At 40.7% G+C, this 72089-nt stretch overlaps 1 protein-coding gene and 1 pseudogene across 1 annotated transcript; both read left to right on the top strand.

The window, feature by feature from the left end:
• LOC115854727 (small ribosomal subunit protein uS13-like) overlaps positions 1–4268 on the top strand; it is a 12590-nt pseudogene extending 8322 nt beyond the window's left edge.
• Positions 4269–36557: 32289 nt separating this feature from the next.
• On the top strand, positions 36558–68151 carry HMGN3 (high mobility group nucleosomal binding domain 3). Its single transcript, XM_030859350.2, has 6 exons — positions 36558–36776; positions 56498–56548; positions 62536–62565; positions 65682–65732; positions 67016–67129; positions 67670–68151. The coding sequence occupies exons 1-6, from the start codon at positions 36762–36764 to the stop codon at positions 67703–67705; spliced, it is 297 nt and encodes a 98-aa protein (XP_030715210.1). The 5' UTR covers positions 36558–36761; the 3' UTR covers positions 67706–68151.
• Positions 68152–72089: the final 3938 nt, after the last annotated feature.

The following is a 72089-nucleotide window of genomic DNA, read 5'->3' as shown; positions in this document are numbered from 1 at the left end:
TTACAAAGATTTTCTCCCAGCTTGTGGATTATCTTCTCATCTTCTTCATGGTGTATTTTGAAGAGCAAGAGTTTTTTACTTTGATGAAGCCTAATTTAACAATTTTTTATTTCAATGGATCATTATTTTGGTGTCCCATCAGTTTTGATTATGTAGCTTTAGAATAAGTCTTGTAATCAGGTAGTATTAATCCTCCACCTTTGTTCTTTTTTTAAAAAAAAACACTGTTTTGGCAATTCTAGATCCTTAACATTGATTTGAGACCTTTCTTCTTTTTAACATAGATGTTTAGTTCTATAAATTTTCCCCTTACATATTGCTTTAAAGGCATCCCACAGATTTTGACGTGTTGTGTTTTCATTTTCAATCAGTTCAAAATAGTTTCTCCTGTCCCTTTTGATTTCTTCAACCGATGGATGATTGACGTCAGGCAAATGTCTACAGATATTTCACACATCTTCCTGTTGATTTCTAATTTAATTCCATTGTGGTCAGACAGCATACTTTATGTCAGGGGTCCCCAACGGCCTGTACCGGACCGCAGCCTGTTAGGAACCGGGCCGCACAGCAGGAGGTGAGCTGCGGGCGAGTGAGCGAAGCTTCACCTGCCGCTGCCCATCGCTCGCGTTACCGCCTGAGCCATCTGCCCTCCCCTCACTCCCCAGTCCATGGAAAAACTGTCCTCCATGAAACCGGTCCCCGCTGCTTTATGTGACCTGAATACTTCAAAATTTGAGACATTTTTATTACCCAGAATATGGTCTACCATGGTAAATGTTCTGTGTGTAACTTAAAAACAGTATATATTCTGCTTTTGTTGGATGCAGTGATCTAAAAATTTCCCTGCATAAGTTTTTGTTTTCTTTCTTTTGGTTTTTTTTTTTTTCCGGTACGCGGGCCTCTCACTGTTGTGGCCTCTCCCGCTGCGGAGCACAGGCTCCGGACGCGCAGGCTCAGCGGCCATGGCTCACGGGCCCAGCCGCTCCGCGGCGTGTGGGATCTTCCCGGATCGGGGCACGAACGCGTGTCCCCTGTATCGGCAGGTGGACTCTCAACCACTGTGCCACCAGGGAAGCCCAATCTATAGCGTTTTTAAAGAGAGGCAGCCAGAACAAACTCAGGACATTAGGTATGGTCTGAGCAGGACAGAGTAGAGTTAGTCTAGACCCATGTTCTCAACCCAGGTGGAGCTGGGTGGTACATTAGAACTCCAACCCCAAAGGCTTATCAGAACCTTAGGAAGAAGAGGGTCTGTCACATGTATTTTGAAAAACACCACCCCCAGGTGATTCTAATGTCTCCTGCTCCCAGGTAAAAACCATTATTCTATTTTCTGTTCTCAAGTCTATCCACTTGTTCTCAAATTTGGCTTGCCTTTGGAATCCCCTGGGGAGTTTTAAAAAAAATACTGACGCCTACACCCCGCCCCCTCCCAGAGATTCTGATTTAATTGGTACGTAGTGTAGCTTGAGCTCAAGGCGTTGTAAAGGTTCCCCAGCTGACTCTCATGGGTACTAAAGTTTGAGAACCACTGTTTTAGACGCTATGCTCCAATTCCATTGGTCGGACTCATCTTACCTCTTCTTGACAGTTACTTCATGCTCTTGATTCATACTGAGTTAATTATCAACTAGTTCCTACAAGTTTTTTCTTTCTACAATCAATTGCTAAGTCACATTTTCCCATCCTGTACTTTGCTACTGAACCTTTAATCCTTCTTAAATTTTATTTTATTAGATGGGGCCTGTGGCTCTAGTCAGTCAAGATTTTCTCACATCCTAATGCTTCTATCGAATATATTTTTTATTCCTCTCGGCTTACCATAGTCTAGACATTTAAGGAGGTGTCTTCTGTCTAAGACGTTGATTGAAATGCTGACTATAGTAGTCTCGCTTCTCTGTACTAGGGTCCTCTATCTAGGCTGACATTGGGCATGAATCAGTGCATTGAGACATAGTTTCAATTTGCCCGATTTTACTGTTATACAGAGCATATTTATCCATTTTTCGTAAGTTATTCATGGAAAATGAGCCCCCTTCCTGACTTTCAACAGTTCCTTCTTGGTCTCTTGTATAGGTTACTCCTGCTCTGCTCGTCACTCAGAAACAGATTTCTTGATGATTCCACTTGGATCCATGCTTTTCTAATCTACCTGCTCTTCTACTATATCTTAAGCCACTACGTGAACACTGATGGCTGGCTGGCCCCATCTTCCCTCTAAGTTTTAGGATCACATATACAACTGCTTGCTGCAAATCTCCAAATAGATAACTTTCAAGTTCATCATATCAATGTGTTCAGAGCCAAACTCATCATCTCTCACATGCCCAGACCTGATTCTCCATCTGATTCCCCATATCAGCTAGCATCATTTATCTAGGCACCATGCTGGAAATCTATGCGTTAGTCCTGATTTATCACACTCTTCCTTTACCAAATCAAATGCCACTACATTATGCCTGTCTTACATCCTATATTTCTCAAATCTGTTATAGATTTATAGATAGTTATAGATTTAGCATACTCTTCCTTTACCAAATTTATAGTTATAGATTTATAGATAGTTATAGATTTATCATACTCTTCCTTTACCAAATCAAATGCCACTACATTATGCCTGCCTTACATCCTATATTTCTCAGATCTGTTCCTCCTTTCAACCCACACCATCACTACCCTAGTCCAGTCACTAACCTCTTCTTGATTTGTTTCTACCAATAACACCTAAGCCAGGCTCCGGGATTCCTGCTTTGACTCACATCATTGCCAAAGGGGCTCATGTAATTTGCAAATCCGACAGTTTTCCTCCAGCAATGAAAACACTTCAGTCGTGTTTTGTTTGCTGCTATAATAAAGTTGAAGTTCGTCAGCTTGGCAAAACATTTCTTCTCTGAACCTGGCCTCATCCTGCATCTCCTGCCATTTGCCACTTTGCACTTTCTAACAATATCACACCGAGTTTTATTCTCCCACTAAACATGCTACCCCATGCCCTGCACAACTGCTGAAGCAGATATCTGTTTGGAATACCCTGCTTCATCAAGGGCCCAATTCCAGCTCATTCTTCCATACTCAACTTTCACCTTATCTTCTTCAGGTGGGTAAACTCCCCCTCAGAGCTCTCTCACCATTCTGGACATATTCCTCTCATAGCAGGTACTACTGTATTTGAAATTGTCCCTTTCTGTACGTGTCTCCTCTACCAGACAATTATTCATCTTCACATTCCTAGTGATTGGTTGGCATATAGTAAATACTTTAGAAATGATGGTCAAATTTTTAGTGAAGACCATGGGCTCAGTGTGAATAACATTTCCCTGACCTATGTATCTATTAAACCTGACATATACATACATAAAATATATGTATCTATATAATATATATATGTATCTATATACATAGGTGTATGTGTGTGTGTGTGTGTGTGTGTGTATGTGTGTGTGTGTGTGTATTGTTTCATTGGACGTAACTGTTCTTAGCAAACTCAAGTCCTAGTTCCCAATGCTTCTTCCTTAGAACAGGGGTCAGCATAGTAAATACGGTAAATTTTACACTTAGTAAAAGTAGGCTTTTGCAGGCCATATGGTCTCTGTTGCAACTTCTCCAAAATGCTGCCATATCACAAAAGCAGTCATAAACAAATGGGCCTGGCTTCATTGCAATAAAACTTTATTTACAAAAATAAGCAACAGGCCAGATTTGACCCATGGATCACAGCTTGTCTGCTCCTGACCTAGAGGCTTCCAAACGAACTCTTTAAAAATACAACATCTGTCTTCCAGAGGAGGCCTACATACCACCACCATATCTCTAGTGATCTCTGAGAAGTTCCAGCTCGTTCTGTGAGTTCTCAACACCAACACTCTTAGGCTGCAGAAAACAGCCTTTGCCATCACTGCCAGGAAGGGGGTGGGGCCACAATATACTCACTTGGTGCTGAGGAAAATAAACATTGACTCCCAAAGAGAGGTCCCTGAGGATGAAGTGGAACTTGTGATCACCATCACGCAAAATCCAAGCCAACACAAGATCACAGACTGGTTCTGGAACAGACAGAAGGACGTGAAGGGTGGGAATCACATCCAGGTTCTGGTCAGTGATCTGGACGACAAGCTCCATAAAGAGGAGGAAAACCCAAGAAGGATTCAGGGGCTACTTCTGGTGCCTTTATTCCAAGGCCAGCACCCCAAAATCACTGGGGCAGTGGCCACACCGTGGGTGTGACCAAGAAGAAACAGGTCTACAGGCCTGTTTATACATCTAAATAGTTTATACACCTGAAACGAATCTAACCTCAAGCCACTGGTCTTTATTATGTAAAATTTCCCTTCTTACACTTTGTGAAACTAGGGGCAGTACTTACCCATCTCTGGCAAACCGGCACATCCACCATTCTGTATAATTCTACTTCTTTATAAACTGCATCCGCCATATGAGTTGCACCTTTTTCATAGCACGTTGGGATGCCATTTATTAGAGCTGGGAGACTGTTTACAGTAACTGGGTCCTCCCACCTTGGGCTTCTCTTTCTCTTGCTGGCGTGCCTCTCCTCCCCTCCCCTCCTTACTCTCCTCCGGAAGAAGACAGAAGTAAACTTGAGCTTCAATCGCATCCTCTTTCCTAACTAGATCACAGCCAACTCGACTCTATCCAATGGGCCTGCTGCTTCTTTGTTCCTCTTTTAAAGTCACACTTTAGAAGTTGTGTTTATTGTCCCCTGTGTATTGGCCAACCTAACTCCTTTTGACCTCCGGATTTATGCTGCTTCTATGTACTTGCTCGTGGACAGGTGCCCTTTCTTCGTATAACACTGTTTTATCTTATAAGAGGAGGGTTCACTGCGGTGGGACAGCAGACTGTAGAGAACTGGGGGCTGGAAAAGGATGTTCAGGTATAGGGAAAGTATTCAGCTGTGGCAGATGAGGCAGGAACCCAGTTGAGCAGGCTTTGATATCTATTAGAATACTCCATGAAGACAGGGTTTGTTGTTTTGTTTTGTTTTCTACTTTGTTCACCATTATATTTCCAGGTCTTAGAACAATGCCTGGCACTCAATAAATATTTGTTGAATGGATGAACATGGTTATCAATGGACAGAGCAGCATTCAGGTGAAAGATCGGCCAAGCAGAGTATTCAGAACCATATAACCAGGGATCCTAATCGGTAGGCAGACCCTGATTACAGATGATCCAGGACAGGTGACTTGAGCAAAAAGCACCAGGCAAGTCTGCTGGCTGGTAGCAGAGCTTCAGCACTGCCAAGGCATTAGGAAGAGAAACGCAGACTGGGAAAGAAACATCCTACAAAGTAAGGGAGGGGCTCTTGTCTAACAAGCACACTGCACCTGGCGTTTTATTCACCATGGGCTTCAGGCCCACGGGCAGTGGCAAACTTAAGTTTTATATATGAGCCACATCACTGGGAATAGCAGCAAAGCTGTCTTGATGCTGATTTCCAGTTAGGCAAAAGCTCCTTAAATTCCCCCTGTCTAACCTAGCTCCTGATTTTAACCTAAAAATTTGAAATAAGATCTCCTAAAAATCTATTAGTCAGATTTTTTCTTTAGAATCAAAAGCAGAAGTAAAGGCTCTTTGAGAATGTGCCCTGTAATCCCCCTGGCACCCAAAGAGAGCACCCATACTGTAGGGTGCCAAACTGGATTCAAAGATGGAGCTAGCAGCTATGGTATCTATCCCTGTGGAGTGACCCACAGCCAGTGATATTTTAGAAGCTTGGGGAGCAGGCAAGGTGGGACTTGATGATTCTTGAGAGTGAAATTCTAACTTATCTATATTTCTTAAGTTTTACATTTGCTAACTGAATTTCTTTTAAGTGAGGATGTATAAAATATAAATATAAAAAACAAAGACGGAGTTTTACAGGTAAAATAACTAGGCAGGTGTCATTTTTTTTTTTTTTTTTTTTTTTGCAATTGTCCAGGACCGTGTCTAGGCTATGTCTCTAGTTCCTAACTCAATGTCTGCTGGGAGCCAATAAAAATTGGTTGAATAAACGAATATGTGAATAAAGGAATGAAAATAGGCAACTGATTAAAATCATTTCACCTTATTTTGTTTATTTCAATGTATTTGTGTCAGGATTGACAATTTTGATGTAATTCCGGTCTTCATTGAGAAGTGTCTCAGTGCTCATTCGAGTCAAGGGGACATAAATTAGGGCTCCCTGCCTAAGGCACAGCAGGATGTGTTAAAAGAGCAGGTAAAAGTGTGATGCACTACCAACTTACAAAGGCACTTTTCTCTATTTATTTTTTAAAGGCTTTGAGCAAGATTCTTGAAAAAAGCTCTTAAAAAATACTGTATCATGTACCAAGCACATGACACTTGAGGCAGTTTCAGTGTAGAAAAATAATGAAAGACAAAAATAACACAAATCTACTATAAATTATAAAATACTTTGAAGTCTGTAATTTTTCAATAAAAACACATATAGATATTTGTAAAAAAGTAATTACACATATGTAAGAGACATACTTACATCATGATTAAGACCATACATAAACTTTGAGATTAAATGGCCTGGATTTGAGTATATTTATCCACTTGCTAGCTTTGTGATCTTGAGCAATTTTTTTCCTCTCTCTGAGGCTGAGTTTCCTCACCCATAACATGGGAGTGATCATTAAACCTACCTCATAGCATTTTTGTGAGAATTAAATGAGATACTGTATGCAATGGGCACAGTGCAAGATATATAGCACAATAACAATTAATATTATTTATTCAGCTTACAGACATACCTGATGTAGATACTGAGTCACACATTCTCACAGTAATTCAATGGCTTCTCAGAAATATGAAGGCAACAAGTTGGAGACTGAGAGTAAGCAGGAACTTCCCACCAAGAAAGCTAAAGGCCAGAAACGTGATGAGGATTCAAGTCAATTTAGAGGTTTGATCTTGAATCTGGTCCTTTCATCATTCATCTACGGTGGATACCAGAGTTTCCTTTCCAAATGCTCAGTAAAAATAATAATGTTGCTGTTGCTCATTTTTATGCATTTATTTGCATCCATGGCATCCCTTTTATTATAATTGTACCTTAGCAATAACTAATGAGAACATACTAAGTGATGTTAAATAATATAAAGTTTTTTCCCAAGACTGGGAACAAGATTTCCCAATTCAAACCCCACTTCTGCCACCATATAGCTTTTCTCTGAGGCTCAGTTTTGTCATCTGAAAACGAGGCAGTAGAGCAGAGGTTTTCAAGGCCACTTCTAGCTCTAACACTCTGACTACACCATGCTATGACAAGATCACAGGTATGGAAGCCGGGGCTAGCCCTCCCTGTTTTTCCTTTTATGACTTTGGAATCTCTTCTCTTTCATCTCATTGTGTTTCCTCCATGACATACTTTAACTAATAGTGCCCATCACCAGAGGTCTGATTAAAGTGCCTTGGGCAGTTCACAATTCATGATAGTTTCTTATTTTAAAAACTACGCTGTAGGGCTTCCCTGGTGGCGCAGTGGTTGAGAGTCCACCTGCCGATGCAATGGACACGGGTTCGTGCCCCGGTCCGGGAAGATCCCACATGCCGCGGAGTGGCTGGGCCCGTGAGCCATGGCCACTGAGCCTGCGTGTCCAGAGCCTGTGCTCCGCAACGGGAGAGGCCACAGCAGTGAGAGGACCGCGTACCGCAAAAAAAAAAAAAAAAAAAAAAAAAAAAAAAAAAACTGCGCTGTAAAAATAAAATAAAATAAAATAAAAATAAAATAAAATAAAAACTGTGCTATAAAATCTCAGCTTCTTAGATATGTCCCCTCTAAATGATAAAAAAAAGCTTTAAACAGGTTACTCAGTTAATCTATACCATTAAAATTAGTGTGTCTCCTAGACATTAAAATAGTAGACTGACCTTCCTAATATGTAAATAACATAAAATTTGAAATAGAACTAAAATATACAAAACTGTACAAACATTAAATTAAAGCACCAGGAGTCAGTATTCCCATCAATTCCTCCATGAAGCACAAGGATCACCAAAAGCCTATGTGGAATTTTTGACAGTTAATTTTTCCGACCTCCAAACATGGCAGTTTCACATGGTCCAACCTGATACAAAATGGAAATATGAGCAGCAGGTGAATGATTTCAACTAGCTGCTCAGAGTACATTTTTCCAGTTGGAAGAGAATCATCATAGGATTGGACACAGCTTCTAGATGCATGAGTTTTTCAGTTTATGACCAAAAGGGAAAAAAAATAGAGTTTGAAAGAAAAGATGATTTGAGGATCCCCTGGGATGGGCAGAAGAAGGATCAGCTAAGTGATGAGAGCTGAGCCGGGACAGCTGGCCACTCTGATGTGGACAGTAATCCTAGGATACAGTTTTCAGGAGAAGGAGGGATAGACCCTAAAAGCAGTGTTCAGGTAAATCATGACGGCCAATGGTCGAAAGCTTGTCAAAATTATAAGCAAGAGAAATGAAAGGTCTTCCTAAGGCTACAAAATCAAAGCAAAGTGATAACAGTTGAGATTAGTAAAATTGCTACTTAACTTACACCTCACTTTTGTCATTACTTCAAATCTTAAGCCCAAATAATAATTTATTAAACGATTTTTGTGGGAATTAAATGAAATCGTGTGTATAAAGGACTTTGCACCTGATAACTGCTGGAGAGTGTCAGTTCACTTGGCCTCTCTCCTGGCTTCTCAGGGTTTGATCACAGATCTTGCTAATGAGGGGCAAGTCTTGAAATAGAGCCTAGAATGATTACGCGAATAGCCGCTGGCGAGTGTGTGTCAGAGGGCGCTATGTCAACGCAAAGGTTGCTACATTTTTCTTTACAATACCAGGAAAATACTTATGTTTGCTCTCCCTCCTTCCTCAGCCTGAATGGCTTCTCAGCGATGGCAACCTGGCTTCCTCGGGCACTGCTCTAAGGTGATGTGATGAATGCCAACAATGACCCCCTTGGTTCCAGTTCAACACAGACTCTGAGTGCCGTGCTGCACTGGATACTTATTGATGCTTTCTCTTCCCTCCCTGCCTATGGCTTCTCTTTCCTGGTTTACCTCTACTTCCTTGCATCTATTCTTCTCTGGTTCCCTTTTTAAGTGTCAGTGCTCTATGCAGCTCTTCACTCATTTTCAAGTGTTTCTCCACGACTTTCTCCAAACCCACGACTTCCTCTACCACCTATATAGGCTCCTATACCTGTATCCCCATTCACATTGTCTGCTCCAGTCTCTGGCCTGTAAATCCAACTACCAAATGCAGAGATCCACTTGAGTGTCCCCAGAACATCTCAGATTAAACACAACTCTAAACTCCCCAAGCCTCTGATCTCTCATGTTTTTTTGCTGATGATTTATACTAGCATTTATCACACTATACAGCTGGGGGTTTAAAAATATATTATCATTTTTTTTGAAGACAGGGATTGTTTCCTATTCAACTTAGAATTGGACAATTCTGGCAAAGCACCGGCACACAGTAGGCATCCACTAAATATGAGTGAGAAAGTAAGTACAAGTCTTGTGACACTGCTGACTTGAATCTGACACAGAGCATCTCTGCTCTGCCTAAGGGTTTCCTTCTTCCCTTAGTATGTCTGGGTTATGTTTTGGTTACGGGGTTGCTTTGTTTTCAACTTTCTGATTGTTACTGGGTGATTCCCTTGCAACTCTCTCCTGCTTGCTATGCTTCAAAGACTCTGAGATTTCCATTTGTAGTTCAATGGTCCCATTTTTATCAGCCTCTGGAATGGAACAGGGTCTCGGAGAAGTTCAATTGCAACCACATTCATATTTGTGGACTGTAACAGGCAGAGAAGGAATTTGGCAGGAGTCTCCTTATCTCTTCCCAGAGTCATCCCTCGTGTCTTATTCATCGTCTGCTTCCTCCAAAAGGACCTCGCTTTCTCACTATTCCACACTCCAGTTTGAATGTTTATTCTATTGGTAATGGATCTACAAACCTTAAAAATGAGGGGGTTTATTACCCTTGAAATAAAAATGAGAGGGTTGAAGATTTTTTTTTTTAGCTCTTGTGGGATGTCTTTTTGTTATTGTTTTCCTTTCAAACTTTAAAACAGATACTCCAAATGCAGTAAGAGAATGATAATGTATTTGCAATTCCCATGCTATGTTATTAGGTCAAAATTTGGCCTTTCTTTTCTTTATTCCATGTCTGTGTCTGCCTAAATGTAGAGTGACCAAATAAAAATTAAAAAGTAAAAATATAAAATAAGAAAATAAATTATAAACACTAAAAAAAATTCCAGATACTCTATAACTGTTTTTTATTAATGGAAGACTTCTACTAAAATCAGGATTTGGGAGAGAAATACAAATTATTTGCCTTTTACAACCACGTTATAATAAAATTCCTTTACCTAGAAATGTTGGGAACTGAGACATTCTGATTAATTGAACATTCTAGTTAATCAATCAAAAAATATTTCTTAAATGCTTTCTGAACACTGTCCTTGACATTGAGAAGAAATCAGAATAATTTTACAGTACAACTGAGGGTAAGGAGAAGTTTCAGACACATGCAAAAATGTATGAACAACTTAAGACCATAGTAGCAAACCGGATAAATCCTTAAATAGGCCCCTGAAACTGACAAAAATCCTCCTATAGCCCTCTGGTCAATTTATTCTCCCATCCTCCAAAATGAGTAGTCAAGCCTTCTCCACTCTCCTCAAGCTTCTGATTCAATATGGTGGCTGCCACGGCCACAACCACTGACTTCAGGTATACTCCTGGCACCTCTCCCACTCTGTGTGACCTTGACTCCTACCTCATAAGACAGAAGAACACACAGAAGCCCTCAGGAACTTCCTCATCCTCCTGATGCCGAATGTATTAACCCACCCCCATCCCTTTCGCTCCACTCTGATATAATAAAAGATCTACCCCTTCTCCTATGTAAGACCAATCCTTCCATGGTATGATGGGCTCCTCCCACACCCTTCCTTCTCAGAATTCTTAAATAGAGATGCTTATTCTTTGTCACTTCTTTCACCTTTTCATCACTCCCTCCCTTCAGAATCTCCCATCAGAATAAAAAGAGAAGATGTTTTTAAACAATTAAAAGTTTTAAACATTTAAAAACTTCTCTCAATGCAAATCAAAACTACAATGAGGTATCACCACACACCAGTCAGAATGATCATTAGAACGTCTACAAATTACAAATGCTGGAAAGGGTGTAGAGCAAAGGGAACCCTCCTACACTGTTGGTGGGAATGCAAACTGGTGCAGCCACTATGGAGAACAGTATGGAGGTTCCTTAAAAAACTAAAAATAGACTTGCCATACGATCCTGCAATCCCACTTCTGGCATATATCCAGACAAAACTATAATTCAGAAAGGTACATGCACCCCTCTGTTCATAGCAGCACTATATACAATAGGCAAGACATGGAAGCAACCTACATGTCCGTCGACAGATGAATGGATAGAGAAGATGTGGTATGTATTTCAATGGAATATTATTCAGCCATAAAATAGAATGAAATAATGCCATCTGCAGAAACATGGATGGACCTAGAGATTATCATTCTAAGTGAAGTAAGTCAGAAAGAGAAAGATGAATACCATATGGTATCACTTATATGTGGAACCTACGAAACAGGAACAGACTCACAGACATACAGAACAGACTTGTGGTTGCCAAGGGGGAGGGGGGTGGGGGAGGGATGAAGTGGAAGTTTGGGGTTAGCAGATGCAAACTATTATGTACAGAATGGATAAACAGCAAGGTCCTACTGTACAGCACAGGGAGGATTCAATGTCCCATGATAAACTATAATGGAAAAGAATATGAAAAAGAACGTATGTATATGTATAACTGAATCACTGTGCTGTATAGCAGAAACTAACACAACATTGTAAATCAACTATACTTCAATAAAATAAATGTTTTTGAAAAACTACTTCTCTCAACTCCCACTGCCCCCCCGCAGAGACCGTGCTGTCCTCTCCCCCTTCACCGGCACGTTTTGTAAAAGAGTAGTCTACACCTGCAGTCTCTACCTCCTCGACTCTCATTCACTCATCAACCCAATTTGGCTTCTGCTCCATCATTCCTCCAGAAGAGCTCTTGCAAATGTGACCAATGTGCTCCGTGTTGATAAATTCGATGGGTGTTTTCAGAGAGCTTCAATGATCACTTACATGATACTAATTCATAGATCTGTGAGAGGTGACCCCAACCCTGAGGCCAAATCATAGCTCTGCCATTTAATGCTTCTATACCTCAGAGAAGTTACTGAACCTCTTGATGCCATGATTTCCTCATATAAAAAATGTAGCTAAGTAATAACTAAACTCAAAGGCCCGTAGGAATTAAATGCATTAATTCTCTCACACACATATATAAACTAGTCAGATTAGAGCCTAGCAATCATCTTTCTTCTGAACCCTGGACTCACATATTGAACTGCATCCTGGACATTTCCACTTGGATGTCTCAAAGGTACTACATCAGTCTTCTATTTTTGCTGTAATAAAGTACCACAAACAGTGGTTTAAAACAAATTTATTATCCTATACTTCTGAAGGTTAGAAGTTTGACATGGGTCTCTATAGGCTAAAATCAAGGTGAAGGTAGGGCTTCCTTTCTGGAAGCTCAAGAGGGGATTCTGTCTCCCTGTCTTTTCCAGCTTCTAGAGGCCACCTGCATTTCTCGGGTCATGGTCGCCTCTCCATCTGCAAAGCCAGCAACATTGCATCTCTTTCTCTGACTCTCTTCTGCCGCCCTCTTCACTTTAAAAAAAAATTGAGATGTTACTCACATACCATAAAATTCACTATTTTAAAGTATAAAATTCAGTGGTTGTTAGTATATTTACAAAGTTGTATAAGTATCACCACTAATTCCAGAATTTCTCCATCACCCCAAAAAGACATCCTACACCTCTTAGCAGTGACTCCACATTCCTCTCCTCCCCAACCGCTGACAACCGCAAATCTACTTTGTGTCTCTATGGGTTGCCTATTATAAATGCTTTGTATGCATGGAAACGTATCGATACAATCCATGGCTTTTTGTTTCTGGCTTCCTTCTCTTAGTTCATCCATGCGGTGGCACGTTATCAGTACTTTATCTTTTTATGGCTGAAAATACTCCATTGTAGAGGTATACCACATATTGTTTACCCATTCATTCGCTGATGGATATTTGGGTCGTTTCTACCTTTTGGCTTCATGAATAATGCTGTTATGAACACGCATGTACAAGTTTTTGTGTGAACATGTGTTTTCAATTGTCTTGGGTATAGATCTAGGAGTAGAATCATATTGTAACACTATATTTAACCTTTACGGGAACTGCCAAACCATTTTCCAAAGTGGCCGAGCCACTTCACATTCCCATCAGCAGTGTACAAGGAGTCCGATTTCTCCAAATCCTCACTAACGCTTGTTATTTTTTTTCTTTTCTTTTTTTATAAAAAAATGTCTATAGCCATCCTATTGACTATGAAATGGTATCTCATTGTGGTTTTGATTTGCATTTTCCTAATGACTAATGATGTTGAGTATCTTTGTATATGCTTATTGGCCATTTAGGTATCTTCTTTGGAGAAATGTCTAATGAAATCTTTTGCCTCTTTCTAACTGAGTTTTCATCTTTCTATCGTTGAGTTGTAAAAGTTCTTTCTATAATCTGGATACCAGACTCTTCTTCTCAGATATATGATATGAAACAACTTTCTCCCATGCTGTGGGTTGTCTCCTCACTTTTCTGATACTGTGCTCTGATGCACGGAAGTTTTTAATTTTGATGAAGTCCAATATATTTATTTTTTCTTTGGTTGCGTGAGCTTTTGGTATTATATCTAAGAAGCCATCGCCTAGTCAAATGTAATGAAGATTTACACCTATGTTTTCTTCTGTTTTACAGTTTTAGCTCTTACATTTAGGTCTTTGATCCATTTTGTTAATTTTTGTATATCGTGTGAGGAAAAGATCCAAATTCTTTCTTTTGCATGTGTATATCAAATTGTCCTGGCACTGTATGTTGAAAAGACTATTTTTCCCCCCATTGAATGGTCTTGGCACGCTTTCAAAAATCGACTGACCATAAATATATGAGTTAATTTCTGGACTCCGATTTGTATTCCACTAATTTATATATTTATGCTTATGCCAGTGCCACACATCTTTGATTACTGTTTCTTTGAAGTAGGGTAATTTAAGAACAGAAAGTGTGAGTCCTCTAACTTTGTTCTTTTTCAAGATTGTTTTGACTATTTGGGGTTCCTTGTAATTCTAAATGAATTTTAGGATCAGCTTGTCCATTTCTGTTAAAAAGGCATTTGGAATTTCGATAGGGATTACATTGTACCTGTAGATTAATTTGGGTGTTATTGACATCTTAATAGTAGGTCTTCCAATTCAAGAACACAGAATGTCTCTCCATTTATGCAGGCATTCTTTAATTTCTTTCAGCAATGTCTTGTATTTTTCAGTGTATAAGTTATATGCCTCCTTGGTTAAATTTATTCCTATTTTGCATATTAATCTTGTATCCTGCAAATTTGCTGAACTAATTAATCATAATAGCTTTTTCATGGACTTTTTAGGGGTTTCTATATATAAGATCATGTCATCTGGAAATAGAGATAGTTTTACTTTTTCCTTTTCAATCTGGATTCCCCCCCCCCCACCCGTTGAATAGAAGTGGTAAAAACTGACATCATTTGCTTTTTCCTGATCTTAGGGGAAAATCTTTAAGTCTTTTACGATTAAGTATAATATTAGCTGTGGCTTTTTCATAGATGCCTTTTATTAGTTTGAGGAAATTCCTTTCTGCCCCTAGTTTGTTTTGTATTTTTTCCATGAAAAAGTATTTTGGTCAAATGGGGTTTTTTTTTGGCTTCTATTGAAACGATAATGTGGAAGTTTTGTTCTTTTCTTCTATGTACATTTCATTGATTCATTTTTGTACATTGAAACAACCTTGGATTCCTGGAATAAATCCCCCTTGGTCATGGTATATATTCCTTTGTATATGTTGTTGGCTTGGTTTACTAGTATTTTGTTGAAGATTCATAAGGGATATTGGTCTGTAATTTTCTTATGATGTTCTTATTTGGCTTTGGTATCAAGGTAATACTGGTCTCATAGAATGAGTTAGAAAGTGTTCCTCTCTCTTCTGTTTTTGGGAAAGATTTGTGAAGGATTGGTGCTAATTATTCTTAACTACTTGGTAGAATTCACTAGTGAAGCCATCTGGTCCTGGGCTTTTCTTTGATGGAAGCTTTACTGATTCAATCTCCTTACTTGTTATAAATCAATACATATTTTCTATTTCTTATTGAGTCATTTTTGGTAATTTGTGTCTTCATTTGTGTCTTCATTTCACACAATGAAATGTATCCATTTCATCTAGGTAATCAAATTTGTGGCATATTGTTATTTATAGTATTTCATCATAAGTCTTTTTATCTCTATAAGGTTGGTAGTAATATAAGGTTGGTAGTAATGTCCCTTTTTCATTCCTGATGTTAGTAATTGAATCTTCTTTCTTTTTATCATGGTCAATCTATACTTAAAAGTCTGTCAATTTTTTTTTAACGTCTTTATTGGAGTGTAATTGCTTTACAATGGTGTGTTAGTTTCTGCTTTATAACAAAGTGAGTCAGCTATACATATACATATATCCCCATATCTCCTCCCTCTTGCGTCTCCCTCCCATCCTCCCTAGGTGGTCACAAAGCACCGAGCTGAATCTCCCTGTGATATGCCGCTGCTTGCCATCCCACTAGCTATCTATTTTACATTTGGTAGTATCTATAAGTCCATGCCACTCTCTCAAAAATTCTGTCAATTTTGTTGATCTCTTCAAAGAACCAATTTTTGGTCTGTTTCATTTCCTGTATTATTTTTCTATTCTCTATTTTGTTTATTTCAGCTGTAAGCTTTATTACTTCCACCGTTCTGATTGCTTTGGGTTTAGTTTGCTCTTTTTTAAATTTTCTTTTATATCTTAAAGTAGAAGTTTAGGTTATTGATTTGAGATATTCCTTCTTTTGTAAATGTAGATACTTACAGCTATAAATTTCCCTCTGATCACTACGTTTTTCTGTATCCCGTAAGTTTTGGTATGCTGTGTTTTCACTTTCATTCATCTCAAAGTATTTTCTAATTTCCTTTGTGCTTTCTTCTTTGAATCATTGGTTCTTCAGATGTGTGTTGTTTAATTCCCTGATATGTGTGAATTTTCAAAATTTCCTTTTGTTTTTTATTTCCTTCCATTGTGGTGGAAAGGACATATTTTATATGACTTCAGTCCTTTTAAATTTATTGAGCCTTGTCTAATGGCTTAACATATGGTCTATCTTGGTGAACATTTCATGAGTACTTGAGAAGAATGTGTATTCTGCTGTTTTCGGGTGGAGTGCTCCACAATTGTCTCTTAGGTCTAATTGTTTTATAGTGTCATTCAAATCTATTTCCTTGCTGACCTTCTGCCTACTTACCTATTCATTACGGCAAGTGGGACACTAAAGTCTTATTATTAAAGTGATATTAAATTATGAACGTATTACCGTGTTGACTATTTCTCTGTTAAATCTTGTCAGCTTTTGCTTCATAGGTACTGGATTTCTGTTAGGTACATATATGTCTATATTTACTGTATCTTCCTGGTTGATTGACTTCTTATCACTGTAAGATATCCATCTTTGTATCTAGTAATAATTTTTGTCTTTGAGTCTATTTTGTCTAGTATTAGTCTCTGTTGGTTACTGTTTGTAGGTATCTCTTGTCTACCCTGTTACTTTCGACCTATTTGAGTCTTTGGATCTAAACATTGTTGCATCATGTCTTTTAAAAATTTATCTGCCAATCTCTGTCTTTTAACTAAAGTATTTAATTCATTTATATTAATGTAATTATTGATAAGATAGAATTTATCTGAAGATATCTATTATTCTATACATAGTAAAATCTATTCTCTTCTGCTATTTTGCTATTTGTTTTCTATATGTCTTATGTCTTTTGTGTTCCTCAGTTCCTCCATTACTGCCTTCTTTTGTATTAAATAGATATTTTCTAGTGTAGCATTTCAACTCCCTTGTAGTATTTATCTTTTACTATATATTTCTGAGTTATTTGCTTAGTGGTTTCCCTGGGGATTACCATTAATATCTCAAGGTCAACTAATTAACAACCTTAATTCTATCTGTAACCTTAATTCCTCTTTGCCATGTAATATAATTTACTCACAGGTTCCAGAGATTTGGACGTGGAAATTTTGAGAGGACCATTATTCTGTCTACCACAAGTACCTAAAAGTCAGTATGTCCAAGACCTTTTCATTAAATGTGTGCCCACAAACACACACATTAATAGACTCCACAAAATAAACAAGCAGATGACAAATTCCTGGTGCTCTGCCAGTGCTTCCCAGTCTCAGCAGCTAGCTGAATCATCTATGCTGCTGTGTACACTAGACCTAGGAGTAATCTCTAAAACCTTCTCCCCCTCTCTCTCTCCAAATCCCATTTATCATTAAATGCTAGTGATTTACCTCCCCCCAAATTTCTGTATTTCTACTTCCATCACCCTAATCTAAACCACTTTTATTAACCTTTTTTTTTCATTATTATGCCCCAGGAAGACCTTTTAGACATTTTTTTCCTAATTGTCCCCCCCATGAAATATAAATACCACAAATATACTGGAGAGCTGTGATTTACATATAAAAAGAGTAATTTTAAAGCTTACTCTTTTTGTTCAATAAAGGATTAAGAATGGCTAAGTAGGGCTTTCCTGGTGGCACAGTGGTTGAGAGTCCGCCTGCCGATGCAGGGGACGCGGGTTCGTGCCCCGGTCTGGGAAGATCCCACATGCCGCAGAGCAGCTGGAAAAAAAAAAAAAAGAATGGCTAAGTTAAATTTCCAAGTTAAAAGGTCAGAATGGCAACCATCAAAAAGTCAATAAATCAAAAATCTACAAATAATAAATGCTGAAGAGGGTGTGAAGAAAAGGGAACCCTCCTATGCTACTGGTGGGAATGTAAACTAGTACAGCTATTATGGAGAAAAGTATAAGGTTCCTTAAAAAACTAAAAATAGGGTTACCATATGATCCTGCAACCCCACTCTTGGGCATATATCTGGAAAAGATGAAAACTTTAATTTGAAAAGATACATGCACCCCAGTGTTCATAGCAGCACTATTTACAATAGCCAAGACATGGAAGCAACCTAAATATCCATCGACAGATGACTGGATAAAGAAGATGTGGTATATGTATATACACAATGGAATATTACTCAGCCATAAAAAAGAATGAAATAATGCCATTTGCAGCAACATGGACAGACCTAGAGATTATCATACTATGTGAAGTCAGACAGAGAAAGACAAAATATCCTATGGTATCACTTATATGTGGTATCTAAAAAAGTGAGACAAAATGAACTTATTTATAAAACAGAAATAAACTCACAGACACAGAAAACAAACTTATGGTTGCCAAAGGGGAAAGGGATAAATTGGGAATTTTGGATTAACAGATACACACTACTATATATAAAACAGGTAAAAAACAAGGACCTATTGCATAGCACAGGGAACTATAGTCAATATCTTGTAATAACCTATAATGTAATAAACTATATATATATATATATAATATATAACAGAATCACTTGGCTGTACACTTGAAACATTGTAAATCAACTATACTTCAATAAAATAAAAAACAAAAAAATTTTTAAAACGCTAAGTTAGAAGGCTATCAAACTCTGTATGCTGAATAACTTTTAATGTAATTTATGGGCTTATATAAATTGTAATGCATCAAAAATATGCATATAAGCAAATGAGCAATTTATATAAATACATAATAATAGCCATGGAATCAAGTTCTTAAAGTCATTAAATTGTAATTTCCAGCAAAAGTAAAATTATTAAAAAATTGAATTAATTTCTTAAAAATTATTTTTAGTGAACTTAACTTTTGACTTTTGCTTGATATGAGAAAATAATTTTTTTTTTTTTTTTGCAGTACGCGGGCCTCTCACTGTCATGGCCTCTCCCGTTGTGGAGCACAGGTTCCAGACACGCAGGCCCAGCGGCCACGGCTCACGGACCCAGCTGCTCTGCAGCATGTGGGATCCTCCCGGACCGGGGCACGAACCCGTGTCCCCTGCATCGGCAGGTGGACTCTCAACCACTGTGCCACCAGGGAAGCCCGAGAAAATAATTTTAACTTAATTAGCTGCTAGATAGCCATTCAGATATTGCTGCCATTTTTTCTCTTTAGCATTTGATAAATGAATGATCAGTCCATTAACTTGTCAAATTAAATATCAGTAAATATAAACTATATTCATTTAATTCTCAAAGCTCAACTCACACACAAAAGCATGAAGATCAAACATAGACAACATCTACAAGGTGGCCAATAGCAGCCCATACCCATGCTCAGGCCATCTCTTGCAATATGAATTGAAGATTGAATAATCATGCCAGAGAATGTCCTTTGTCACAGCTACGGATTTCCCATAGTTGCGGAGCACTGATCTCGTGTACATTTTGTGTATCTTCCATGAATTCAACGCCAGTGCTGCTCATGCGATACCTCAACATAACACCAAAAGTCAATAAGAGAAATTAAATACTAAGGAATAAGATTTTATCTGCTAGGCTTGGGCTTTGGAAGTTAACAAACCATTGTAATAGCTAAGAAGTTTTGCTCCCAATGTACCAATTTTGTCCTGTCCTGGTCTAAACAATCATCACACAATATTTGTATTCCTAAAATAATCTCCTAGTAGACCTCAATTCAGTAGTCCCTTATCTGGGATTTCACTTTCTGTGTTTTTAGTTACCCACAGTCTGAAAATTTTAAATGGAAAATTCCAGAAATAAACAATTCATAAGTTTTAACTTGCTCATCGTTCTGAGTAGCGTGATGAAATCTCACGCCATCCTGCTCTGTCCAGTCCAGGCCATGAATCATCCCACCGTGTCTCTCCCATTAGTCCCTTAGTAATCCTCTCGGTTATTGGCTGTCCCTGGTATTGCAGTGCTTGTGTTCAAGTCAAACTTATTTTACTTAATACCAAAGCACGAGAGTAGTGATGCTGACAATTCAGATACACCAAAGAGAAGCAATAAACTGCTTCCTCTAAGTGAAAAGGTGAAAGTTCTCAACATATTAAGAAAAAAATTGTATGCTGAGGTTGCTAAGACCTACCATAATAAGAATGAATCCTCTACCCATGAAATTGTGAAGAAAAAGGAATTCGTGCTAGTTTTGCTGTGGTACCTCCAACTGCAAAAGTTATAGCCACAGTGTGTGGTAAGTGCTTAGCTAAGATAGAAAAGGCATCAAATTTGTACAGTAAGACATTTTGAGAGAGACAGACCACATTCACATAACTTTTATTACAGTATATTGTTATAATTGTTCTATTTTAATATTAGCTATTGAGCATCTCTTACTGTGCCTAATTTATAAATTAAACTTTATCATAGGTATGTATGTATAGGGAAAAACTTAGTATATATAGGGCTCAGTACTAGCTGAGATTTCAGGCATCCACTGGGGGTCTTGGAAGGTAGTCCCCATTCATAAGGGGGGGGGTCTACCTCCTTCTTGCCTCTCTGATCTGTTCCTCACGATGTTGTCAGAATGATTTTCTAAAACATAAATCTTGATCACCCCACCTCGTTCAATGCTTTCAACAGCCCTCAGAATAAAGCCCAAATGCCTAACACTGTCTACAAATCATTCATGACCTGGTCCTAGTTGCCATCACCTCACATAACAACTTTCAACTCTGTCTGCACTTCAGCAATACTGGCCTTCATGTCACTGAACCACCCTCTCACCACAGGGACTTTGCACATGCCGTTCTGCCTGGAAGCCTCTTCTCTGCCTCTTTGCTTGTTTAAATGCTATTTCTTCAGACTTTTGTTTAGTCATTCCTTCCTCAAAGAATCCTTTTCTGTTATCCCCAATTTCATCACATCTGCCTTTAATAAACTGTGATCTCACCATACCCTCCCTTCAATGGCACTCATCACAGTGGTAATTTTATATTTATTTGTGCTATAAGTTCTATAGTCTCTAAGTTTTATGTCTATTTTTTCACCAGTGTCTCCCAAGTATCTAGTATAAATCTGGCCCATAGTAAGTGCTCAATGAACATATTAAATGAATGCATAATTGATGAATTAATTATTTTAAAGAACTCAAAAGATAGAGTAGTTCAAAGAAGTAAAAAAAAAATCAGTGAGAGCCATACCATAATAGTGGGCAAAGTCTTGATGAGGCAAAATTAAAAGACTCCTATAACAAGTATAAACTATAAAAACAAGCATTATGACTCAAGAACTTGAGTTTTCTATTAAATTGTATTCCAGTGATCTTATTATAAAGTCCAATTAAACAACTGTGTTTGCTTCAGAGTTGCCATATTGTGGCTTTAGAGTGCTATCACGTGTAGTAAGTGCTACAACTGTTCCAACTATAATAACTCTTCGGTACTACGCATCGCATCCTAGGGACCTGCAGTGCCTTGGGGACATCATTGCGAACCACAATCATCACAGCACAACTCAGCGGTCACGGACAACATGAGCTTGCTTTCAGGGATCTGTGAAAAATGTTGCAGCAGTATTTTGCCTCCCAGCCTTCTGCTGTGTCTGGGCTGACGACAGAGCCCTGTCGTACAAGCAGGCATGCAGAAGTAGCTCTCACAAGCCTTAGGGGGTGAAGGCAGCCACTAACCTCCACCCACATAAAACGGCCTTCGCGGCACTTACAGCACAAGCGTTTAACGCTGTCCACTCTGAGGTCAGCACTAATGTCATGAAAAGCATGACAGGTTTTAGTCAGAAGTTTGAGACTTCATCGTGTCTCTGTCATTAACCAGTTGCATGACCTTGGAAAATGAATTTGACCTCTTTAGACCTCTGTAGAATGTTAAACGAGATAAGTAGTTGAACAATTTTCACTACTAAGCTCTCCTGCCAATAATTTTTAACCATGGACCTTGTGCTCCAAAATATTCTGTCTAGAAAAATCACTTAGTGAGCAATAATTAAGCATTTCATTGTTTTGTTTTTTTAAACATTCCGACTAACCTCTAAAGGGGATTAAAAACTGTGGTAACACAAATGCGTGAAGGAGTGGAAGGCAGAGGGCAAGGTAGGTGATTGGGCTAGAAGGACACGTCAATTTCATCAGGCAGTTAAGCGACAATTTGATGCCCTGTTTTCACGGAACAAAGACCTATACTGTGTACATTAGCAGGAAAAAAGCCCAGCAAGAGTATGATTTCGTCCAGGTAGTTTGAAATCTTGAAAATAGCTCATGACACCCATAACTACTTTTCTAATTATTTAAAAATCCCAGGCTGGACCTCACTGCACAGGGTGATCTCTGAAGTCCCTAGGAAAAGTGTGCTCCAAAATGAATTTTTACTAAATGAGATTTGGGATTGCTGACTTCTGTAATCAACTTAGGGAAATTTTTTTTAGAGGGGGACATTTATCCCTTGTACATATACTATTACATGTAAGAAGTCAAAATATTTTAAATTATACAGTTCAAGGGGAAATATGTCTTTCTTGCAAATGTTCATTTTATAACTATTTTCTATCAGTGGTGTAATTTCATTTACATTATGCATTCTCAGTGGGAGCACTATTGCACCAAACAGGACAAAACTCGTTCCTTGGGGAATATTAAAAAAAAATCTTAATATTAAAATGGCATGTGGCCCTCCAAAGCTCAGCCCTACCTAACAAAACCTTATTCTTAGTATTTAATTCCTCTTGTTGCGTTTCTGGTTTTTAGGAGAATCACATAAGCAGCATTGACATTGAACTCATGGCAGGTATACAAAATGTATGATGGATCAGTGCTACAAAACTATGGCTAACGGAAGGCTGTGAATTGAGGACATTCTCTTGTTCCACTGTTCAGTCTCACATTATGAGAGGTGGTCTCTGCATGACCATGGGCTGCTGATGGCATGGTGAATGTCATTTATGTTTGTTCCTCATGGTTTTGTATGCGAGTTGGACTTTGAGAATTAAATAAAAATAGTCTCTCTTTTATTATTTAACTTGACAAAAATTATATGATACACTTTTAGTTATGTCAAGTGCTAGAAAGAAAAATATGAACAATATTGGATGAATATCTAACAGCTAAAATTAAAAGTTATATTCTCTTATCAATCAAGAGTCTGAAGTTAATTTTACACAGCACAGAGAAAGATAGCCATTATTTTATAATAACTTTGAATGGAGTATAATCTATAAAAATGTTGGATCACTATGTTGTACACCTGAAATTAATACAATATTGTAAATTAACTACACTTCAATTTAAAAAACCTTAAATATAAAAAAGATAAAGTTTATTAGATAAGAAATTAATTTTTTCAATAGTTTTACTTCTGCTGGAAAATAACACTTTTGAGTGATTTTTTAAAATATTCAGCTACATTGTTATTATTATATATATAATATATTATGTATATATATTTATTTATATACTTAAGTAAAATTTTTATATTTATTTATCTATTTATATATATATGTAGGATTTGCCCCCTCTCTGGAATTTAGTTCCTTTAGACTTCTTTGCACTCAGCAACCATTTGTCTTTTTAAAATGATTTTCTTGGCTTATCTAATTTTTTTCTATTTAAAGATGGAAGTGATTGACACAACTTTCTACATCCTATCTGGAGCAGAATGTCGTTTATTTTAATTTTGCCATTTTGATAAAGGGAAAAAACCAGTAGTATCCAGGGATTTTATGTTCGCTTTAAACCTTTAAGGCAGGAGGGGCACGCCAGCATCTGACATGAGGATTACTTCTCCAGCCTAAAGACGGAGACACACTAGTCAGGTTACTCTGAAGGGGGTCTCAGGACAGGGAAGTAGCCAAAAGAAATACTTAGAAATGGGTCACAACACTGGGGACAATGCTAGTGCTCAGACTGTGGACCAAAAGCTCTTCAAATCCTTCTTATGTAAAGTCACTTGATCCTCACCTTCTAACTAAAATTGCTCATGGTTTCCTTTAAGGGTCAAAAGCAGATGTGAAGCCTCTTTAGAGCCTTTTCTCTTTGGTCTAGCAAGAGATGTTAATCAAAATAGTATAAAATGCCACACTAGATTAAAGATCTAGAAAGGGGTTTCTAATGTCCTTGTAGGGAGGCCCCGTGTAGAGCACAGGTAATAAAGGCCCAGATTTAGAGGAGGTATCTTTCTGAAGTTGTGGGTTCTGATATGTGATCATTTACCTGAAGTGAGGAGTTCTTGTACAACAGGCAAAGAAAGTGACAAGTTAGCCAAAAACTGAGTTAAAAAAAAATCTGAATAGAAAAAAATATATAATAATTTTGCCATATAAATAAGATTTGATTTATTTATAACCTCATTCATCCTAACTCTTTAAAATACTTCTTCGGAAACCACTGATCATTGCTCAAAGCTTCCCTTCAAGTACAAATGCATAAGTAAATCTCTCTAAGCTCCTTTCCCTTGTCTTTTGGGAAACAGAAGCCAAATGAAACAAAATTTGTTCAGGGTCTGAAATACAAAAAGTGTTTCTGAACTTAACCAAAATGTTCAAGGCTTTCCCCATCATTAAGAGAAGCCTAAAAGCTTGTTTTACTGTATCTAGTATTATATGGTTGGACCTGAGATTAAGGAACTGTCCTGGCATCTTGTCCCCCTGACAGCCAGAGTGATGTATTGTGTGTGTGACAGCTGGCCATGGTGAAGGTCACTCTGGCTCTGGTACCTCAGTTTTGCAGAACTTTGTAAATTAGGATGCACACTATCCAGTTTTCATGAGGTAGACAGTTAAAGCAAAACCCACTGGGGTCTTTGGGAAGCTTCCAGGCATAGCCCAACACCTCTATGTTTCAATTTTCCCATTAATTAATAATCTCAAGGCTTAACGAATAATCTTAAGGCTTAATAATTATATCTAGACATCTGGCTATGGTTAATTGCCAATGGAATTCACTGAAAGTAAATAAATGGGAAGCCTACCAAGCATTTGGGAGAAGCATGTTGTCAAAGAAACTGCAAACTGTTTAATCCCCAAAGCAATCCTTGGGCCCTCCAACCCATACCAGGAAGAAGCGGGATACCAAAGTTTAGCAGCTTCCAAACAGTATGGACTCTTCAGTGCCACTTCATACTGGCCCTGGAGGACGTAGCACAAGGAAGACCTTTCCAGAGGGCAGAGTAGGGGAGTAGCTGGGGAAAGTGGGCATGGGAGATCGTCCTGGAGGAGACCCTGCCATCCAGGCTGCCAGATGAGCCCATCAAGGGACTGAGTGCTAGAGAATGAGTCTTGTCTACACAATCTCAGTGTATCAGGTGTTTGGGGAACAGGGAACTTGGCTACATCAGGACCTGATGGAGAGGACTGAAGAGCTCCTGGAGGTCCTGGACTTTCAGCTGGACAATGTAAATGGAAGAGATGGATGGGATTTGAGAAGTTTCTCCCTTGGCCAGAAGGTGAATCTGTTCTATGTATAAAAAAAAAGATTGGGCACGGATATTTGGGTGGCCAAAGGAGGGCACTGTGGCTGAGAAGCCAGTGTATTAGTTTTCTTTTTTTATTAATTTTTATTGGAATATAGTTGCTTTACAATATTGTGTTAGTTTCTGCTGTACAGCAAAGTGAATCAGTTACATGTATACATATATCTACTCTTTTTAGATTTCCTTCCCATTTGGGTCACCACAGATCATTGAGTAGAGTTCCCTGTGTTATACAGTAGTTTCTCATTATTTATCTATTTTATACATAGTAGTGTATATATGTCAATCCCAATCTACCAATTTGTCCCACCCTGCCCCCCTCCCCCCCATTCTGCCCTTGGTAACCATACGTTTGTTTTCTACATCTGTGACTCAATTTCTAGTTTGCAGATAAGTTCATCTGTACCATTTTTCTAGATTCCATGTATAAACAGTATTATATGATATTTGTTTTTCTCTTTCTGACTTACTTCACTCTGTATGACAATCTCTAGGTCCATCTGCATCTCTACAAATGGCACTATTTCGTTCCTTTTTATGGCTGCTGTAACAAATTACCATAAATTCAGTGGCTTAAGACAACAGGAAATTACAATCTTATATTTCTACAGGTCAGAAGTTGAACATGTCTTGCTACTGGGCTAAGGTGTTCCCTGCTGGAGGCTCTGGGGGAGAATCTGTTCCCTCGCCTTTTCCAGTTTCTAGAAGCCAACTGCATTCCTTGGTTCATGGTAGCCTTCTTCAAAACCAGAAGTGGTGGGTTGACTCTTTTTTTATATGGAATCTCTCTGACCTGCCTTCTGACCACAGCCAGGAAAAGTCCTCTGCTTTTAAGAGTCAATGTGATTAGACTAGGCCCACTTGGATACTCCAGGAGAATCTCCCCAACTCAAGGTTCTTACTGCAAAGTCTTTTTTCCATGAAAAATAACACATGCACAGGAATACTCTGAGAATTAGGATGTGGATATGTCTGGGGGACAATTATTCTGCCTGCCATAGGCATATCCCTCAATATCTGCTTTCCACTTCTTCAGAAGTAGGACCTTCATGTTATTTACTGAAAGCAGGGGACATCACTGCCCAGAATGAAGACCACGCTGCCCAGTTTCCTCTGATATGTTTGATCTCACTGAATCTACCATGGGATGGAGGCAGAAGTGGTATATGCTGCTTCCTGAAGTTGCCTTAAAGAAAGAGGGCATGTATCTCCCTTTCTCATTTTCCTTCTTGCTGGACAAAATGCACACATGAGGAGTGAAGCTGGATCAGGTATCTTGAAACGTGACAGAGAAGCTGCATAATGAGGATGACAGAGTCATGGGGTAGGAGACTGGGTCCCCAGGGGTCATGAGCTACCATATCAACCCTGTGTTATTAATGCAAGGGGGAAATTAACTTCTATCTTCTTAGCTTCTGTTATCAGGGGGTTTGGAGGCTGGGTCAAGCCTGCTCCTATCAAATAAACAGTGTGTAAAGACATTGCCAATCCAAAGTATAGAAAACAAGATAAATGGATAGGAAATGAGAAGAAGGGATTTGAAATTTCTCCAGGTTCTGGCCAGCTAAAGAAGAAGTCATGAGTATGACAAAAACAAAGCAAAACAAAACCTCAAGAAAAAAGTGTAACTAAAGGAACACAACAGAAGTACAGGGCTCAAATGCAGCTACACTGTGGGAGCCTCTGATCAGTGTCTTTCTCTGCAAACTTTGAAAGAGTTAAATTTTAGCTTTAAAAGTTAAAACCTTACCAGTTTTCACTGGGGGATAAAAGGCCCCCAAATCCCAATGGTTTAAAACAACAAAGGCTTATTTCTCGCTCACTGTACATGTTCAGTGTGGGACAGCAGGAAGCACCACTCATTTTAATAATTCAGGGACTCAGGCTGAGAGAGACTCATCTTAACCTGTGCCTCTTTGCTTGTGGCAGCAGGAAAAAGGGAGTATGGTGAACCATATACTGGTTCTTAAAAATGGTGCTCAGCAAAGCAGCACTATTCACAGTAGCCAGGAGGTGGAAGCAACCTGAATGTCCATTGATGGATGAATGAATAAACAAAATGTAGGATGCTCAGATGGTGGAATACTCTTCAGCCTTTTAAAGGAAGGCTATCCTATCACATGCTACAATGTGGATGAACCTTGAGGACATTATGCTAAGTAAAAGAGGCAGTCACAAAAGACAGATACTGTAGGGTTGATTGCACTTGCATGAGTTAGCTAGAGAAGTCAAACTTATAGAGACAGAAAGTAGAATGGTGGTTGCCAGGGGCTGGGGGGAGGGGAGGATGAGGGGTTGCTGTTCAACGCGTAGAGTTTCAGTTCTGCAAGATGAAAAAGTTCTGGAGATCTGTTTCACAGACACATTCATGTGAATATACTTAACGCTACAGAATTAATTGTACACTTAAAAATGGCTACAATGGGGCTTCCCTGGTGGCACAGTGGTTGAGAGTCCGCCTGCCGATGCAGGGGACGCGGGTTCGTGTCCCGGCCCAGGAAGATCCCACATGCCGCGGAGCGGCTGGGCCCGTGAGCCATGGCCGCTGAGCCTGCACGTCCAGAGCCTGTGCTCCGCAACAGTGAGAGGCCCGCGTACAGCAAAAAAAAAAAAAAAAAAAAAAAAAAAAAAAAATGGCTACAGTGGTAAATTGTATGCTATGTGGGTTTTACCACAATTAAAACAATGGTGCTTAGGAAAGATAAATGTCACTTCTGTTCACATTTAATTAGCAAAGTAAGTTACAGTAGCTCAGCCTGACTTTAAAAGTGTGGGGAGGGGAGGTATAATCCTTGCATGGGCCCATTAGCAGTAAAGCAAATCTGTTTGGTGAACAGTATTAAGTATTATCACAATCTCTTCCCCCTGGCCATGAAATATTTCTTTCACCCTCCTTGCTGCATATAAAATGCATTCATTCATTCCCTTTCCAGGAAAGACAACTCAGAAGTCCCAGTGATAGCATCAAGCTCAAAGCCCAGGATCCCTGGGGGCTGCACGGTAGTCTTTATATCAGAAGGGAACGTGCAAGCGGCCTCTCCCACAGGTCCAAGTGCACTTCCTCTTGATCCAGAGACCCACCCCTCCTCCAACACACACACACACACGCACGCCCGCACGCACACACACTCTCCAGCGGTAGAGCAGCATCAGGATAAATTAAATAAATGCTCACATTAAAAACAAGAAGAATAGGAAACACAAGGTAGTCACTGGCCTATTACAATTCTGTTATTAGCCTAGGCTGAAGGTTTAGTTCCCTGACCCGAAGGGTGAGGGATTTTCCCTGAAGAGGCTCCATCTGGGTTTCCTAGGAGCGGGGTCTCCATGGGCCTTGGATTTTCCCTTTAGGAGACTCCTCCTTTTCCATTATTATCCTTCTTGGCCTTGTCTGAAGTAGGCACTGAAAAATACAGAGTCAGCCCTCCGTATCTGCGGGTTCCACATCTGTGGATATGCACAGCCATAGGTCCACATCATTTAATACAAGGGACTTGAGCATCCGTGGAGTTCGATACCTGTGGACGTCCTGGAACCAATCACCCAGTGGATACCCAGGAAAGACCTTACCTGCCTTAGAGGTTGAGCCACCTTCTCAGTTTATTTCTTGCTCATCTCTGGTACGGAATCCAAGGGTCATTTTAAGTCTCAAATAGCCAGGATCACATTTAATCCAAGTTGGTGCCTCTTTGAACTGAAAACAGTTTTTGAACTTAAACTTGTTTGACTTCTTACCTACACCCATGTTTCCTTTCTAGACATATTTCTCTGCCATATTTCTCTGCTCTGTTGCCCCAGTGCCTGTCTCTCTCTCTCTCTTTCCCTGCCCCCCTCCCTAATTGTAGTTTCCTTGATCCTAGCAGTGAGAGCAACGTCTCTTCACCTGAACGGTGTTTAAGTCATTTTGAGCCATTTGGTCCAATTGAAGGGAATTTCAGGCCACCACACCCTAATCCATGTTCAGTGATCTGATCTTCACTGCAAAGCTGGGTTTTAATAGGCTTCGTTGCTCAAAGTATCGACTTTATCTTTTTTTTATTTTTTAAATTTTTGGCTGCATTGGGTCTTCGTTGCTGTGCGCAGGCTTTCTCTAGTTGTGGCGGGCGGGGGCTACTCTTCATTGTGGAGCACAGGCTCTAGGCACACGGGCGTCAGTAGTTGTGGCTCACGGGCTCTAGAGCTGCCAGGCTCAGTAGTTGTGGCACATGTGCTTAGCTGCTCCACAGCATGTGGGATCTTCCTGGACCAGGGCTCAAACCCATGTCCCCTGCATTGGCAGGCGGATTCTTAACCACTGCGCCACCAGGGAAGTCCCCAAAGTATCAGTTTTATCTTTTAGTGTTTGGGTTGAGAAGCAATTGCCTTTCCAACCTTGTAAGTCCCTGAATTTGTAAACTTTCTCATCTCTTTTACTCATCCTTACCAACTGAGCAATCTTCTCCCAACATATCTCTTTCTTGTAATACCTTGCCAAATAGCACCCAAGTAAACAGTAATAATAATAATTTGTTTTCAATCTCTTCCCTAAAGTTAGGTGTGCCTCTTACCTTCCAGCTTACTGTCGGCAACACTTTCAAATGTTTCCCCACTAGAAAACATGGATTTCCAGTCCTCCCATTTCAGGAATAATTTCCTTGACTCCCTCTGACCAGCTGTAAGCCAGTGCCACATATTTTGGGGTTTATTTTATTATTAAAGCAGCGGCTCACGCTTAGGGTCCAAGTTCTGTGTCATTTCAGGATAAGATAAATAATCTTGCGGTGACAAAATTTCCCCCAAATATCAACAGCTTGAATAAGAGGTTTCTTTTCTCTTGTACCCCGTGTCCCTTGGAAGGGTCTTCAGATGACTCTGTTCACAGTGCTAACTCAGGGACACACATGGCCAGTCTCTGTCTCAACATCTGTTGCCATAAGCAGAGCTCCAGGGGGAAGAGAAGGCGCCTCTCAGAGCTGGAAATATTTGGCTAGAAGCAAGAATAGAAGCTCTATAGCTCTGAGTTCAAATGCAAGGAACAGAACCCACTGTATCTAATTTAAGGAGAAAGAGAGAGATTCAAAGATTCAATGGCTCATGGATCGTTGGGAGGACTAAAGAAATAGACTGTAGGTTGAACTTCCAGAAAACCCTCCCAAAGTCTCACCCCAGAACCGGCTCATCAAAGGAGCTGTGCTTCTCCTGCAATCAGGAATCCACTAGCGTTAGGACCCCTGGAGAATGAAAACCCTCTCTCAATCAGGAAGCCACCATTGCCACCAGTTCCAGACCAGGCTACACCTGCCACAGTCTATGTCCACAGGATGGATGCAGGGAAGCCTGCCCCTCAAAACCCACAAAGCTGGTGCCTGGCATCTCTGCTGATATTGTCACAGGAAAACGAAAAGCAGCAGACACGACAGACAGAGCTAAGTGTGGCCTTCTCCTAGTCTCCACTTTCTAAATCTCTTGCTAGTGCATCTGATTGGCCAAATCCAAGTCACACCCGGAACCCCGGCTGCAGTGGGCTCTAGGTATGGTTTTTAGACTCTAGCATCTTCCGTCCAGGGAGGCACACCACAGCAAAGACGAAGTTGAGAAACAAGACAACACATCCATCCCTTAACACACGGCAGCAAGCCACAGTGTAGGGTGGCACATGCCACACCAAAAATAAAACTTGTTTATAATTTTTACCCCTGCCTACTTTAAAGTTATGTTAAGAGGTTTACACTAAACATCCAAAATCAGGCCCCTAGGGATTCAGGAAAAGTTAATTTTTTTCTGTGCTCTCCTCTACAATCCATGGGGGAAGATATATACTTTCGTCAAACAAAATATGTTAAGGACTGTGCTTCAGGATTTTGTGCATCCCCATAGTTTATCGTCTCCAGTTCTCACACCAATTCTTTCAGGTCGTGTATCAGTGAGGGACTGTATTCAGCTTCATGTCACAGACACCCAGCTCCAGTGGCTTGAACAAGCAAGGTGCTTATTTTCCATATGTAATAGGCAGTCTGGGAGGGAGCAATCCAGGGCCAGGACAGGGACCCGGATGTCTGTCTCTCTGCTCTCCTGTCCTAAACTTGTGGCCTTCAACCTCACAGACATAAGACAGCTGTCTTACTTCCAGACATTACCAGCAACTTCCAGAATGGAAAGGGGAGGAACGAGGGCAGAAGGCAGCTGCGGGGCTGGGTCCGCCCTGTTATAGGTGATGTTTACACTACAACCTCATGACTCCCGCACACATCTCGTTTCCAAAACGGTGTCACGTGGCTACCTCTCCCTCTGCCAGGGAACTGGAGGATGAAAAGTTCTGTTTTGTTTTGGCCAGAACTATTACCAAAATCAGAATTCTGTTAATAAGGAAGAAAACCAGAGTGAATATTAGGCAGGTAACTAGCAGCGTCTGCCTCAGATAAACATTATTCTCTTCGTTGTACAACAAGGAAACCAGGGTTCAAAGAGGCTGAGTAATGTGATCATAGCTTGGGATTTGAATTCAGGCCTTATGATTGCAAAATCAGGGCTTTTTGATAAGAATTTATTTATTGGGGGCAGGAATTTTTTATGAGAGCACAGTTGATTTACAATATTGTGTTAGTTTCAAGTGTACAGCAAAGTGATTCAGTTATACACACACACATATATATATATATATGTACACACACACTTTTTCAAGTTCTTTTCCATTATAGGTTATTACAAGATATTGAGTATAGTACCCTGTGCTATTCAGTAGGTCCTTGTTGGTTTTCTATTCTATATATAATAGTATGTATCTATTAATACCAAACTCCTGACTTATCTCTCCCCTCCCCCATCTCCCCTTTTGTAACCATAAGTTTGTTTTCTGTGTCTGTGAAAGAATTTATTTTTAAACTAGTTAAAACAACAAAAAATTTTGACCTCTTACCTTTATTCAGAAAACAAACAAACAAACAGAAACCATTTGCTAAAGATTCTGGACAGCAGAAGTGGGAGTAGGAATTAGAAGGGGGGAAAGGATGAGATTTTCTGTGGGAACGGCACAATCTCATGTTTAAACAATGACAACAAAAACCCTCCATGCTTGAAAGCAGCCTTAAAGATTATGGAACATTTTCAGGCTAGTTTCCCACTGCTGGGTAAAAATTCATTGCCTTGTGGTTAGAATTCATTCTGACGTGGCAAAGTCATTTTATTGCTTCTATTAACTCTTACCTAGTGCTTGAGAATTAAAGCAGCTCTTAACAAACCTAACCTGAAAATCATCTCCAATTGCTATATGGTGTTTTCCAGAATGATTCATTTGATTCTCATTTCCCTAAACCTGGCTAGTTTTGCTGTTGTTGTTGTTTGGTGTTTTTTTGCTATCGTTGAGAAAAGGAAATGGTTTGATCTGCCCTGAAAGGCAGGTCCCCTGTGAATAGTGACAGGGATGGGGCTATTGGATATTTCCTACCAGCTCCCAGGGATTCTGAGGTTTGAAGGAAATGCAGAAGACATCAGAAATGGGTGCCAAGATCCCAGCTGAGAGGGGAGGGGTGGGCCTGCTTGACAGTGCATCGCCCTGGCCGTAGTGTGCAAGAACGTACAACCCCAACTGGTCTTGGGAACCTGACAGCCTGTGGTTTTTCACTGAAGGGGATGGGGTGTGTCCTTACTTTGCTGTGTCCTTGCCTTGAACCTTGGGGATTCCCCTCCCTTAGCTTTCACCACCTTGAACCTGGTTGGCTCTTGGCGCTGGACATGCGGACAATCTGGCCAAAAAGGATGGCCGAACAAATGTAGCCCAATCCCTGGTTCTAGCTACTGAGCATGGCTAATTCCTGCCCAAATAGTCATCTGGCAACTACAAAGAGCAAATTAATTACACTCCTGTGACTTTAAGCGGCAGCAACAAGAAGAAGGTGAAGTAAATAACACAGAGATTGGATCTGAAAAGGACCAGGGGTGGGAAAACTGTGTAAAACACACTTGGGGTAAAGAATCTGCACACAGATTAAATGTGATTGAAGGCTGGGAAAAAGGGGGTTCCTGTTGGAAGATCACAGAACGCCCTGGCCCTCCTTGCTAATGCAGTTACCAGGTGTGCTTGTCCAATCACTGAAATAATAGAGCCTTCAAAGGATGTGGCTTGTGGGGTTTTGCTCAGCTTGGGTTCCCTTTGAGGATGGGGGGGCCAGGGAATTTAATCTTGCCAAGGGCTGAGGAGCTGCCTAGCGCTGCCTGGGAAGCTGGGAGGAGGTGCTCTTCTAAGGATCTTGGGGCGGGACGTTTTTAATCTTGCAACTAGCGAAGAAGGTGGGTAGTACCTGGCAAAACTGGAATTGGGGAAGGAAGGAGCCCAAGCAAATTCTAGTATAAAAATCACATGAGAAGCTTGTTTGAAACGCAGATTCCCAAGGCCAGCCATAAAAAATTCTGATTCAGTAAGTTGGGGTTAGGGTCTGGGAATCACAGGCAGTGTCTATGATTTGGGACCAGTGGCTCTCTGTCCCAGTTACTTTGCAAAAACTAAAGGTGGTCTCTTCAAAAGTTAGCACTCAATCCAATTAGAGACTTGACTGATAAAAATACAAAAAAAAAGACTATTCTTTTGCCACTTCTCGTTCATTCACCTTTGGAGTTCTTTGGCCTATTCACTGAAGAATAGTAACTTACCCAGGAATTACAGAACTATCAGAGGCAACAAAATATAATTCTAGTATCGATTTCTCCACAACTGCCATTACTTAGAGCAAAAGCCTGTCTTTGCCTGCCTGAAAGAGGGAAGGAGGGACAGATCAAGAAGGAGGTGATCCCTTCCTTTCAAGATTTCCTTTCGAGATCTGAAGACTAAACACCTTTCTTCCAGAGGAAGAAAGTGCTGGGACCCCCAGAGATCCACAAGATTCATTAGGACTGTGCAGTAGCTTTAAGGTTTTTTCACCAAGACCCATCCTAAAAATATATTTCAAGACACAACCTACGACACACACACACACTCCACATACATGTACCTATGCGTGGTATGTGTTTACGTGGAAACGTATGGAAAATGGAAACGCTTTATAAAACACGACTTGCCTTTACTGTGTGAAATGCACTTATATTTTCTATGCTCTGCCCTTTTTTCTTTTCCCTTCTCCCTCCCCCATCTTCCTTAATGATAGTCATGGTACCATAAAATGCTTTCATCTTGCTGTTTGAAAAGTGCTGGGGTCAGTGTAAGATTCCAACTGTTCTGAGTAGGAAAGAAGGGGAGAGGAGTTGGAATTGGAAAAGAGGTTTGTTTACTCACTTTTTCCTTCTTCCTTCTTCAGGAAGTAACTCTCTTCATTTATCCATTGTCTAAATTGGCTAAGACAGCATCCACATCCTGCAGAGAAGACTTTACAGTTTTAGAGGTTGATACATCAAAACAAGAGAAACACTCCTCGGAATTTACTGATAAACAAAGAAGTCTTTTGGGGCAATATGAGTATCAAAATAAAGTAATAATGGCAATAGATTGAAGCATGCCAAATATATAAAAATCCGTGAGTTCCTAAAGATATTACAAAAAAGAAAGTCATTGACCACTTCTGGAGTTTTCTAGGATACGAATTCATTACTCTGAAAATTAATAAAGAAAAATGTCAAGCATTAAAATTAATTACCTGATAATGTTATTTAATACCTATTTGTAGCCTCTGCATGACCAAAGTGGATTTGGCCATATTTGTAGCATAAGGTTTCATTAGTGTTTTCCTATAATGTGAACTTTTGCCTTCTAATATGATTATAAAACTAACCATGCCTAATTTTGCTTTTTTAAAAAAATAATTTCATATGAGTGGAATTATTCAGTATGGTCTTTGGTATTTGCCTTCTTTCACATAGCATTTTGTTTTTGACATTCATCCATTCAGGAATATTTTACTCCTCTTTATTAAGCTGAGTAGTATTCTACTGTATGTAGTTACCATAATTTGCTTAACCATTCACTAGTGCTTTTCCTGTATCTATTGAACTGATGCGTTTTTTTTTCCCCTTTATTCCAGCAATACGGTGAGTTACATTGACAGATTTTCAGGTTAAACCAATTTTGCATTCCCAGGATAAACTTAACTGGTCATTCTCTTAAATGTTGTTGGATTTGATTTACTAAAAAGAACTTCTTTAATTGAAGTATACCTGATGTACAATATTATATAGATTCCAGGTATACAACATAGAGGTGATTCACAATTTTAAAAGTTATATTTCATTTATAGCTACTTGATTTACTAAAATTTTGTTCAAGGTTTTTGTGTCTATTTTATGAGGGATATTGGTCTGTAGCTCTCTTTACTTTTGTAAAGCTCTCTTTTACTTTTCACTGGTTTTGGTATCAGGGTAAGCATGATTTCATAAATTCAGAAGTGTTTGCAATGCCTGTTAAATAAATGCCTTGCAGAACTTTGAGAAACATTAAATTATGCATATTTAAATTGTCATTTAAATATGTTTCAAAAATAAAATAATCTGTTCTGACCTTCTTCAGTCTTCTCTAATTTCCATAACAAATACGGAAGGTGAACTCTGTTCACCTTCAAGCCTGGTTTGAAGGTGGCTGAATTAGTGAGTGATTTGTAATCAGATTTCAGGAAACTATTCCTAAGCAATTTTAGGGATTATTGTCACTAGAAACCTAGAAGGGGAAACCGAGACCCTTAAAGGTTGCCAGACTCTTCCAGATCAGAGTACCTTCCCACTTTCACAGCGCTCCATCACACAGCATTCATTACAAGCTTTTACAGGAAACTATATAAAGTGCCTGCTGTGTATACATTTACCTTATAAAATTAATGTGTCCATCCTTACTCTTTTTCTTCCTTATGAAGGCCTACACTTCCAACTGACACAATCCAAAAAGGGAGCGGCAAAACAATGAAACTACAGGATCCTGTGGCTTGGGGGTTACTAGTTGAACTGGGCATGCTCAGTCGCCAGGCAGATTTTTTTTTTTTTTTTTTTTTCGGTGAAGTGGCAACTACAACAGAGCGTACCGTGCGCACGGAGGTGGGCGTGCCCTCGTGGAGTTTAGAACGTTGCCGCAGCCAATGGGGCCTCGCGGCCGGCTGCTGGGCTCCTCATTGGAGGAGCGGGGAGGCAAGCGAGTAGAGGGCCCCTGGAGGGAGCCGCGGAGGTTCAGGTCCCGGAGGCCGGGCTACGCCGAGCCTTGCGCGTGAACAGCTGCGGCGGGGGCAGCCTCCAGCGGCGGTGCCAGCAGTTCCAGCCCGTTGCTTTACTTTTTAGCTTCACTAACGTCATTATGCCGAAGAGAAAGGTAAGTCTTACCAAAAAACATTTCAAAGGCCTTCAAATTGCGCTAACAGCAAATCTTGTCATTGCAATGGATGGCGTGCAGTGCACTCGGTAGTAACTCGGGGGTTGCGAGTGTCTTTGCTTCTTCAGTGCTTGTTTTCAGTTGCCTGTTGCAGACATTGCGCCCTCCCTCTGTCCCCATCGATCTCTGAATGTTACTTTCTTTCCGGCGACCCGGCTTCCCTTCTTTTTGAACTCATTCTAGCCGGAATGGTTTCCACCTCGAACAAGAAGCAAAAGCGCTTTTCACCCCCGCTTCCAGGAGGGGAGTTTCCTCTTTACAAACTGCTAGGTTGCGGTTAGTGTGGAGGAAAAGCAGCGCGGGGTGGGGAACAAGTCCACGCATAGGGAGATCGAAAATGAATCCAATAAGTCGGGCAGATGTCGGGGTTATTCCCATGTGGGCCGTGCCCACGCCGGTGCGCAGCGATGGCTCTGAGGCTACAGGAGAGGGAAAGCCATGTTTAAAATAGCGCTCACTCCCCTGCTCGCCTGCGCTGCAGACCCGTATGTACCAACTCCAGTGTAAGGCAGGGCTGGGGACGGCGCAGGCGGGGCCGGGGTGGCTGGACTTGCCCGCAGTTGGCGGCGGCAGCCGCGGAGTTGGCCACACGCAGGACGGGACGCCGTCGGGGGCGCGCGCTCCGTGGCTGCAAAGGGCAGGGGCCACCGGGTCCGATGCGGGGACCCAAACTCACACTCGGTCCCGGAAGGCGGGGTCCGCGTGCTCCCGCGCCCCTGGGTGTGTAGGGGGCACTGGGGTCACTCCTGGCGGACTATTACGTCCCCTTCCGCACAGGCCCCGGACACCAAGTAACTCGCATGGGGACGCATGTTTCCCTCGGAGTCCGGCTGCGACTTGTCATTGTCCCAGGGAGGAAGGGAAGGCTTTCCTCCCACCCCGAGGCAAAACCGCTGTGTAGCGGCTGTGTCTAAGAAAATGCCTTGCCCTCGTGTTTCCAACGCTGTTAACCAGTGAGGGTGTTAAATCTGAAGCAAAAGAGCAAATAATATTCTGCTTTATCCGTTAAAGATGGTGGAATGATTTGTGTGTGTGTAAATGACTGAATTATTTTTGAAATATTGAAGCTTTAAAAATACAGAAGCTTTTGCCATTTTATCTGTCTTGACTAAGAATTTGGTGGAAACTTGTCGCCTCCATTTTTAAAAAAACATTATTATTAAAAGTTTAAAAAAAAATCTTAGAGTTTATTGTGCGCATACTATGTGCCTCATAGTGTGGGCAGAGTTTGATTTAACATCTAGTTTAATCCTCTCGTTTAACCTTGACAGGGATATTCCATGGAACTGGGGCTTAGAGACAGGAATTACCCAAGGGTCTCAACAACCAATGGCTAGTACCAGAGATTTAATGAGATGCTGCAGGTCTAGAGGCTTTATTTTCAGACATTATTTACTCATTCTCTTCATTTAGTGGTGGGTGTGTCAAGAGGAGTTTGAAATGCAAAGAGACTCCCAGCCTAAGAAGATGGATGGCATATTGAGTACTAATAATTTAGGTTCATTATTTAAACTTAATTTTTATGAAAGTATTGTTTTTGCATTACTAGAACGAGGATATTAGAATGAGACCACAATTTTCAGCATTTTATCTTTGGTTTAATGACGAAGCTGGGAATTCTAGTAGAGTCACCAAGAAATGGGTTGCTGAGTGAGTTGATGCCATCTCCTTTCTTGGGAATTATTAACAAATTTAGACAAATAGTAGGTTAGAGGTGCACAAATTCTTTATTATAATGGACCCTGATGTGCCGGAATCCTTGTTGTCCAAGGGTCAGAGTTGGTGAAACCATTACTCTTACTTTTCCTCATTGCCCACCTCTCTTAGGGAAATAGAAGGGAAGAAAAGAAGAGCGGTAGAGGAACTGGCGTTTAACTATTGTTTTATTTCCCTAGAAGGCAGGGAAGAAGCTAGCCATAAGGAAGCTAGCCAGGCATCCTGGGACTAGGGGAAGACCTGTATGCAGGCACCTGTGTGGCATCCTAGGGACATCAGAGTGTTTTCAGAGGTGGGAAAGCTCTCCTTGATGAATAGAAATGCTCTTCATTTATACCCATGGCCAAAAGACCTGGACGGGTACCTGGCCAGGAGCAGCCACAAATTAAACATGGCTTCCATGGCCATCCCATCTACAAGGCAAACCGTGGAGCCGCTAAGGGAACCCTGGAGGTCACGGAAACTTACATAGGAACCAATAGTCATTAGGTAAGGCTGCCTAGACGCAAAGAAGAGAACTGGAGCCAGTCTGTTGCTCTGCAGGATCTGTGCAGCTGGGGTATCATGTACATATTGCTCCACGATCTTTTTCTTGGCTGCAGTACTGCCTGTTGTACATTAGAAGTTTCGAAAGTGTCCCCACAATGTTTTTTTTCTTTTCTTAACCATCTTGGCCTCTTTTTTTCAACTTTTCCCAGAAATCAAGAAAGGTTATTTAATGAGCACTGTTGAGGCTGCAGAGTAAGAAACAGCACTAATAAAGTCAGTAGAAACATCTGGAATCCTAGCACTGCTTGCGTGCCGTAGGGATATAAAGTTTACCCTCATGGAGCTTCTGTTTAATTCAATGAGGTGGTAAGGGTAGTGGCCACAAAACAATTGAATAATATTAAGCCTGTATGTATGTCCCAGAATACATAGTATAGATTCTAAAAGCTGTAGGATAGATAAAGAAAGAAGGTTGAACTGGGGCCAGTCTTGAAAGTGTGTGTTGGCGGGGGGCGGTTTCAAATATACAAAGAGAAAAGCAGGCATTTTCTGTTTTCAGGCATTTGGCTGCCTCTTCTGATTGTATCTCAACATGACCAGGCCTCAGGTATATACTGTACCTCGAAGGCCACAGTATCCACATTAATAGAAAACAGTCTTATGACATTTCTTTTCTTTAAATATATATATATATTTATTTATTTATTTATTTATTTATTTATTTTTGCAGTACGCAGACCTCTCACTGTTGTGGCCTCCCCCGTTGCGGAGCACAGGCTCCGGACACGCAGTCTCAGTGGCCATGGCTCACGGACCCAGCCGCTCCGTGGCACGTGGAATCTTCCCAGACCGGGGCACAAACCCGTGTCCCTTGCATAGGCAGGCAGACTCTCAACCACTGCGCCACCAGGGAAGCCCTATACAATTTTTAAAGGTTACTTTCCATTTACAGTTATTACAAAAAAAATTGGCTGTATTCTCCGTGTTGTACAATACATCCTTGAGTCTGTCTTACCTTTGTGAGTTTTATCTATATCTTCGTGTGTGATAGTCATAACTACACGCAACCAAATGGTTTTTATAACTGCGGGAGTATTTTTTGAAGCAGTATAGCCCTCAGTGGTGACGAGTTCTTCAGTTAGCGTTCCATCCCTTCCCAAGTTGGTGAGATTTAAATAAAGTTGAGTTTCCTCTATTCATTACCTAATGGGTGGTGGGTCACCACCCACTAATTCCTAGACTCAGGTGGTGGTGGGACAGTGAATGACTGAGTTCTAGACTGTTCTGGTCAGACATCCACGAATGCTTACAGTGATCACGCTGTGATGTGATGACCTGATGGTCTACACAGAGACCTCAGCCAGCAAGTCCTAGAGCCATGGTCCTGGCATGAGTAGCAAACACATTTTCACATCCTTCTTTTTATTTTTCCAGTTCTTCATCACTGGAACTATTGGAAATGTCTAGTGGATCACATCAGAAATTTTCTCTAATGAGGCAGTTTTCCAGGAATTTGCGATGTAAACCCTAGTCTCTCTTTACAGTTAAAGTAGAGGTTTAAGGAAGAAAAGTCTGTCTGCCTCTAGCTTTGAGATTTGAAATTACGTTTTATCTCTTTTCATAAAGTAGAAAGGCCCTGGGCTTGGCACGTGGGATGCTTAACTAACAATACTCAAGGTTTCTGATTAATCTTTCAAAGGAGTATCACATATTATAACACCAGAGACAGATTCTGTAAATGAAAATAGAGATAACTTTGACTACATAAAAATGAATATGTCAGTATGGCAAAGAAAAGAAAACTCTGTTAACAAAATTTTAAAATTTATGAACAACTGGGGAAAAAGTAATTTGTACCACGTATCACTGAAAAAAGTGTGCTATTTTAGAAAGATAAGGAGGCTCACATGTCCTTATGGAAAAGATGTATATCCTTATAAGAAAATAACAGACTCAATAGATGAAAATGTTTAGTTTTACTAAAAGTCAGAGAATAGTATATTATTAAGAATAATGAGATGTGAGTTTTTAAAACCAGTCTGGTTTAAAGAAAAGATTGGAAGTGTTACTGCCCAGTGCTTAGTGACACTGACACTTCAGCAACTCTCAAGCAATGTGGATGGGGGTATAATTTCGTTTTAAAAAAAAAAAAGCTTTATTGAGGTATGATGTACTTACCATAAAATCTGTTCATCTATTCAAAGTATACAAATCAGTGATTTTTAATAAATTTATAGAGTTGTGTATCATTACTATAATCCAGTTTTAAACCACTTCTGTCACTCCAGAAAGGTCTCTCCCATTGTTGGCAGACAGTCCCTACTCCCACCCCAGTCCTAGACAACCACTAACCTACTGTCTCTATAGATTTGCTTTTTCTGGAAATTTTATATAAAAGGAATCACACAGTATGTAGTCTGTTACGTCTGGTTTCTTTCACTCAGCGTAGTGTTTTTGAGGTCCATCCATGGGTTAGCATGTATCTGTAACCTCATTCCTTTTTAGTGCCCAATAATAGTCTACCGTGTGGGTATTCGACTTTTTGTTTATCCTTTCACAAGTTGGTGGACATTTGGATTGTTTCAATTTGGGGTTATTATAAATAACGCTGTTGTGAATATTTGTATGTAAGTCTTTGCACGGACATAGTTTCATTCCTCTTGGGAAGTTTCCTAAGGGTGGAACTGGTGGGTGGTATGAAAGTCTATCTTTAAGAAACTTCCAAACTGTTTTCCAAAGTAATTGTATCATCAGTGAATGAGGGTTCCAGTTTTTCCACATCTGTACTCATAGCTGGTATTGTCAGGGTTTTTTGCTTATAGCCTTCTAATTAGTCTAATTTACCATAATAAGTAATGATGATGAGCACCTTTTCATGTGTTTACTAGCATAATGGATATCCTAGGTGAAACATCTATTCAAATATTTTGCCCATTTTGAAATTGGATTGTTCATCTTATTATTGAGTTGTAAGTGTTCTTTATATATTCTGGACACAAGTCCTTTATCAGATATATGATTTATAGATCTTTTCCTTCAGTCTGTGGCTTTTAAAGAAATTTTGTCTTGATGTCTTGCAAAGAACAGAAGCTTTTTAATTTTGATGGAATCCATTTGGTGTCCTGTCTAATACATCTTTGCCTAATCTAAGACCACAGATATTTACTTCTAGAAGTTTTATAATTTTAGCTCTTATATTTAGGCTTATGATCCATTTTGAATTAAATTTGTATATAGTATGAGATAAGGGTTTCAATTCTTTTGTGTGTGTGTGTGCGCGCACGTGCGCAATGTGGATACCTACCTGTCTCAGCACCAACTGTTAAAAAGACCATCTTTTTTCCACTGAATTGCCTAGGCACCTTCGTTGAAAATCAATTCATCATAATGTAAAGGTTCGATTTCTATCCTCTGAGTTGTGTTGCATTATCTATAGGTTTGTCCATATGTCAATACCACATTATCTTGATTACTGTGGTTTTATAGTAAGATTTGGTACTGGTAATGTCAGTTCCTCACTTTGTTCTTCCTTTTCAAAATTGTTTTGGCTATTACATCCTTTGCACTTCCATATACATTTTCAAATCAACTTGTAAATTTCTACAATATGCCTGCCATGATTTTGATGGGGATCGAATTGAATCTGTAAGTCAGTTTGGAGAGAACTGCCTTCTTAGCCATATTGAGTTACCCAGTCTGAATGTGAAAGGGCCTGCTATGTAGTACGCCATCCATAAATACTTGCTGAATTTAATTGCGCCAATATTGATATGAAACCTGTATTTGAGTAAAGGCTCCAAAATGCCAGGGTTATACATTTTATTCATTCCTTCACTCACTTCATGTTAAATAAACATTTATCAAGCATCACCTTTATGCAAAGTACCTTCACCTTGGGAAAGTAAGCGCATTATTGTTTTTTCCAACCCTTTTTGAAGTGAATGAGTAAAGGCCCTTATTTTTAAGGATCTTTCAGTCTGACGGGGTACGTAATATACAGTCAGTGTTCATAATTCAGGGCAAGAGGTGATAATGAGCCACAAGAAAAACTATGAGCGCTGAGCGTTCAAAAGTTTGGTCAGACTCTGTGTCCAAAGAAAAAACACTGGCAGAAAGTTGTTTGGTTAAAAGGGTTGGGGAGGGCTTCCCTGGCGGCGCAGTGGTTGAGAGTCCGCCTGTCGATGCAGGGGACACGGGTTCATGCCCCGGTCCGGGAAGATCCCATATGCCGCAGAGCGGCTGGGCCCGTGAGCCATGGCCGCTGAGGCTGCGCGTCCGGAGTCTGTGCTCCGCAACGGGAGAGGCCACAACAGTGAGAGGCCCGTGTACCGCAAAAAAAAAGGGTTGGGGATTATAGTTTCTTTTTTTTAAATCACAAGAGGATCAGTGCTAGTTTGTTAATAAAGGTGATCTCTGAAGTCTTGCTTTCTTTGAAGTAGAAGGAAGTTAAATTCAAGGCCGGTTCCAACATTTGGGGTTAGATTGTGTACGGTAGCTACCCTCACTCATTAGTAAAGATTCAGTGATTTCTTGGCCCCTATGCTTTTCTGTAACCACCCTCTTGTGTTTAAAAGGTGGTTGTCTGGGACCATGTTTCTAAGTTGACACATGTTATTTGATTGATTACCTAATTTTGAATTAACTTTGTAATCCTTCTAATTCCACTTGACCATGAAGTCTTGGGTGGCTCTGGTCTTTTTTTAATCCCCCTACCTCTCCTCGCACAGGTACTGTAACTGTTTGCTGAACGAGTGCATGAATGAATTGTTTTCAAGGGAAGAAGGTAGTAACTTTAATTATTTCATATCCTTGTTGGGGAGATAGTCCAATATAGCCTGGCTTTACTGTTTACTAGCTGTGTAATTTAGGGCAGGTTACTTAACTCCTCCCTAAGCTTCTGAGTTCCTAATTCTCTGAGACTCGGTTTCCTCATCTGCAAAACTGGGCTGAAAATATGTTCTACCTCGTTGGGTCGTTGGCGGCATTAAATGAGATGGTGAATGCACAGTTCTTAGCACAGGGCCTGGCGTGTGTGAGACGGTCAATGGATACTCATTATTGTAGTGCTGATATTTTTAATTATTAAGAGAACTACAGTGAAATAACAGGCTTCTGATAAGCCAAGCTTCCATTTTGTAGGACCAATGGTGCACAGATCTCACCCCGTACGGCCAGTTAACTGCAATTATAGGAGTAGGTAGTGTTTTTGAAAGAACATAAGCTTTCATCTGGTGCATTTTTACACGGTTGATTTTTCTCAGAGAAAAAAATTATGCTTAAAAATATTGCCACATAACATTAAAATCCCCTTGGCAGATCAGTTACCAAGTGATCCTCTTTTCCTATATTTTTTCCCCGAAAGCACTGCCTTTGTTTACACCAAAGTTAAATAGATTCCACTTTCCTGCAGGGTACAATTTGGAAATGGCGACTGAAGTAAACACCGTTTAATCTGTCTGCTTTCACGGTACCTGGTATGTTGAAATACGATGTGAGTCTCCTGAGTAATTTAAAAATCAGTGTTGAAGATAACGAACCGAATCAAAATGTTGAATATTTTCTCCCACTGGCTGCTTATTTATTGTACATTTAACTGCGTTCTTGGAAGAGTTCAGCGGAATCATGTGTGGGTTCCTGGTCAAGGTATTTATTGAGTCCAGTAGTTTTACATCTTGTGAGCATGTCCAGAAACAGGGCCATTTATATACGCCCAAGGCAAATGCATGTTCAGTCCCAGAAAGTAAATGATATGCATAATCAGAAGTAGGGAGATACAGAAAAAGGTTTTAAATCTCAAAATTGGTTCCAAAATTTAATATTTTAAGAAGAACTTACATCCGTAACAATATATACACATATTTATTCCCATTAAAATTTAAATAGCTACCACTTATTGAATACCTGGCTGTACCGGACCTGAGCTTTGTGCTTTATAGTCGTTAGAATAAAATAAAAATTAAATAAAAATATGTGAAGTTGTTAGAAATAAACCTGTGTGGCAAGTATTACGGTGCAATTTCATATTATTTCATTTTATTCTCCCTGCCGTCCTACGAGGCTGTCCTCATCTCACAGTAAATAACATGTAGGTGGCTTTCTGTGACTCAGTCACTGTTCCCAGCACTTTGCGTTAATGAGCTGAATCGTCCAACCACCCGGTCAGGTGTGTGCTCTCCACACTGACATCTTCAGAGGTAGCGGATGGCCAAGCCGGGAGTGCAGTCCTGGCTGTCTGGCTCCAGAGCCTGTGCTCTGAACCACCGAGCCCTGTGGCTGGTCCCATCCACATCCACAGTGAGAAGACTGGGATTTAGTGCAATGAAGGCATTTCCCCTGGGTCACACAGCTGGGAAGGGACAGAGCCAGGAATTCTACCCCAGCCCTCTTTTACTCAAGCTTTTTCTCCTAACCATGACACCACAGTACTTCCCGTAAATATTTATTTCTATTGGCCTCGTGTATTTTTATTTAAATCAAGGTGCCCAACAAATGAAACAGGGAAGATTCAGGAGTTATGTAAATATGTGAGTGTCCATCTGTTTAAAATGTTGTCTTTATTAAGATATAGGCTGATGCCGTTGTTTCTAGGTACCAGTCATAGGAAGGTACCCCACAAGTCATTATTATCTGTGATCATGCCCTAAGGCTGCCCTCAGGGTCCAGGCCTCTGGCTTCTGAAAGATGTACGTTATCATGAAGCCTTCTGGGTGTTTCAGGATCTAATGGACTGTAGGGTCATATACAAGGTATATATATGACGTTTCCTCATCCAAGCCTTGGTATCTGAGTATTGAGGGTCTAAAACTTCATATTTTCTCAAATTCCACCATGAAACTGCTGGATTTACTATTTCTAAGATGTATTGTCTTCGTTAATTTGTTATATTTCAAATAATAGGGATATTCCCCTGAGACCAGAAACATGTAAACACACTTGCATATTATACAATATATTGAGAGGTTATAATGTAAATGTTAAGCCACCATTGCTTACACATTGGATTTTAAAAATGAGCAGGTGTTTTGTTTTAGCAGGTGCTGAAAGCCTCATAGTTTAGCAAAGCTGTTGGACCTAGAACTGGATGGAGTTTCATTTCACAGTCCTGGATTACCAAATGATTCATGTTTAATTACAAAAGTTATTTTTAAAAGATATAAAGTGATATTATTTTAAAATTATATCTTTATTATTCTGACCCCATACAAAGGTAAATACAAAGTTTACCCCAAGAGATTTTTTTTTCTTTCTTTCTCTTTGTTTTTTCTTAATTGGGTACAAGCTGTGGCTTTTTACAGTACAGTACTGGACAGAATTTGTTAAATCCTACTTCGTGGGAAGTTGTGAGTCTTGGGCCTGGTGTATGTAGGAGGTAAACATACCAAAGGCTTGAGGTGATCAACGTGTGAAGCTTTGAAGACTACTTCTGAAGTTTCATATATATGCCACATAATACAGTTTTTAACTGTATCTTTTCTATCTACTTCTCATTGCTTTCCTTTATCGCTTCTCTTAATTAAAATTTTTAATTTTACTGTTCCCCCTTTGAGTGGTCACATGTCCATCACATCAGAGCTAGCTGATTCATTTTGCAAAAATATAAGAAACATCATAACTGTGTTTATCATTTAGTAGAAATAAACTCATGTCTGAGCAAATAGGAAAATAAAGTCACTATCTGATAACATCCCTTTAAAATCCCTGGTGTAAAAGTTGGAAGACTGGGGTCTAGTGTGGTCTCCACAACTCTTTATTGCGGGAAAGTCACTTGACCTCTTCGAGTCTCTATTCTTCATCTGTAAAATGGGAATATTAAGACAGTCCCTGTGTATCTCAGTGCTACTGAGAGGATCAAATACAGCAACAAGGTGAAAGTATACAGAGAAATGTAAAGTACTGTTAAAAATGATAGAACTGATTTGGTGTGTTGCCTTTACTTTTTTTTTTTTCTGTGGTACGCGGGCCTCTCACTGTTGCGGCCTCTCCCGTTGCGCCGCTCCGCGGCATGTGGGATCTTCCCGGACCGGGGCACGAACCCGTGTCCCCCGCATCAGCAGGTGGACTCTCCACCACTGTGCCACCAGGGAAGCCCCTGCCTTTACTTTTAATAGTGAGATAAAAATACTTGTGTCTGTGTGTGTGACCATTTAAAAACCCAGAATAGTACATTTATGTGCATCTCAACATGTAATTTTTTTCCTTTTTTGTCAACATGCAATATTATTTATTTTAATTTTAATTTTTAACTTTTTTTAGAATTATCTGACAAAAATTTATTTTTGTAAGTTTAATCTTTTTTTATTTTTATTTTATATTGGAGTATAGCTGATTTACAATGTGTGTTAGTTTCAGGTGTGTACAGCAAGGTGATTCAGTTATACATATATCTGTTCTGTTTCAGATTCTTTTCCCATATAGGTTATTACAGAATATTGAGTAGAGTTCCCTATGCTGTACAGTAGGTCCTTGTGGATTATATATTTTATACATAGTAATGTGTGTATGGTAATCCCAAGCTCCTAATTTATCTACCCCCTCACCTTCCCCCTTTGGTAACCGTAAGTTTGTTTTCTAAGTTTATGAGTCTGTTTCTGTTTTGTAAATAAGTTCATTTGTATCATTTTTTTAGATTCCGCATTATAAGTGATATCACATGATATTTGTCTTTCTCTGACTTACTTCACTTAGTATGATAATCTCTAGGTCCATCCATGTTGCTGCTAATGGCATTATTTCATTCTTTTTTATGGCTGAGTAATATTCCATTGTACCTATGTACCACATCTTCTTTATCCATTCATCTGTCGATGGACATTTAGTTCCTTAAAAAACTAAAAGTAGACCTACCATATGATCCAGCAATCCCACTCCTGGGCATATACGCAGAGAAAATCGTAATTTGAAAAGATACATGCACCCCACTGTTCATTGCAGAGCTATTTACAATAGCCAGGACATGGAAGCAATCAACATGTAATATTTTTAATGGGAAATTGTGTCTTGCTATTCCAAGAGGCTCACAAATGAGGGGGAGTAGGAAACACTCCATTACATATTATGTGTTGCTTAGCTGGGTCTACAGGTTAAGATATTTCCCACCCTGGAAGCGCTTTGCTCTCCTAGCATCCCAGATCTGCACACAGTTTTGAAATTGGGAAAGCCAGCAGAAACGACTTAGAGTGGTGTACTGGATGAGTCGTGAACCTGAGCCAGCCTCCCTGGCTCTGAATCACAGCTCTTCCACTGACCAGCAAGATTACCAGCTGGGTCATCTTGGGCAAGATGCTAGGTTATCTTGCAAGATGCAAGATTACCTAACCTCTCTGGCTTCAATTCCGCATTTAGACAATAGACATGATACTGTTTACCAACCTCACAGGATTGTAATGAGGAGATTAACTCATTCAGATCATTGTCTTGCACATGAATGCAGTACAGAATCCATGTTTACTGAGATTATGGTTGTTCCTTTGGGTCTGTTCTCGTGTCCTTTTCTAGGACTCCCATACCTGGCATCTCTGTCCTAGACACTTACATAATGTGGTTAGTATGTACATGAGCATCTCACAAAGTCAGGCAAGTGAGAGCTTCGGGTCCATCCTATTCGTTTTCCTCATGAAGAAACTCAGGCCCAGGGACATAAGATACAAGCCAGACTGGGGTCAGGCTTCGAACCTCAGCTGGGACCTTCGCCCACGATCCCATTCACACAACAGGGAGTAAGAGATAGCTGTCATGAAAGAGGCAGCTCAGACCAAAGAGATGTGTGAAATATTTTAAATTATTTCATATTAATGATATACTTCCATTATTAAATTATGTGTATTTATGTGTATTAAATTATGTGTATTTATGTGTATTAAATTATGTGTATTTATATAAGAAAAGTTCACTGAACATACTTGAAGAGGGCTTTTTCTTTGCCTCCAGTTATCTTTTGTAATGGAGTACAGTGTGAGATAGTTTCCCTAAAAGTATCTCTCAGAAAAGAAGAGTTGCTGTTTACATCATTTCAGCCAAAGCCTTCTAAAGCAGAGTTCTTACTCAATTACTTTTATCTTGAACAACAGAATTTTATGTGGGGAAGACATACTAGCCTCATGGCCTTAATAAGCTCTTTGGGTTTATAGAAGTTGATGAAATTAATAGGCACAAGCAAGGAAGGAGGTAAGAATGAAATTTGATATCAGTTTGATTATTAATCCTTTGCATGTGATCTCTCAATCCTAAATGCTGGATTTTTAAGGGTTATTTTAAAGAAAGCAAGGCAGTATTGGAGGATCCCAAACATATACTTACAGCACGAATGAAAAGCAGCCATGCTGATGTTAAACAATGGTCCTTGTGGCTTTGAATAAAATTTTCAGTGTCTGTTTCATATGTCAAATTCAAATATGTGAATATTTGAGTTTAAGGGAAGTACCTGGTATTTGGAAAACTTCATAAGAATTTCCTGGACAGTGCCTCCATTTGTGGAGGGGAATTAATCAAGTAGTTGTGTTTATGTGTTAACTTTAGCAGAAAAGTAAAGAGTTAGTTATGGACACATTTCAGTCTTTCTCGGGGTAGGTTGTTTGGATTTTTGTCCTAGAATGGTTTCTCCTCCTCTAACCAGCTTACTAGTGGACTGCCTTCTTTTCTCCAGCCTTAGGTTTATAACAGAAAATGTAAATTGATTTTAAAAGAAAATGTAAAGAAAAATAATCATAATTTAAACATATTGACCAGCAAGTTAGAGAAAAGTCCCCTCAAAGTAATACATTCCCCAGGTGAAAAGAAGTGGTTGTTGGTTTGTTTGCAGGGTTACGTCTGCTCCCAGCTTTCGTGCATCAGCACGGATAACCCAGGAGCTGAGACTGGATTTGTTCTATAGCTGCTGGTAGATGGTTACTTGAATTTCATAGGTACTCTAGGCTCTCAACAAATTCACTTAAGTTATAAGCAGTAGCCCTTGTCACTTAAAATCTTAGAAGGAAAACTCTGAGAGCCTACACTTCAGTAAAGACTATTTGGAACTTTAATACAAGGTCCAGAACTCTTTGCTGAGAACCCTGAGCCCTGCTCTTTCTCCTGTGGCTGAGAAATATGGCACCAGGAGGTACTAGCCTTTTGTTCCTAGCTTCCTGCCACACCCTCAATGTTTTTCTCTGTAGTGACAAACTTGGAGGCTAAGGCCATGTAGTGCTTGCTGTTCCCAAGCAACTGTTGAAGGCTATAAGGATTTTCTCATCTTCTCTGATACCTTCCTGAGTTTGGAGCGAGAAAACTGGGTTCACGACCCCCACAAGAGCCCCTGTGTAAGGTGGTAACCACTGTTACCAGGGGAAGGAGAAGCAGGAGAAGCTCAACAGTTGGTAATTTGTCCTGTTGATTCCTGTGGATGGTCTACAGAATGAAAATTCCAATTTTCTTTTCTTGGTTCCCTGAGAAGGGCTGCTGCTACAGTTATCTTAAGGAAACACTGTTGTGTCCCCTTCAGTGCATTTCCGTGTCTTCAGATGCAGGACCCAGGCATCTTTGTGAGATGGGAGAATGGAGACAGTGCAGTTGGTCGGCTGCTGAAGGAAGCCGGGCTCCCTCTGCCCGTCTCTCATCCTACACTCACCCAAGAGGGACAGTTCTGAATTCATGTTTGTAATGCTCTTGGCTTCCTGTTTCACCCAGCTCCAGATTCCTTCATATCAGCACAATGAAATGACTATGAATTGTATGTCTTGAACAGAAAAGGAAGAGGCAGTGTGTGGGCCAGACTTATAAGCCATTTAAGAAATACAGAAAACACTGGGACTTCCCTGGCGGTCCAGTGGTTAAGACTCCACACTTCCATTGCAGAGGGCATGGATTTGATCCCTGGTTGGGGAACTAAGATCCTGCACGCCGCATGGCTTAGCCAAAAAAAATAATAAAAATAAAAATAAATAAAGAAAATAACTGTTTTAAAAAAAGGAATACAGAAAGCACTAATAGTCATGGAATTTGTGTTGGGAGTAGATGTGGCACTGCCAAATGGGCTTTGCTTCCACTCCCCTACCCCCTTAATATTGGTAATCTTTTTAGGGGGTTTCAAGTACAGAAAAATTCAGGAAATAATATAACATACCTATTCACCCATCACTCAGAATTCACACATTTGAACTTTTTTTTATCCTATTTGCTTCAGATCTTTCTAAAAATAAAATGTTACAGATAAAGTTCAACTTCGGAACACCCCCTTGGTTCCCTTCCCTTGTCAGCCTCCCTGGAGAGAAGCATGATCATGAATTTGGTGTGTATCCTTCCAGTCCGTGATTTTATATGTTTATGATGCATATGTCACATATAAATCCATAATATTGATTTGTTTTAAAATTCGTAAAAGTGGAGTCATATACCTGTATTGTTCTATGTCTTCTGTTACTTGACATTATAATGAATTAATATAATTTCTTTAGGTATATTATGATAACTAATATATTTGGACTTTTTTAATGACTTATTTTGTGGTTTCTATTTATTATGTGTTTCCCTTTGGTTTGCTTTTTTCTCCCCTGCCTTTGATTGTAAAATTTGCCTTATTCCATTTCTCCTGATTTTTAAGTTTATAGATCTTACTTATTTTCTTAAAATTTTTAATGCCTGTCTTTAAATTTTGTTTTAACAGAGTCTAAAATGACTCTGTGTCAGTATCATTCTCCAGAACAAAACCAGGACCCTCCCATGCTGGGGGTGAGGATGATCTGTTCCCCCTCCTCTCATCTTTTGCGGTTGTTATTGTCTAGAATTGTGCCATCCAATATGGCAGCCATTAACTGCATGAGTCTATTAGCCAATGAGAAAGAATGAGCTGAATTTTTAAAATTTTAGTTTTAATCAATTTAAGAACTGGTATTAGATTCCATTATGGAAAATTTTAAATATGTTTGCAACAACCTGGATATGTGAAACTACTATAAACTTTATGATCTCTAACATATTTAGAGGGTCAGGTACTCCTGGTGAAAACTTAACATTTGAATGGAGGTGTGCTGTAAGTGTAAAATACATGCCAGGTTTTGAAGATTTAGTACCAGGAAAATTTGTGAAATATCTCATTAATAATTTGGATATTGATAACATGTTGAAATGATAAAACTTTAGATATGTTCAGTTAAATAAAATCTGTTATTACAATTAATTTCACTTTCTTCATGTGGCTGTTAGAAAATCTAAAATTACGTGTTATAATTCTATAGGGCAGCACTAATCTAGGATTTCTACTGAAGTATTTTTAAACACACAAAAAATACATATTAGTATCTACAGGTAATAATTAGATTTGCCAATATAGTTTATACATTTTTTCTTACATATTTTCCTTCCATCTTAATTCACTTTTCTTATCGCTGAATTTGATTATTTAGTACTGGATCCTTGTTGAAAGAAAGGCTGTGTTGGTAGTAAACTCTCTTAGTATTTGTATTCTGACATGTCTTGATTTTGCCTTCACTCTAGAATGATAGCTGGGTACAGGATTCTAGGCTGACAGTTTTCCTCAACTCCTTGAACATTGCTTTGTAGTTTCTTATAATTTATAGATGCTTGAGAAGTAATTCTTTGAAAATTATTCATCTTTTAATTCTCATAACTTTTAAAGATTTTTCTCATTTTCCTTGACCTTCTGGAGTTTTATTATGTCTCATTGTATTTGTTTGCTTTGTTTTGTTTCCAGTTTGTTCCTTGGTGTGAGTTTTCCATCTGGAGATTCATGACTTCAGTTTAGGAAAGTTCTCACCCATTATGCCTTTGTTAGTATCTCTGTTCTCTGCTTCTGAATGTCTATGAGATACAGGTGGAACCTCGCAGTTAGCCACCATGTCTCCTAACCTCTCTTTCATATTATCTCTTTATTGCTCTTTCCTACATTCTGGGCTAATTCCTCAGCAGTCCGTGACAATTCATTATTTCTTCTACTGTCCCTGGTCTAGAGTTTATGTTTTGAGGTTTTTTATTTCAATGAGCCTACTTTAATTTTCAGAACTTGTAATTTTAAAAAGGTCAACTACCTGTTGATTTTTGCCAAATTTCATGCTCTTGGCTGACTTTGGGTCTCCATTGGGTCACCAGGTGTTCAGTGATCCATCTGCCTGCCAACTTGCCCTCAGATCATCTCTCAGTGGTGCTTCTGACTCCCCCAGAATCCCTGCTCTGCCTTCCATCAGGCCACCACGTGTGTCCCCCACCCCTTGCTGGCTCTCAGCTTGGTCCCCATCTACTTGGGTGCTGAAGGAGCCTCAGATATGTGAATGAGATCTTTTGGTTAGACCATGGTTCTCTGCCCTTTTGACCATTGTGGGTTCCAACTGGATTAGCATAAGCCTGCCCTGTCTGGGGGAGTGGGGCAAGACCCCTCTGCCTTGGAATTCCCCACATCCCGTCTAACTCACTTACCTTCCCGTCAGCCCACAAGGTGGTTGAAGTACATCTGAGATCATCTATGTACACCCCCAAGCCTCATTTCTCCCTTTTCTTTGTTTTTATTCCTCAAGATCCCTTGGGACAAAATCTTCGGGCTTCTCTTTTAATCCCTTCATACCATGATCTCCTGCTGTCTCCAGCCTCATGGCTAAGTGTTAACGGTGGACAGAGTGTGTGATAAGACAGCCGGAAACGGTAGGTCTTTCCGAAATCGTGTACCTGTTACTCTGTGTAACAAAAACAGACGACAAGGTTGCAGGGACTCTGGTTATAAGGAAATGTGCTCAACCTCAAGGCCCTGTTCAATATGATATATCATATTTGATAATTCAGGAGACTTATATATTTTGTTGTACAACATCTGTATAGCGATTCAGTCTGAAATGCTCTCCCCAACATCTGGCTTGAACATAAACATGACCCTCTGAGTTAGATGTCATTATCATCTATCAGATGAAGAGACTGACCACAGTGATGAACTCACTGCCCCAGATCACACGTCTCCTAGGTAGAGAGCCACGACTGAAGCCAGTGTCTTGACCTGCATGTGTGCCACCGTACCCCACTGATCCCAGGGTGAAGGTCACTTGGGTCGTTCCTGACTTGCAGTTTTCTATGTGCTTGTTCATAGAATGCTCTTATGGAGAGGTTGAGCTTTGCTGGAGTTGTATCTCTTCCCCTCTCCAGTCTTAGGTTCATTCGTTCATGCATCTGAAAGTATTAACATTTTCAGTTACACCTGCTTTTTTGGTGGGGTCTTTCCAAGTTTCTCTTTTTCAATAATTTGCATCCAATACAAACATTGTTAGGTCAGTGTTTAGAGAGTGATCTTTCCGTCATATTGCTGTCACAAATCCACTGCCTAGAAGAATATTGAACGTAATGTCACTAGCATCAGTTTAAGCAAATCTTTTAATGTCAGGTAACATCAGTAGTAGCTGTGTGGTGCTTCTTTCAAAGCCTATCAGTTACAGCTGGAGGGTACCCCAGATTGGATCTACTGAGTGGCCTGATAAGTGAGAATGAGAGCCCAGCACTTTAGACAACAGAGGATCTGGTTTGTGGCCAGAAGGGTCAAGTTTGTAACCGTGGAAATGAGCAAAGCCAAATGGCTCACCTAGGGATTCGATTTTCTAAGATTTTTCTGTCTCTAACTCAGCTGGCTGATATAGCATGAGATCTGTGAGCCAGACATTCTTTGCAAGAGAGTGGGGACAGAAAAGAGAAGTTCTGGGACTCCACCCCGTCCCCCGCCACCAGTCCAGTGGTTAAGACTCTGAGCTTCCACTGCAGGGGGCACGGGTTTGATCCCTGGTTAGGGAACTAGGATCCTGCATGCCATGCAGCATGGCCAAAAAATAATAAATAAATAAATAGAAATTTGCACCAAGAAATTTAACACAATTTAAAAAAAAAAAAAGAAAAGAGAAGCTTTGTTTTCCTTGATGATAGAGAAGATTCCATGGATGAGGGAAAAATAATTGGTTGATTTGGGAAACAGGAGAGAGCTCCATGGATCTGGGAGGTTCTGAAGAGAGATGAATCGGTAGACGGTGGGTAACAGTGGGTAACAGGCAGCCCCAGGGAAGAAGAGAAGGTTTACTGTGTCTTGAAGAAAAGCTTTTGTCTTTCTCAAAGTCTTTATCTACTTCTGACCTATGTTTTACATATTACTTTATAATCTAAGTGTTTATTTTCTTTGGCTGTGCTGTGCGACTTGTGGGATCTTAGTTCCCTGACCGGGGATCGAACCCGGGCCCTTGGCAGTGAAAGCACAGAGTCCTAACCACTGGACCACCAGGGATTTCCCTATAATCTAAGTGTTTAAATTTAGCCTTAACTTCATGTGGACTTTCCATGTATTCACATAGCCTAACTATTTTTAATCGCATTGCGTTAGTAATTATATCGTTTATTTAAATATTTCTCTGTTATTTACTGATCATGTGAGTTGTTTCTAGTTATTTCATATTAGAAACAGTACAAACAAAACGTATTTTTACAAAGTCTCTTTCTTTGAGTGTTCGTGCCAAAATTGGAATTACTGGGTCATTATATGATTTGTCCTAAGTGTCTTTTTCATATTGCCAGGATGTTCTCTGAAAATATTATATTAATTTACAGTGTCACCAACCCCAGCAAACAGTGGGGTTTGAATGTTTTTCTCATTTTATCAGATGAGGTGTTACCGCATAGCTGCTTTATTTTCCCAAGCCAAACATTTGTGCCAAATGTCATTTGCTCTTTGTATGTTTTCACCCTGGGAACTCCGTTCCTATCTTGTGTTAAATAGTTTTAATTTTCTAATTAGTTGAATAGTTTTTATCTTATTTATTGTCTTTAGCCAATAAAAACATATTGGGATAATTGATGTGTCTCATAAATGTAAGTGTATTTCCCCCGTTGGGAGTCAGGTTTGAGCTGTCGTGAGAGTGGGAGGGTGCCCCCCCCCGGGGGGCGGGGGATGGATCAAAATCAGGAAAGAAATCGGCTGGCGTGGCCGGCGCTGGGCCATCCTACCGAGGCTGGGAGTGTGGGAGAGAGCCTGGAGCTGACGATGGAAAAATAGGAACTCCCGATAAATGTATCAAGTCGTATCAAGAAATGGGCTAGAAATCAAAGCTAGGCGAGTATGGGGTGAAAGTACGCTTTTGCGCTGGGCTTAGGTTTTCCCTGCTCTCACCTTAGGGAAACAAAGTGACTGGAACGTGTGTTGGGTCCCAGGCACCCCTGCTGCTGACTGCTGGGTCGCTGTTCTTTACCCGGCAGCAAGAGGTCAATGAAAATTCCTTGAGTGAATGTGCATTGGGAACAGGGGCTCAGATCAGTTCTTGCAGTACTTCCTGGTATAATCTTAGAGCAGTTATGCAGGTAAATGCAGTGTGTGTGTGTGTGTGTGTGTGTGTGTGTGTGAAACATATCCTCTTACAAACTTACTTTTCCCTGCAGAATATCATTGGCTTATGTGGTCTTTTAATATGCATTTTCCAATTTAAATACAATTCACCGAAATTCTTTCTTTCTAGTCTCCAGAAAACCCAGAGGGCAAGGATGGCTCCAAAGTAACTAAACAGGAGGTAAGTGTACCTTTGAAATCCTGTGTTATTAACTGGAATTTTTAATATCATTATGATGGTCTACATCTGAATGAATACTCTTCGAAACCAGATTGTTGAGACGACATAAACCAGAGATAAAAGTGTGGCTGTGTAGCCTCCCTTAGCCTGGATAGATTTCAGTTAGGGGCACTCATGAGGCATTTTCCACTTGCTATGTTGTTTATGTTTCTACCTGTTGGTGCTGCTGTCTGTTAAAAGGGATACTGAGAATTCCTTCTGGGCAAGGAGCGAGATAATAGGTAAATTCATCAAGGAGAACAAAGTCGGCCTTTCACAGCAAGGAAATGAAAGACTTGATTTAATAAATTCTCTGCTCCGGTGAGTGAACTATAGATTACTTTTTGGGTTCCGAATATTTGCCTAAAAGGAGTCATCTCTAAAGTCAAAAACTATGAAGGATACATAAAATGTCAAAATATTAAAGTTTTTTTTTTAATCAGGAAAATTCTTAGGGTTTGGGATAGTTAGACAATAAGTCAAAGAAGCTCTGTGTAAAATACAGAAATCTCCAGAAAGCTAGGAAGAGATGCTTGCATTTGACCTTCCGTGGTCCTATCATGAACTTCTAAAAGGAGATGAGCTAAAAAAGCAGCCAGTGAGATGGTAATTGTGATGACAGCCATTCCCTTGTGCACAGAGCTTTACAGTGTGTGGAATCCTTGAACTTATAACCTAAAAGGGGTCATGGGAGAGACAAAAACAATATCTAGTTACGGATTCTTTGATTGGGTGACTCATACTGTGTTAATAATTCAGAGGTTGTCATGATAGCAAAACCCCTACACACGATTTGTACAAGGAAGTTCGTTCTGCTGAATGGAAAATCTTTAACGGAATCTGTAAAGAAATCATTTAAAAGCAAAACAAACAGAACTGCCGATAGCCAAGTCCCCACCATCCATTTACCCAGTATTCAGTGTCTAACATAGAGTTTGGGAGGTGAAGTTGGTGATCCAAAGTCAGGTCACTAAACAAATGCTTAGAACCAACCGAAAAATGTTATCATACCAAAGTTCAAGTGCTTGAATTTTCTTGAAAATGGCAAAATACAATTTGTAGGACAGTTGGCTAAATGTAATACCCCCTTAATGTTTTTAGATTTGGGCACAAAATGCATTTGGGTTTCTCCTCAGGGACTGCTATTTAAGTTGATTTGACAGTCAGAAAACCTAGAAACCATTACACACAGCAGGTCTTGGGTAGTGAAAACAGCCTTTCCCTCCCTTCCACACTGAAAACCATCAAGCTGGTTGGAATATATGTAAAAGATTTTTGCTTACACACCTGTCTTATGCATATTCTTTTATACCCCAGAGTTTTTATTACTTATATTTTTACATTATTACTTCTAATATGTTATCTGATTACATGTATTACCTTATTGCTAACAAAAGTCATTCCTAGAAAAGACTCTTTTCCTGTCCGTTAAGCCAACACCAGATTAAAACTTGTGATTTGCCTTCAGGACACCAACATAGTTGTTTGAAAAGGGACAAGGTCAGTTAGTTGGTGGTGCTTTGGGGTAAGAACTGTCTGACCGTATATTGATTGATTTTTTTTCCCCCAGTGAATTGACTGAATTTTCTAGTCATGAGTGTGCACAGCCTAGGCTACAGCCAATAGATATCAGTTACAAAGGGGGATCCCCTTTTGAAAATCATCTTCCACGCCATGATATTTGAAGGGCATAGTGCAGAGTATAGTTTCCGGACGATAAATGACCAAAACAATATGCTACAGTCATTACACTGGGCAGCTTTCAAAGCCCTTTCACCTCCATTGTTTGATCTGATCCTTAAAATCACCCTGGAATGAGGGCAGAGAGCCTTTCAGCATTTTCAGAGAGACGTTCCAACCAAAGCAAACAAAAAATGTAGGGAGCGCTTGAACGCACCTGGCTGCACAGATTCCACAGTGAGCAAAAGGAGCAAAAGTCTCTGCCTTCATGGAGCTCCATTGTAGTAGGGGGAAAGAGACAGTAAATAAAAAGTGACTGAAAATTTGCTATGAAGAAAAAGAAAGCAATGAGAGAGAGTAATTTATGTCAGAGAAGCGCTGTTTTGGTCAACACGTGGGAGTTATTATCCCCATCTGAAGAGAGCAAACAAGGTACGCAGAGAAATACGTGATTTTCCCCAGGTGTCACAACTTGTAAATTGCAGAATCAGGAAAGACGTCTGCGTCTTCTGACTCAAAATCCCCTATCCTCAAGCCCCTTTGGGGGTCATCATAAAAATCTGGTCATGGGACTTCCCTGGCGTTCCAGTAGTTAAGACTCCGCACTCCCGATGCAGGGGGCATGGGTTCGATGCCTGGTCAGGGAAGTAAGATCCCGCGTGCCGCAGGACACAGCCAAAAAAAAAAAAAAAAAAATCTGATCACCCAGTGCCTTTTCTCTGTCTTCATTCTCCAGCCAAAGCCCTGATACACATCTTGCCCCACTTCCCAGTTTTGCAAAGAAGGGAAATTCTAATTAGCTCTTCATTTGGTTTTGAAAGTTAAAAGCAACTTGACTTGTGGGCTTTGCTTGGTACATGGTGCAGATCAGAAGCATTAAGAAATCTCATAAAAATAAATATGCTTCTGAATTCCAATGGAATGGCCCATATGTTTCAAGCAGTATTCAGCAAAGTCCAGTGATTCTACTTGCATCTAGCCCCGCCCCCCCAGGGAATTTTGTCATATTGAGATTAGACTTCTATGTTGCTTTTGCAACCAGGACATTAAAGTGAAAGACTTCACGTCTTTCATAGTAGCCTTCACTGTAATTTTCTCCAGCCCGGGGAATTACCAGGTAATCAATAAATGCTTACTGAATAATACCATAGTGCCCAGCACCTGTGTACCACAGTGGCAAACCCTCACATTGTTTCTGTAACTTTTAGCGATCTGTCATTCTAAAAACCTTCCTCTTTTCCCTTAGAGCTGCTCTTTTGGCCACTTTTCCTGAGGACTCACAGTCAACAGATGGAGAGAAATTCTCTCTTTTTTTTAAATTGAAGTATAGTTGATTTACAGTATTGTGTTAGTTTCAGGTGCATACAAAGTGATTCGGTTATACACATATATGTATATATCTGTATTCTTTTCTTTAAATTCATTTCCATTGTAGTTTATTACAAGATATTGAATATAGTTCCCTGTGCGCTACGGTAAATCCTTGTTGTTTCTCAGGAAAAATTCTTATCTTTTTTTTCATAGTAGTTCTGCCCCACAACCTGAGTCTTAAATGAATACTTTGAATTCTAGTGTTTGAAAGAGGGAAAGAGAGCAGTCTGGTCTATTTTATATCTGGTATATATGGTCCAATCATTTATAGATTTGAAGGCTTGTAAAAGCTGATGAAACGTTCCAGGAAGGTGTATACACCTGGTGCATAATCAGTACTGCTGACTGTGAGTGAAGGATCGTTTCAGCCTCCTGTGTCTGCAGTGAAAAAGAAAATCTCTTAGGATGGTTACCGAAAAGGAACGTTTAAGAGAAGTCTCTTTTTTTTTTAGCATAGAAAGAAGAGCTGGTAAATATTAGCAGGAAGTCATAAAATCATTTTACAGTAAAACGTGGTTTTTAGAGACGGCTTGGTTTAGACAGCCTAGAAAGGCAAACTCTGTTTTTGCATTAATTTCCTAGGCTTTTTATTTTGGAACTCTTGTACTCGACCTGAATTATGAAAAGGTGGCGAGTCTTTTGGATCGGAACAGCTTGCAGGCCTTGCAGAGCGGGGCTTGGTTGGAAGTCTCTCTGGAAATCCCGCGGAGGGGGGTGGCGGATGGGGCATGGGGACTGGGGTTGGGGGCGGGGGATTTTTCAGAGGATTTGGCTTCGCTTCAATGAGATCTTATTCAGGACAGCTCGTTGGTGGACAGGGAAGCCCTTGTAAGTAACGGTTAACCTGTTGGCCGCTTTTCAGGCTCCAAACTGGATGGTAAGTGAGGAGCGGCCTTGGCATTGCAGCCTGCAGGCTCACACTTGCATGTCTGGCGTGTCTGACCACTCCATTCACCTCCACGTTTTACTGAGGGCTCCCGCTACAGAAGTGCAAGAGAAGGGGGTTCTGTGCAGATGGGGTACGGATAGGAGACAGGGGAGGGAAGGCCAACCGGGCACACGCAGGGCGACACCAAGTGGGGGCGGGGGGATTCAGACAAGACCTGTTCAACCCCCTTTAGCAGAGAGGCCGCCGATTTTCCTCTCAGAGGGCGTCTTTCTGAGCACTCCTCTGCCGGCTGCACTCTCCTCTTGAGGCGGTGTGGGCCGTTCTTGAAGCCACACAGAAGCGTTAAGCTGAGCTCTGGTTGGTAATTGGAGGATGCTCTCCAGCACGCCCAGAAAGCATACTGAAGAAGCACAGGTTACCCACTTGCTGCCCGGTTTAAGTGATAATGCTGCCTCTTCTTCGGGGATACCCAGCACCTGCAGTGAACCAGCCTGGGAAAGGCACTACAGGATTCGGGTTCTGGTTCCCAGCATGGTTATTGCTTCCGATTATCCCATGATAATCCAGTAGACGCCGTGGCGATTCCCATGGAGCATCTGGTCCAGGCCCCGCCTCCCATACTGTGCACCCCTTACCCCTGCAGTGACGCGTCACAGCCGACACGTAGCCTGCACAGTCTCCCCGAGTCGGCACGTTCTGCCTACCAGCCTGAAGTCCAGCTCAGCTTTGCACACAACCCCAAGGTTAAAATTATTCCAGAAGGCTCTGGCCCTTCATTTCCTTCTGTAGTTTAAAGAAAGATGACTTTAGCTTCCTCTAGCTATTTTCAGCGAGAAAGTTCTTCGATGTGGAGATGGCAAGAAACATTTCTTTGACTTTGGCCTTGACCAGCTGACCTAGACTGACAAGAGAATTCCATGATTCCTTGCAATCCTGGGCCAGGCTCGGGCTGACCCCCTTAAAAGATTATTTGAGACATTTCAGCTCTTGTAATGAGGCGAAGCCTGCCTAAGGCAGCAAATTAGGGAAAAGCTTGAGTTTATTTTTTTCAGCCAGTATTCTTGCATATCCACTGTATGTTAGGTGGTACACTATTCTACTGGAGATAGAGCAGTGAACAAAACAGGCAGAAAGGGTGGAGTATTTGCTTCCGGAACACTTTTAAAGAAAGGCAGTTGTACTTTTAGAAAGTGAAATCCCTCGGGGAGCCATCTTTTGCTGGTGGGAAGTAGAATATCAATTCTATACGCGTGTTTCTGAAATGCCTAGAACGGTTCTGCTCTTAGAAATTTTCTTTGCCATGTCGTTTGCTGTTAACTTGCACCATCCTTGAAGAAAAGATTTCCTTGAAAAATACCAACCTCAACCCAGTTTCTCTAAATTTGTAAACTTCTAAATGAAAAGATGATTATTAAAATGATTATTTACATCTTTCAACGTGTGCATTTCGTAGATAAATCAATGTATTTATTTTGTTACAGGTAAAAGGAAGTCTTGCTTGTTAACTGCCTAAGATTTGGAGTCATTCTCTTTTCTAATGTAGTAACCAGGGAGGGGACTCCTGCGATTTCGGTTTCTGCACAATTATATAAGTCTCGTTTAGTATTAATTTATAAGCTTTAGTTCCATTTGTAAGGAGCAAGAGTCAGACTGGACTGGTTCTTAAATAGCACCTCCGTGCTCCTGTTGCCAGTTTTATCACAAAAGTTTGGGTCGGAGCCTAAATGTGTCTTCTTTGCCTTTTCCTTGTCCACCCCACCCTCTACTGCAAAAGGCCATTTCTTTGAACCGTGAGCCTACACCTCTTTAGGAACACGTCCTCTGGAATATTCCAGTGCCCAGGGCACTTGGGGGTATGTTTCACTGTGCTTACCTGGGGAGGGTAATGGGACTCCTGCATTCTATTCTTTCAACAAAGTAAGACATTAAGAATGAATTTTTAAAACTCAACTTGGTTGTGTATAATCACCAAAACATATGTTTTTTTTTGTTTTCGTTTCCTTTGTAGCCCACCAGACGGTCTGCCAGGTTGTCAGCGGTGAGTACTTTGGACCCCGTTGTTGTTAGCTCTTATGAATACACGTTCCCTCGGTCCAGAGCAAAGCAGCAAAAGGAAGATGAAGGTGGTGTTTCCCTTGAGCTTTTTTTATTTCCTTTTTAGAAATAACCTGGGTCAGAATTTCTAGCAACTTTGACCGGTGTTGCCAGCAGCTCACTTGATCAGACACGTTGGTGAAAAACAGTGGCCAGCCCGTTTAGCAAGCGTTCAAAGCCCAGGAAGCTGTTTGATATCACTGGATCCCTGAGATGGAGAATTAGGTTAGCAAAGTCCTAGCCTCCCATTCTACACCTGATCTGCTAAAGGAGTCAAGAATTCCAGTTCTCCCTCCGTGACTCATACCTTAGTCAGGACGTTCTGAAGGTTGTCTGAATCCATAGGCTCTAGCCTCACTTCAGAACTAGAGAATCTGAAACAGTAACGATTTCCACTCTGCCACCTGGGGTCTCCCTCTGTGGGCCAGGCCCAGGGAAAGGACAAGGGTTAAGATCGTTAAAGCTGGGACCGGCTGGTGTGAGCGAGCCTTGGCCAGGAGTGTGCCTCAGCCCTTGTCACCACGCTGTGCTCCCGGCTGGCTCCAGTACTCATCCCTGCCGCCCTGCTCATGCACCAGTACTCCTTCTGCCAAGACAGGGCAGCCTGCCTCTCTGGTGGAGGACTTGGGTTACTTTATGTGCACTGCCCACTGACACGCAGAGGGAAAGGCATTGACCTCTTGGCTGACGGCACGTATCCCGATACTAGATAGCCCGGGAGCTGCAAGCTACTGTGACCTTCAGGGAAGCATGGATTCCCTCCTCAGCCCACACCTGTGCCTGGCACAGTGTAGGGAATCCAAGCTGAAATGGATATTGGAAACTTGTTTCTGAATTTAAAAAAAAATACTAGTTTCTGGCTTTTCTTCTCAATATATTTTTGCTAAACTTGTTTCACAAATTAAAAAGTATATATAGCAGTTACTGGCTTTTCTTCTCAATATATTTTTGCTAAACTTGTTTCACACATTGAAATAAAAAAAAAAAAAAGAAGCAGGTACTGGGACCATTCACAAGTTCAGAAGTATAGCCAGGTTTGGGTTGGCTGAGCCAGTGTTTCACATGAGTCCCAACGTAGGAAGCAATGTCAGAGTTACCGGGAAGGTTAAGACCTGGGAGGTGTGGTCGTGTGTGTACCCAGTTAATCCAGATTCTGCCAGAACCCCTCAAAGGTGGTGTGCTTGTCCAGTGGTATAATTTTCACTGTGGTTGAGAAGTTAAGTTTTAACTCTTTTGTAGATTTCACTGTAGATTATACTGAAAGCCATTGTATTCCATGGATATCTAGCCTTTCAAGGGGGTAGATCATGGAAGTCAAAAGCCAAATTTTAAAATAAGGCGTTTCCTGAACACCAGGGACCAGCAATATAATACCTTCCACTGACATCGTTGCCCATGGTGCTGACGCAGAGCCTCCTTGGAAGCCAGTGGGATTACAGACTACAAAACCTCATCATTTCCTGTCCCATCAAAACACGAATGCTGAGTTTGGGGGAAAGGTCTGTCTTAACAGAAAATAATATGAAAGGACATCATTTGCTGTAAATTGAGAAAACAAGGGCATGTTAATACACTATATCAAAGCCCAAAATAAAATTTTTTTAATCCTGAAAATTTAGGAGCCATGCAAGCTGATAGATGTGGGGAGCAAGGTACAAATATACAGTGGTCAGAATGTTAAGGAAAATAGTCCCTACTTTTCAAGCTCCACTTTCTTTTTTTTTTTTTGCGGTACGCGGGCCTCTCACTGTTGTGGCCTCTCCCGTTGCGGAGCAGATGCGCAGGCTCAGCGGCCATGGCTCACGGGCCCAGCCGCTCTGCGGCATGTGGGATCTTCCCGGACCGGGACACGAACCCGTGTCCTCTGCATCGGCAGGCGGACTCTCAACCACTGCGCCACCAGGGGAGCCCTCCACTTTCTTTTTTTATTTGAGAGGTCGTGTCCAATGGTCAGTCTTCCAGAACTGAACTGACTACAATTTCAGTTAATGCCCTTGATGGAAAGGGCCAGGTTCTGTATGATCCTGAACATCTGGAGGTATTGGGGAGGAACATGGTTTTTTCTCCACGTGGGGGCAGAGAGGGACTCTGGGCAGTGTTCTCTATTTAAAAACCATTCTCCCTGGTGCCAGGGAAGAAGTGTAATTTTTTCCTAACTCAACGAGAGAAATATTTGCCCTAAGGTAGCTATAGAAAACCATAGGTTTACACTTCCGTGGTATCCCCATGTGCCCATCTCAGACCCCTAGGAAGCAGCCGGGCTGAAGCCCTGCGTGAAGGGGCCTGGGGCCACGGGACAGGTGGGCACTGCTCCCAGGAGTGGGGAGAGCCACACGAGGCAAGAGAAAAAGAGTTGCCCGCTGGGCTCTTTGGCTAATAGGGTCTGTGAAAGATCTTGAACTTCGGGAGCTAACAGTGGACATTGTATCATTATAATTGTGTTCTTAATAACAAGCTCTAGGGACAAATGAGCCCAGGGTCTGGATGGGCAGGAGAATCTCCTCACCTTGAGCTGGCCTTGGAAGAGGAAAGTAGGAAGAAGCTCAGCCTTCAACAAGCACTTGAAACCTGCATCGGAGGTGGGAGGATTTGGAACTGGCTTTGGAACACTTCACGGGCAGCTCTCTTATTCCCAATGGGCTTTTGCCTGTGATGGTGCTAGGATTTCTAGACTGTTCGGGAGGCTGGTGACCCTGAATTCACCGAGTCATTTGGCCAAGGGCCTGAGTCGTTCCTCTTGCTGCTGTGTTGTGATAAAAGGAAGTACAGAGACATGGGACACAGAAGCTTAAATCTGTTCCCAGAGAGCTGTCCTGGCCCGGGGAATAGTGAGTTGGCTTTCAGATCTCACCTGCCATTCACTTGAGAACCCAGGATGAAAATAGTTATGAAATGCGGAGGTCTTTTTGCTGCTACCTGATGCTGAAAATAGGACGACATATTTTTTTGAAATGAACATCATAGTCAAAATGGACTGTCTTTAGCAGTCTTGTCGCTGTTCCTTTTGGCGCCGAGGGTTGTCTTTTTTCAGTATTTGTATAACTTAATTTGTCTTTGCAGAAACCAGCTCCACCAAAACCTGAACCTAAACCAAGAAAAACATCTGCTAAGGTAAGAGGTGGTCCCCCGCCCCACTTTGGCTTTTTCAGCAGTGAATAAATTATAATCCCATATCCCAGAGTCATCCGAGGCACGAGGACATTTTATGATCCAGGCTCAACGTACAGACTGGAAAACTTCCGCCAGCTACAGACAGGCTTTCTCCGAAGGCAGAGAGCACAACTTTATGTTTCACTGGGAGTGTGTTTTCCGTTTGGTCCGTAAAGCGAAGGAGGTCAGAGCGTGTTGGCGTGAGAAGCCTCATGTCCAAGGCGGGGTTTGGTAGCTGCCTCGAGAACACGCCGTTCAGGTGGGGCTCAGAAGGGGTGAGCCTGGGCCCGGGCGACACTGCTGCCAACAGCTGGAGGCGTGGGGAGGGGCTTCTGACTTCACGTAACTGATCTGAGGAGGTCAGTCTGAGGACTAATAATAATTCCTATAATAGTCAATACCAGCAGATAATTAATACCGGCAAACAGTTACATGGTGCTTATCCTATGCATAGATCCTCCCATCAGCCCCACTGAGGTAGATACACGTATCCCGTTTGGCAGATGAGGAAACTGCAGCACAGGACTGTTAAGGAATTTACCCCCAAGTGGCCTTTCTGTACCCTGCCCTCCAGAGCGTCATCCCTTGCTGTGAATTTTTTGAAACGATGTGTATGTTATCATGGTATGAGTAGGCAGTTCGGAAGCGGAACTCATTTCTGTGGCTTGGTTCTTTTTATTTTTTTTACTTTTTGGCCGCACCGCACAGCTTGTGGGATCTTAGTTCCCCGACCAGGGATCGAACCCGTGCCCCCTGCAGTGGAAGCGCAGAGTCTTAACCACTGGACCGCCAGGGAAGTCCCAGCTTGGTCTTAAAATCAGGAATTTTTCTTCCTCTGGGCCTTCCTTTTAAGCGCTTTCTCAGCTTTCTTGTCACTTAAGCCCCAGGTCCCCACGCGCAGTGTTCCTCTTGCTGGGTCTGCCCTGGCTTCACCACGTCCCCCTGCTGCTACTTCGCCATGGCAGAGCCACTTCTCACTTTAGCAAGAGACGGTGCTCTCCAAAGACACACACGAGGGGAAATCAAAGTCCAGTGGATTTTCTAAGCCGCCTGTTACGTGTTCACGGAGCCTCAGTGGAACTCACTCAAAGCTCAGGGGAACCGGGTTTCCATTTTCCCCTGAAAGCCACCACATTGGCCTTGCTCGTGTTTCCCCCTGTGCTTGGACGGAGGCTGGCTGAGTTTGCACAACATCACACCGTGTCTAACACACTCTGTTTCCCTGTGCTTTGATCCCCTGTTAGAAAGAACTGGCAACAAAGGTTAACAAAGGTGCGAAAGGGGAGAAGGAGGAAAAGCAAGAAGCTGGAAAGGAAGGTACTGCACCATCTGAAAACGGTGACACTAAAGCAGAAGAGGTACTTTCCCGAAATACCTCCCGCTGATTGAATCAGTGTCTTGAAAGCAATTGCTCGATCCTTCAGCTGGCGACCGCATGTTCATAACGTCTCTCTTTATTGCCTGTAATGTTATTGCAGATCCACATCTCTCGCTCAACTGTTAATGTCTCAGCCTCCAGAGGTACCCCACCCAGCACACTGTCAGTAAAGGGGCAGATTGAAACAGTGAGAGTTAAGGGTACAGTAGAAAATTCCGCACGTTTGCAGTGACTAGCATCAGATAGTAGTGTGGTGTTCTTTTTATCGTGAACCGAGGGAGCTCACAGGTAAAGCTTCCGTGGTCGTTTGCAAAGCAGAAAGCAATAAAGGCAGCCAAGCGTTTGTGTCCTATTTTCCTGCCTTGTCTGTATTACACCCAGAGTTGAAGTCGGTTTTGCAGTAGAGCTGCTAAAAAACAGATGTTCCGAAGTGTGTGTGTCGGTGGGGTAGAATCTTCTTTGGCTTATAGTTGTTTTAATAGTAACTCTATCTTTTTTGTCTTCCGTTCTTTCTCCACAGGCACAGAAAACTGAATCTGTAAACGAGGGAGAATGAATTGTCATGAAAATTGGGGTTGATTTTATGTACCTCTTGGGACAACTTTTAAAAGCTATTTTTACCGAGTATTTTGTAAATGCTAATTTTTTAGGACTCTACTAGTTGGCATACAAAAATATATAAGGATGGACATTTTACCTTCTTGTAGTCATGCTTTTTGGAAATTTCCGTCATCCTTGAGTAAAAGAAATACCAATTTAATATTGGAAGCTGTCTGTAAAATTGATTCAGCATTCCATGCACTTGCTTTAAAAATTTAGTCCTGTGCATACTGTGGTGTTTTTACTGTGTGTATTTGAATTTTTTCATGCAGTTTTTCTAGAGCAATAATCAGTGGTGCTTTTGTACCTAGGTTTTATGTGATTTTAATGAAATGTGGATAGTTGTGGCCACCTGCTGACTATTTGTGGTTTAAAATAAAAGGTTTTCCTGCCTGCAAAATACCTGCCTCTTAGTAGTGTCTTTGCTAAATTTAGGCAGTGTTTCATTTTTTTGTTGCAGAAGATGTAAAGAATTTCTACAGTCTGTTCTGTGATGGTTTCTCGAATAAGTCAAATAGGACTGTTTCTTAATTTTCTGCCCTTTAAAAATGTTATTTTAATAAAATCATCTATGAGCGCCAGCATAGAAGAATTACGTCTAATATCCTTTATACCAGAAGTGGCCCACAGTGGTCACCATATAATAAAACTTAATACAACACTATTTTATTGAAGTCCTCATCAATAGGGTAGCATTCTGCTAAACCGGAACAGTGAAAAACCATAAACTTGGACTCATCCTTGAAAATGTTCCCACCTTCAAAATAATACGAAGTTACACATTCGTATTAAAATATTTTCCCATTGGTTGAGGACTTCACAGTTTTGAGAGCACTTTATACCCATGTGACCACATTTCAGCCTTGTGTCAACATAGGAAAGGACTTGGCCTAGGTATTGTCAGAAAGAAATAGGAGAGTATGTGACTTACTTCAGGCCCACAGGAAAGAGAAAAATGGGGACTTGAACCTGGTCTCGTGAATAGTGTTCCTTAAGTCTGTTTGGGCTGCTATAACACCAGGCTGGGCATCTTATAAACAGCAGAAATTTCTTGCTCACGGTTCTGGAGGCTGGGAGTCTTGAGATCAGGCGTCAACATAGTCAGGTGAGGACCCTCTTCAGGTCTCAGACTTCTCCCTGTGTCCTCACATCGGGGAAGGGTCTGGGGATCTCTGTCTTTTATAAGAGCACTAATGCCATTCATGAGGCTCCAGCCTCATGACTTAAGCTCTTCCCAGAGGCCTCACCTCCTACTACCATCATGGCAGTGTCCTTCTGTTTCTGGAAGGACAGTGGAGCATAGGGGCTGTTTTTTAAATGTAATTTTGTTTGTCTGTTTGCATTCCTGAAGAAGTTGGGTAACTGCATGAACACCCCAGAAAAGCTGAAATCTGCAGATTCCTCCTAGATGAAGATTTGAATCTTTTAAAATGGAGACTAGTAACTGCCTGTGCTGCTCAGGGACTCTTGCAAAAAGGCTGTTGTTTCTCGGGGCTTCCATGCATTTCTCTTGTTATCAACAAAAACAAGTTCCCTCCTCCAGTGTATATTTTGGGGCTCAGAACTTAAACCTGTGTCAGTGTCCCAAGTTTGTCGTTAAGCTACTGCAGATATCAACCATGTTATATACAGAATAATCTCGTTTATAGTTTCTTTGGCTTCTGATTATGAAATGTACCTTAACTCACGGGTGTTAGATATGCCAAAAACCACTTTTGCCCCAAAGAAAAATAGCTGGTATCCTGTGAACACTTTACAAAAATATTTTCAATGTGCAGTAAGTACACAGTTGAAGTACGTTGCTGGCTAGCTTCCAGTTCAGAAGTGGAATATACACTTAATAGGTTTACTTTTTAAAAAGTTACAAAAGTGCTACAGGTGATTCTTGTTGTTGTTGTTGTTTTTTTTTTTTTTTGCAGTACATGGACCTGTCACTGCTGTGGCCTCCCCCGTTGCGGAGCACAGGCTCCGGACGCGCAGGCTCAGCGGCCATGGCTCACGGGCCCAGCCGCTCCGCGGCATGTGGGATCTTCCCGGACAGGGGCACGAACCCGTGTCCCCTGCATCGGCAGGCGGACTCTCAACCACTGCGCCACCAGGGAAGCCCGAGGTGATTTTTTTTTTAAAACATCAGACATTACAATGGTATATAAAGTGAAAGTCAGAATCCTTCTTTCCCCCATTCCTATCTCCCAGAAGTAATCACTGCCCACCATTTTCTCTACTTTACTTTGTATATATGCGTGTATATGTGCATATACGTGCACTTGTATGCACACGTGTATATATGCGCGTATCATTTTTAAATACTATACATTCAATTTTGAATTTAATTCAACCAATAAATTGTATTTGGAGATAAAGATTATCTCTGATATTGCAATGCTGCCAACGGTACTGCAGTAAACACTCTTATACACAAAGCTTTGTCTACTTACATCTTTCTACTCAATTAAATAATTTCCTAAAAGCGGTATGTCTGAATCAAAGGGAACGTACATTTGATGTTTTAAGTATTGCCCAAAAAAGTGATGCCCCTCCACTTCCATCAACAGCATATGAATGCCAACTCTTCCTGCCTTTGTCAGCACCCTTATTTTGGTCAGTCTTGTAAATGAAAAATAATGCCTTACTGTTTTAATTTTCAATTTATTTTATTACTAGTAAAACTGAGCTTTTCATAGTTGAATGTCATTTGAATTTCGTCTGTAAATTGTGATATTTTTCTATTTTTATATTGGGGAATCAGTGTGTTTTAAATCATTATTATTTACAGTGACCACCGAGCCATTACTTTTAATTCAGACACACGAAGATCAGTGGTCTGTAGGCCATTGGTATATGTCTCTTAAAGCTTATGGGTATTATCACTGCCACATTGACAAAGCAAGGGAATACTATAGAGCAGACAGCTACCAAAATAGCCAGAAGGCCCACACTGGTTCCCGAGAACTTGAAGACCTGCAGGGTACACTGCCAAGGGTATAGATACACTGCCTGCAAATACATAGAAGGTCTGGGAATCCCATCCACTGCCACACTGCCTACCCCTTTGGTGGATGTATTCAAGTTAGAAAAATATGTGTTCTCCAAAATACCTGTCTGCTAACCTGCTATGAATCTACAGTGACTTTGAGTCAAATGCCCGGTTCCTGAGCAATGCACTGCTTGTCCAGTCATAAGTGGTAGTCCTAAAATTCTCCCTGAGGCTGGCCCATGGATCGTGGTGGAAGAAGAGTGGGCTTTGACGACCTTAGGGTTACCAGGGGGAAAGGGGTGAGTGGGGGACGGATAGATTGGGAGTTTGGGATTGACATGTACACACTATTTAAAATAGATAACCAGGGCTCCCTGGTGGTGCAATGGTTAAGAATCCACCTGCCAATGCAGGGGACACGGGTTCGAGCCCGAGTCCAGGAAGATCCCACATGCTGCGGAGCAACTAAGCCCGTGCACTACAACTACTGAGCCTGCGCTCTAGGGCCCGCGAGCCACAACTTCTGAGCCCACATGCCACAACTACTGAAGCCCACACGCCTAGAGCCTGTGCTCCTCAATAAGAGAAGCCACCGCAATGAGAAGCCCATGCACCTCAACAAAGAGTTAGCCCCCGCTCGCCACATGTAAAGAAAGCCTGCACGCAGCAACGAAGACCCAATGCAGCCAAATACAAAGTAAATAAAAAAAAAATCTCAACAAAAAAATAAATAATAAAAAAAAAATAAAATGATAACCAACAAGGACCTACTGTATAACACAGGGGGCTTGGCTCAATATTCTGTAATAATCTAAATGGGAAAAGAATTGGCAAAAGAATGGATACTTGTATGGTATCCAATACTGAATCACTTTGCTGTATACCTGTAACTAACACATCATTGTTAATCAACTCTACTCCAATATAAGATAAAAATTAAAAAAAAGAGAAGAGTGGGCTTTGAGAAGCAAGTGATTCTGAAATTCTCACTTTTACGTTCTGTGAAAAGATAGCGTGAAATAAAGTCAAGATACATTGGCCCAACGGTAGGTGAACTGTTTCATAAAGTCTTGAATGTACATTTACATAATTAAGGAGTTTGAAACAAGGTTATGAAACCATTTTTTTCCCTGTCCCCAAATTTTAGGAGACGTTACTCTTAGCTAGAGGTACAAATATTGTCCCTCAGGTTGCCAATCCCAGCAGTCACAGGGAGGCCATCTCAACATTTAGCTGTCACCTATGCTAACGTCTCTCTTCTTTGAACGCTTCTCTCTTAATCGTGAGTTCTAAACTTCCATTATTATTTTCTATTGTTTTTTTCAGAACATTGATATAAATATCTTGCAATAATTATAATGAT

This window comes from Globicephala melas, chromosome 14, assembly GCF_963455315.2.
Source record: "Globicephala melas chromosome 14, mGloMel1.2, whole genome shotgun sequence".
In the NCBI taxonomy this organism is placed as follows: Eukaryota; Metazoa; Chordata; class Mammalia; order Artiodactyla; family Delphinidae; genus Globicephala; species Globicephala melas.
The sequence above is the reverse complement of the archived record's forward strand: the minus strand, read 5'-3'. Positions and strand labels throughout refer to the sequence as shown.

Coding starts and splice junctions, on each gene's coding strand:
- HMGN3 (XM_030859350.2), top strand. Junction 56,549..62,535: donor CCAAAGTAACTAAACAGGAG/GTAAGTGTACCT, acceptor TTTCCTTTGTAG/CCCACCAGACGGTCTGCCAG. Junction 67,130..67,669: donor GTGACACTAAAGCAGAAGAG/GTACTTTCCCGA, acceptor CTTTCTCCACAG/GCACAGAAAACTGAATCTGT.